The sequence below is a fragment of the Falco punctatus genome (genome assembly GCF_963210335.1).
Source record: "Falco punctatus genome assembly, chromosome: 12".
Lineage (NCBI taxonomy): Eukaryota > Metazoa > Chordata > Aves > Falconiformes > Falconidae > Falco > Falco punctatus.
Window position 1 is genome coordinate 3,742,636 of NC_137592.1, and position 72,089 is coordinate 3,814,724.

Genomic DNA, 72,089 nt, shown 5'->3' on the forward strand with positions numbered 1-72,089 from the left:
ACAATTCCGGGAAAAAGGGACTGATCTCAAACTTGACCTCACGAGAAATCTTAGTTCAAACCTAATAATAACCAGGGGAAATTGCTCCTATGGATGTCCATGGCAGTCTTCAGAGTTTTCTACTCTTAATCTGCAGAAAAATCTTCAAAGGTTGCCAGTCCTTACATGTATGCCAAAAAGATCTGAGGCAGCTCTTATGGAGACAATATTTCTCAACCATGTATGTGATGCTATTCTACCATATGTAAACTGTGCTGATATAAAAATCATGTATTATATACACATACTAAGAACGTCACAAACATAGAGTGAACTCTGCTGATATAACAAGCCAAATAGATACATACTCATATACCTATACATGAAGTATTAAAAAATTTAACTGGGCTTCACAGCGTATTGGCACTGGCAGTCAATCTTTTAGTAACGAAGGACAGATTTAAAGACAAGAGCTTTATGTTTGACATGAGAAAATAACCTTGCAGAGGAAATATGTAAAATGGAATAAAATGGTCCAAGAGATGGGCTTGGAGACAAACTTTGCAGGTCGGGATTAATATTACCTGGGAGAAACTTCATGTGTTTGCATAAGAGGGAAGAGTACTGCAGAGCTGGGGATATGGAATTGTGAGAAACAAACATATTTAAAATGTGTGGTTGGAAACTGAAGGCTGTATGTGAGTTATATCAGCTCAGACTTTGGAGAAGACTTTCCAGAGCAGGATCATAGATATGAAAGACAGTAAGGAGGAAAACGAGTGAAAAAAAAAACCCAGATTTTTAAAACTTCCCAAGACGACTGAGGAAAGGATGAGGAATCTTTGCCAAATTACATACTAAAGAAGGTACAGAAAACACACCAGGAAAGTGAGGGGGGGAATGGGATACTAGAGGGAGTAAACAAGACACAGGGTACAGGTGTGCTGGCAGTGAGACCTGCTTGCTGCCCGCGCCAAGTTGACAAGACAAGATTATAGGTCTTCACAAAAAAAATAATATACATTCTATGGCACAGTAGGTAGGTGAAACAGGTGTGTATGTGTTGGTGCCAGTTCTGCATGTGTTTGTATTCAAATAAGAATTCACCTATAGAGACAAAAAGTATAAAATTAATATTCCTTCATTCATCCTGAAGGATCCTGAATAACATCTTATGATTGCAATAAATTCATAAAATGAAGTTTTGTAAACCAATCCCTTCATTCTCTGTAGATGTTAAAATTTCTTAGCAGTATCACTAAGTATGTAAATGGCAACACAGCATTCCTAAATTATACAATGTATATCCTGGCATCTGCTTTATACATTCCTGGATCTTAAGTCCTTTGGCAAAGGTACATAACCAGCCATAAAAATCTGGCAAACAGCACTTTCTAGGAAAGATTTGTGTGGTCTTCGTACCAGACAGTTCCCAGTACTGTCATTAAAGCCTTATCTCAGGAAAGCACTTGGAAAAATCTGTTCTCCCTTTAAAGAAGAACCTCATCAATCAGAGCTATAGGGGTCATCTGTCATGACCATCAGCTTCCCTCTCTCCCCAGCATACCTCTGCAGAGTTAGAGCATAAAAAGATAAGTTCCATATGCAAAAATTTGAGTCAAACATCATTTGGTTATATTTCTAGATGGCATCTTCAAATCTCTACCCCTACATCTGACTTTTTTTTTTTTTTTTTTCACTGCTGGCATGTTTTTTATCAGCTTTACCACTTGTAGTTCATACACCTATCAAAAAAGTATTGCTGAACTTAGTGACAGACATAAAATAAAGTTTGAAAAATTCCATCTTTCATGCAGCAGGGGAAATTATTTCCTTTGAACATGCTGTCAGCCTCAAGCATGGTAATGGATTAGTGCAGAGTGCTCAAACCAGTACTTTGTTTCAGATTTCGACATGTGCGAAAAGATTCCAAAACACTGAAAGCTGCAATGTCTGAATCAATGCAGAACTGCAAACTGAACACGCCTGCAGAGATACGACTTGGGAGGTAATTTAAGACAGCAGTATCAAACAGGCAAAGATGTACAATAACCTAGGACGAAAAATAGTTGTACAATAACCTAGGACACAAAAATACTAGGAAGAAGACTAATCCAACATTAAACAAATGCAGGAATGCAAATTAAGTGTCATAAGGGCAGCTGTCTCTTACTGTTTTGGCAGTAGGCATGACCCACCAGAGTTGCAAACACAGACTCCTTTTCCTTCTAAACAGAAAAGGAGTTTGCATTTGGAAGTACAAAATCTTGAATGTTGTGTTGTCATCACCACCATCACCACAAACTCCCAAAGGGACCCCAGAAGTCTAAATTGTGATTAGTCCTTCAGACTCAATAGGAAAACTCTTTTTTTACAATGATAAGGCACAGTTCTTGGTACAGTTTTGCAGAGGATAGCTCTTGCTTTTTAGGCAAAAGTATCAAAGCAGGGGGCAGGGGATTAACTCTTTATTGACTGCCCTACGAGGACTTAATTTAAAGAGCAAGATGTGCATTTTATGGACTGTAACTCCAGTGGGAATGATGGAGATCACAGAATCACAGAATGATTGAGGTTGGAAGGGACTGCTGGAAGTCATGTTGTCCAACCCCCATGCTCAGGCAGGGCCACCTAGAGCAGGTTGCCCAAATTATGAGTAAAGCTTTCTCATGGCTGGCAAAATCATGGTAATTTCAACCAGACACCCTTCACATTGGAAAGAAGCCTTGAGCAGGAATAGCCCTAATTTTTACTAATAGTAATAGCTGTGATGAACCGCATTGTCATGAATGAAGGTGATCAAGAATGTAAAGATGGGAGATTCTTTACAATCCTCCACAGTTTCTGTGCCACAGTCACTCAATATACATGACTGGCCAGGAACAGAGATCCTTCTGATTTTGGTGCCTGAGGAAGTGTCCCCAGTAATTACCACAGAAACCCACTCCTCTGCTAAAGGAATTGAGGGGCTCAGCAGCCTCTGGCTTCACTAATCATAAGGTCTGCTGTGATTCACTGTGGGATCCTGACCCAGAGAACATGCAAATCTCCAAGGACAGCACTAGGCAATGGTGCACCGCCTGAGGTCCTTCCCATGGGGCCAGGCATGGGGATCTCTTTTGTCTCCTCACTCTTCAAAAGGCATTTGACAAGTTAAGGTGCTTGAAGATAGATCGATACGCAACAATGTGTAACAGTGCATTGATCAAACACAGCTCTTGACCACCTCTCCACTGCACTAATGTTACTTTTTTTCAAGTGACTGGCCAAAGCAAAGGCCTACAGAAATAAATTGTTCTTGTATTCCATTAAAGAACAAGTTTGTGAAAAGAAACTAAATTTGATGAGTTATCTGTTCTGAACTAGTCAGATCTCCACACCAGACTGACAGTCACATTTTTACCCCCATTTCTAATGACAGGAGATGGTTTATGATGTTCAGTTCTGCTGCTGCTTTCTTATGGACAGGTCACACCACTACTTCTAACCATTAGCACACATTCCCATCTTCTGAGGGGAGTCAAGAAGGACAACAGAATCTTAGATTAAGCATATGGCCCTCTCAGAGTAAGAAAAATAACGGATTTCTCGTTGCGACACTCTGAAGCGGTATGACTGGAAATGTCAAGTACATTTTACTCACGGTAGCTATAAAAAACCAGTACTCCATGGTATCCTATTGGACATCAGTGCTGCTTGCATTACCCACACGTGGTTATTTTCCACCCAAAGTTTCTACAACTTCAGCTCCTGGTTGTGTAAACACCTGCCTAATACTGCAAGCGCAGAAAAAATTTTTTTCTCTTTCCCTCAGCAATTCAAACAATCACCGTTGTCTCACCTGATTTTCCCTTTTGAACATTCAGTTCCTATCTCCCACAAGTTCAGCCTGCCTCTGCTCTCGGTAGAGGCGGAAGGGGTGAGATTTTTCTCAGTCTCTGGAGAAGTTGCCCCAATTTGCCTCCTAGAGGAACGGCTATTAACATAAAAACCCCAAGTGATTATTTTAGTATGAAGAACAGATTTATGTGGATTGAAAAGCTAACATCTGCCTAGCCAGAGCAGGATAGCACCTGACAGTTTTCACTCAAAGACACCAGTTTCTCAGACATGGAGTCTCAAAACAGAGCTAGAAACAGTTTCCCTAATATATTTAAAGGTAATGTTCACAATCATAGAGCAATTTTTTAAATGCAATCATATAAAACTGAATGCTTAGCTTCATTGAGACAGCTACACATCTTTTCACATTTACTAAGCAGCCACAAAGCAACAGGAGGCACTTGTGTTCAGCATTGTTCACAAAAAACCAAATCTGCATGTTCTTGTGAACTCCTCTTATAATTTAGGTGTTCCTTTAAATATTTCTGAAGACACATAAGTATCGACCTATGCATGCAGCTGGCCTGAACAGAGCATATTTTGTTAGTGATACTGTTTACTTCACACTACCTACCTATTATTTTTTGTGGTAAATGAGACTGTCATGTTTTGCTCTACTCAGCGTGGTCCCTGAAATATCCAGTACACCGGATTTGATGACCCCACAGGTCTTCACAATCCCATATTCCTAATCACTTTGAGGAAGGCAATGCGTCCTTCCATATGCTTACGAGGTCCTCTCATAGTCATAATTGAGACTGTGGGCATAATCCAAATGCAAGTCATAACCATAACAATTTAATTAGAATTATTAAATCCAAAGAGCCAGAAGTACCTAATTAAATAAGCAGCTTGGTTTCTGAGCACAGAGACATGCTTCAGATCTCTGCAGTCATAAAATTCTCACTGTGCAAAATTATGAGTTGTTGTTTGATAATAATCAATAGAACAGACTACTGAATAAATACCTTCTGACTTGTTTTCCAAGCCATCATATTGGTCCCAGTAGTTTGCAAGAGAGATATAAATAACAATGCAATTGTCTTCCCACAGTCTTGCTGTTATTGTTATCTAAATAACCACTGACACGACCAGACAAAAAGAGAAAGAAGGGTAGTTTGTCAAATCTTGCAGATAATTGTCACTATAGCCTCTCTGCAGGGCTGTAACTGCCAGGGTTACTGCCCGTACCACTTGTGTTCATAGCACAGCTTTTTTTGTTTGAACTTCACCGCAGCTTCCACTCTGTTTGGAGGAACAGATAGATACGTACTGGATGGATGTGTCCCACAGAGACTATGTTATTTGACTGAAAATATTTAAAATATGGATTTACAAATTAGTACTAGAGATGACAGACGTTAGGAATCCAAAACACATATTATATATAGGGCACTGCAAATCTCTTACGGATCGGATTCGGATCGCTGGCTTTGGTCTGGGTTCTCGTGCGAACAGTCTCATGGTCCTTTCTAACAACAACAAAAAAAAGGTATTCTTCTTGTCCAATCCTACTGAAGTCAATGGAAAGTCTGTCCAGTTCTCATGTAGGTTTTGGATCACACATCTACAACTAACATGTAACTAAAAAGAAACAAATTCATAAAATAACATATTCTTCCCGTGACCAGCTATCATCCCTAGCCAATTTCTAATAACACACCTGCAGGAACAATCTTTGACAGCTGTGCAGGAAGTTATTCCTGAGTATGTGTTTGTATCTCAGCAGGGCCTGGCACCCCTGAGCTTCGGGGCAGCCTCTCCTTGCTGCAGAGAGCACCATGGGGCCACACCGGGACCTGGAGCCTGTGCCGTCAGCCTGCCAGAGATTTTGCTGTGAGTGCTCCTGGCCCCCAAAGTGCCTACTGCCCTACGAGCACGTGCGGCCCTGTGGATTCTTATTTAAAGCATTTAGCACCTTGTGCTTTAAATTAGGTGAGGGTTTTCCTCCCCCGAGGCAAAACTGTTCATGTTCATCTCCAGTAAAACCAGAACTTGCTTCCTGTGGCTGGACTAATTGTGAACCTTTCAGATACGTGCAAATGACGTGGAGCAAGACTGTCACCCAGCCTCAGAGGAAGTCCTCCAAATGATATACACCCTTTACTTCAGCCTCCTGATAGTAAACATGGCCATGAGCAGCTGGCATGAGCCTTAGCCTGCCTGAAGTGTAAGTACTGGCAAGAATCAAAATAAAATCTCCTTGCATGGCACGTGGTGTAGGTCACAGTTTCAGGGATAAGTTTCTTCTGCCACAGGACTGCAAACGCAGTGACACAGCGCTGGGCTGTGACAGCACTGACAAGGCGTGCATGGATGTGAGCGTGTCTGGTTGATCCCCCACTCCACGCTCCTTCAGCCACAGTGCCGTGTTGGAGGCTGCCCGTGGGAGACAGTACAGCAATCAGGAAAGTATCGAAAGGGTGCATTAGAAATCACAAATTTTCATTACATTTGGGATGAGCAATGAGACACTGAATTTCCACGTGCTGCCCTCCTGTCTCACAACTTCCTTTCAGCCTTTACCCGTTTTGTGCCTCAGAGTATTTTGTGATGCGCGCTGCCCCAAACGCACCATATACAATGCGATGCCCTCATGTGTACATACATACACACATTAAAAAGCCACAAAGCCAACAAAAACTCAGGACATATTCCTCGGGCCTCGTTCCAGCTATTCAAGCAGCGAGCAGCAGATGGCAGCTCCATTGCCATTCCTTGTCTCCTCCACCCAGCTCAGGCTGCCCTTGCAGGCAGCGCTTTCTCAGGCTTCAGCCCCACAGCGGCACAAACCCTGCTCCTGCCACCTCTCCTGGGTTTTTGGTGTTACCATCACTGCAGCTAATTGCCAAGCAAACTCAGTCTGCCCAGCGAAGTCCGCTGTGGTCTGAATGGAGCTTTTCATCCTCTTCCCTAGTGTATAGCCAGTGACTACCTGAGTAGTAAAATCAGTGCCCGTGGTGAAAGCCAGAATGTAAATGCCCCACGGATGGACATGCAGTCACTGGCATGGCTGCTTCCTCGGCTGAAGGAAGAGTGGGTAGAGGAAGGCAGTTTACACTCCCTGTAGAAAAAGCTGTTTACAACAAGGATTATCCTAAATCCAGTGCTTTCAGTACTGCAGGGCTTTAGGCTCACTCACTTTGAATTTAACTGTATGACTTGTCAGTAGCAGGCAGCCCTTGCCTTGCAGAAACTTTGAACTCTAATCTTTGCTGCCAATCTGTGCTGTTTTCTTCCTTTGAAAGAAGAAATGTGTCCTGTATTGATACGTTTTAGTCTAGTAATATTTTTGAATGATGTTTTCCTGCAAAGTAAATAAGCAATTGTCTGCATATCTCATCTTCAGCCCTTCACAGTGCGTCTCCTTGTACAGTCACTTACGCAAGCACAGAATACAAAGAGAATAAAAGGTTTTGTTCTTTCTTCATTTGAATGTGTAGGATACAGAAACTATGCCTGTCAAGGAGAAGTAAATCCTCTTCCTCAGGATTAGGATCCACATTTCGTTATCTGAATTTTGCCCTGTTTCCATCAGGTGCCAATTCAGGTAAACTTTGTCCAATTCAGTTCAAACTCAGAATGAAGAAAAAATAAATTCCTCTTTTCCCTGCAGTTATTGTAATATTTTCCAGTATAATTATGAATGCTATGAGGGTTTCAGATAGGAGAACAAAACAGGCTTAAGAGGAAAATTCAGTTGCAACTTCCTCTATTGACTGGCTGCCTCATGTTGTGAGGCTCATGGCAAATGAAGCCTCCATGCTTTGGCATGGGAACTCTTCTATAACCCCCCCCAAAAAATACCTGCGAGCAACAATATTTATTTTCCACACTCCATTAGTAGCCCAGAAGCAATTCATGCATGTTACTAGAAACTGAACCCAGCTAATTAAAAATAATGTTCCAAAGCTGCACTGATGTCTTTTGCATCTGGAGCTGGCTTCTGCAAATAAACATACACAAAAACAAGGACAAATCACAATAAATCTAAGCAGACAGGTACAAGCAAATTGGTCTGTGGAAGTGACATGTCTCTCTGCTTAAATGTCTGCCGCAAATCCCAAGGAGACATGGTAAGATTTAATCTAATTGGGTTTGCCACTTCCCTGCAGCTTAATGTGAGAATAACTGCAATTATATATGACTGTACTTAGCTCAGTACCAAAAATCCATTTATTAGGCTATTAGAATCTATAGAAACCAGGGGTTTGAGATCATTTGGATACGCTGGTTACATACTTGGCCTGCTAGTTGTTTTGTGGTTACAGTTTCCAAATTGCTACTGATGAGGTGGTAGTAGAAAAACAGATGCAGTTAAACATTTGAATGGATGGCTTAGAAAGGTTTTCTTCTCGCTTCAGAATCCATAATGGCACCTTATATGTTGGCTCAGTGCTCTGCAAATCTCATAACATTCAGCAGGAGACTGGGAAACCAAGAGGTTGCTGAAGTTCAGAAATCTGTTCATCATAAAGCAAAGCACCTTTGCATGTGCAGGGCCCCACAGAGTTGGCACAGCACGGCACAGAGATGTGGAAAGAATTATGTTTAAGGCCAGCCTTATGGGGCAACAGAGGGAAGAGCCTCTAGTCTTCTAGTTTTGCAGCATTTGAGAGGGTGCAATTAGCAAGAAATGCAAGAAAAGCCATTGGGCCATTCCAAAAAAATGTATCGCCGTTCTCCCACCTGTTCGGTCTGCAAGTGGAGCACATGACTGGTACATTCACCATGGAGCACAGCATGATGAAGCTGCAAAGTCCTGTCCTTTAAGCTTTTGACAGCTTGCACAACCATAATAAAAATCTACTTGCCAAACAGATGTTTTAAATGAGGTAGCAAACTCTCACAATTTCATTTTTTCTAAATCGCAGTGATTTCTGGGATAAAGGTGGATTTTCTTGGAAGTCTGGAAAACTTCAGATATAACCGTAGTCCTCCGACATACACACAGTGAGGGCAAATAATTAACAAATAGTTCCTTCAGCTCACCCACACTACAGTGAATGCCTGACTGTAAAGAAAGATTCAGGGGTTGTTTGTGACTTGTTAGACACCATTCAAGATCTATTTGGGCCATATTCAACATGTAGATTTGTTTTAGGAAACCAGACTTAAAATATGTGATCCTAACATTCAGAACCTGGGATTACAAAGGCTTAATTTTGCTCCCAACAAATAGCTGCTGCTAATGCAGGCTTTACATGCCCCATCCCGTCTAATTTGACTGGTAGCTGAGATGTCAATAACCTTGCATAACGGACTGTGTTACACATAATTATAAAGAGATTTCTCTTGCAAGAGCTCAACTGATCCAAACACACAACTACCGCAAATTAACATAATACTACCAAGTTCTGGCTGAATCAGATACCACACCAATTACCTGGAAGCTGAAATTCAAAGAATATTAGTTAAGGTCCCTGTCCAACTTCTGCAAAACACCACAGTGAAAATCTTCTCTGGGAAATAAATTTAAACATAGTTATGGGCAATTCTTTTGGTAAAAGAACTCAAAACAGAAAGGATTGCTTGACACAATCATTATCCTCATTGCTCACATTGCAGCACCACAAACATGAGTGGCAAATGCTCACCAAAGTGCAGGCAGACTGAACCAGCCTGGTTTTCTCCTGCCTTCTAGACTTAGGATTGACTTAAAAGGTTATAATTAACATATCTACTTTGAACTTGTCTAAGAAAAATTCATAGTTCAAGTGATCAGCTGTCAGGACTGGGTCCCGGTTTTGAAGTCACTTCTCCCACCCCATGTACCCACGGCTACTCTCACCCTTAAGCAGAGATGGCACCAACATGAAGCAGCAACCTGTCCACCTTTTGCAAGGGAGGTAAAGGCTGCGTTCCCTAACAAAGGTGACTGGGCCCTGGCTCCTCTGAGGAAAAGGCATCAGGTGAAATAGAAACGCTCCCCAGTTAGGCCGATGGGCTGCTGAGGGCCAGGTGCCACTCAGTGCTGTGGATGGGTGGGCAACACAGGAGGAAACACTCAGATCTTGCTCTGTGTTCCCACTTACCTATAGAAAAGGTAGTAAAATCCTACTGGGAAAATGAGTCTCTTGTTTATGCTTCCACAGGGACCAGAGTATGATGGTGTGGTCTAACCTCTCCTCCCCTGGCTCACAACTAAACTGTGAAGCAGTACACACAGATGCCTTTCTTCTATGGCAGCACAGTCCTTGGGGTTCCTTAAGAGAACCCCCAAGTTCAAACAGCCTGTATGTGGTAGGTATAGCTACCCTGGCACTGAGCAAAAAGTATTTTTGAGAATATTCACCTTTATCAGCCTAAGCCAAGGGCCAGTGAAATATTAAGCCTACTGACGTATGTATTTACTCAAAAGTTATGTTTAACATACTCATATCAGAGACACTTAAACTAGTAGGAGAGGGATGACCAAGTATCTTCTCTGAAAACCTTTAAATTGTAACTCATATGGGGATATACTAAAATACTTCTGAGTTCTAGCATGACACATCATGTACCATTGCATTTAGAGACGTGGAAATTATCAGGATGGGATCTCGAATGGCTGTCGTATATCACACTACAGTGAATTCACTGCACTACACAACCTGATGCCACATGACAAAGTGTGACAGCTGATCTGTATTACTTATGAGAGATTGTCGAGATGTGCTGAATATTTTCTAAACTGCTATCAGAAAACATATGTTTCCAAGGGGTAATGATACAGTGGGCCTGAATAACTCATAAAAATTATGAATGAAGTGTTCTCACCTTCATTTGACCTTTTTTACTTCTCCAGCAGACAGAGCTAAATGTGTAGCACATCAGAATGCATCTGAAGAAGAGACAGATGATAATAAGAAGCTGTTAAGAGATGCTCACTCCACTGGCTCTATTAGTTCAGCTTGCTTGCACAGAAAGATTTTCTCTGCACATGTGAACATGAGTATAGATCAATAAAGGGAAATATCCAGGCTGGTCCTTTCTCAGCCTGAACTTGTCCAAGCCAGATGCACACACAGTCCAATGCCTTGTTGAAGGCTGAAGACAGGGGTTGTGCATAAGCAGCTATGCAGAAAACGTGGTGCTGTTGTCCCTGCACAGCACCAGCTGGGAGTGCTTGCTCCACCTTTGGCTGAAGTCCCATTACAGAGGTATCTGCATACTTTCACTCTCCACTTACATTTTCCTGTCTCCCACACCTAGAGCCAAGGTATGTTGGGCTACTCACCTTTTGCAGAAAGGTCATGGATCATAAAAAAGGTTTTTTGCATATAAAAACATGACTGCTTGTCATATTTTTCAAACATTGAAAGGAGAGCAATGTTTTTCAAATGTCAACAGGAGAGCAATAGCTATGCACCCTTAGGCACACATAAGGGGCATAAAACATAGAAAAAGGGAGTTTGGTCAACCAAAAAAGCCCACTGTCCATAGGAAAGTAACACACAGATTGGACAAATACCTGGCAGGAATGGTTTGAATGCAACCATCAGCCAGCCATAGGATAGGAGGAGTGCATCAGTTTAAGGCTTTGTAACCTGCCTACCCACTCCTCACATCTGCCAGCCCTTTATTTCCCATCATCACCTGTGGGCATTGAGTTTCCACCATACCCTGCGTGCAGGATAGGGCAGTTGGGAATGCTTGGTGGTCTAAGAGCATCTGACAGATTTGGGAGCCATCGATCCCATTCCCTTTGACACTGTTTGGGTCAGATTTAGCTATCAGTTTATCCCAGATAAAGCCCTTGAAGCCATTTTCATTTCTGTAAATGTATGATCCAAGACCAACCAGAGATCAGCTGGGAGTTACCTCCAGTGGTCACTGGGATTCACAGGTTTGATGTGTCCATGACTTTCTCTTATCTTTGACATTAAGGCCTAGGGCACTTTTCAGGGCATAGATTTTCTAAGGCATTTAACAGTCTCCTTGTCTTATTCTGCATCAGCTACCTCATTTTCATGCCAAGCCCTCAGGCACGATAGGCATGAAGAATGCACAGCGTTTTGTCACTGAGAAGGCAGGTTTCCACATGCTCTGCTAAACAATCTCAACAGATGCTACTGAGAAGGCTGAAAAGTGATTTGTGCAAAGCTATAAATTTCCTTGCAGCCCAGACTGTGGTCTCCAGACAGAGCCAGAGCTATGCACAGACCCAAGAAAAGGACTCGGGTCCACACTAGAAGCTCTCAGAGGGACTCAGTTGGGAATTACATTTGGGGAGCTGGGGGGTACACAAACCAGGTGCCCAGGCTGACCCTGGAAACAGGACCGCATGTGGTGGAAGGGCGAAGTGGGCAACAGGTACTACTGAGTACAAGTGCTCTTCTTGAAGGGCAGAGTCAGACATATATTATGGCCACTTGGGGACACCCATCTCTCTCTCTCTCTTTTCTCCCAGCAGTGGCTTATTCTTTAATGTCTTGAAGCAGCAGGGAGGAGGCAGGAAACAGCATTAATGACACCTATCAACTAATTGAAGATACGCACAGGAGTCTGAACAGCAAATATGCTGCATAGGTGCTAAGCCACTACAGATAATAAAAAGGCACAAGGTAAAAAAGAAGGCAATTGCAAACGCGTATGAGTGAGCATCAAACACAAAGGAAGTTGTAATGAGAGCAGAAGCGTGAAGAGTGACAATTCAGCATGGGAAAGATAAAGATGGAACAAGAATGGGATCAAGAGAGAGAGCAGAGAAAGGATGGGGAGGAAGAAAAATTTGAAATGGAAACGATGAATATGATTTCCAGAGGGAAAGAATAAGGGTGAATGAGGGTCCTACTGGGTCAGCCCATGCATATTTAGTCAGTTATAATAAGGTAAAATTGCTTCCTCATTACAAGGAAGGGAATGATGTTGATATGTTTTTGCAGTCTTTTAAAAAACTGTACAGAACTTATAATTGGTGAGAGGAGGCATGGGCAGCACAGTTCAGACCTTGCTCAATGGGAAAACCCTAGAGGCCTATGCCAAGCTGGTTGATAATGACTGCCGTGACTATCAAATTGTGCAGGGAGCTTTCCTGAGAAGGTATGAGGTTGACCCCAGAGACCTGCAGGGTTACACTTAGGTCTCCAAGGAAAGGATCTGATAACTCCTTTCCTGAATTGGCTGTAGAAACGACAAATTTATTTAACAGGTGGATAGAAGGTGAAAAGACATCTGTATCTGTTTCTTTTTTCTTTTTCTTTTTTTTTTTTTTTTTAAATGATGAAATTATCTTGAGGAGCAGCTTCTAGATGTTCTGAAGGATTTGGAAGCCTGCTAGAGAGAAAATATTTCTATTAAATTTTCAGCCATTAATCAGAGCAATGTTTTCACGTATATCCACAAAATAATGAGAAAAGTAATGGGAATCCTACCTATTTCCACAAAGACTAGCCCTTTCTTTCAGAAACAGACAAAAATAGACAACAAAGTACACAATTGCCAGAATCTTACAAGCCACACTCCATTACTTCAAGAATATAGTATCAAAACAAAACAAATCTCATTACATATATTATATATGCAGAAACCACAGATGTGGCATGGGGTGTGAATGAGGAGATCAGCTATCATGCTTACTTCAGCACTATACAAGCACATTATAAAAAAGTTTGACAAAAGCATATTCAGATATGGTTTCTTAAAAAGCCCTCAGTGGAAGCACTGACACCAGCCTGTGTTTCCAGAAGGTGAGCTGGTTTATTCCTCCTGGAAAGCATTACCCAAGATGCATCTACATTCCAGCTTGGATTACCATTTCAAACAAAGTATGAAGTACTGAAAAGTGACTGGCTGGAATATGAGACAGATGTTATCCTCTGCTTTCTGAAATATTTACTAGTTGTAATGAGTCTGTAAAATGCAACGTTGACTCAGCTACTGCATTCCCAAATTCTTTCCAGACTCTTGACTAAATATCATCTTTGCCTGGCAATGTCATGCTGCTTCCTCTAACACTTTCCTCCAGCACCTTCCCCTGTAACGCCTCGGATAGCACTCCTCCTTGTTAAGCAGCACAGCAGTCCTGAGGCAACTACTTCACACTAGGCTCTGTAGCCAATGCTGGAACGAAGAAATGTGCTCTGTCTTCAACACAATTCTCTTTAACTTTTCCTTTTTTCACTATTGATCATATTTCTCTTTTTAACTCATCCATTTTCTCATTTAATTCCTGTTTCTAATACTCTTTACAGAATATCCATTTTGTTTTTTACTTGCCTCTGACCATTCAAACTTCAAATTTCCTCTGAGCCTGCCTACATTTTACAGTCCCTTTGCTGATAGTGTCATTTGGACTTTCGTTTGATTGGCTTTTAATTTTCTAGATAGTTTTTGACACAGATAATTTATTGCCTTTTAAGGTGTGAAGATAACAGAATGTTTCTTTTCACTTGCATTCTGCTTCTCTTCTAATTCTTGTATAAAAGTCCAATATCCCCTATAAGGATTTTAGTGGAAGAGTTACCATCACTTAATCATATATCATTTCCCTTCTTGTACAAAGATGCTTACATTCAGACACCTGTCACAACATAGATAAGCAGTGGTTAGGACAGTGGGGCTTCATTGACATGAAAAGGAGCAGGTTTTATTCTAACATTATTTCTTGAACATTTCACTTCAGTACCCAAACTTGTATATGGTATATGCCATTTCCCATAAGTGGACCAATGTAGCACAGGTCTATTTCATGCATCTCCAATGCCTTCTTTTGTAAAATGTTACTATGTTAAATAAAATGCTTTCTAACTGTTCTTGGATGATGATGTATGGTTGCCCATGAAACTGCTAGATAGCCAAATGAAGCTGAAGGCACAATAAAATTAGCAGCACTCCATACTGATCTAAGTACCAGTACATGTAGTCTGAGCTTCCTGTTGCTCATTAACCTCTAGAATAAATATCTTTGTAGCGTTTCCTCTACTACCAATACTTAATCCTTTATGGGCTGCATGTAAAAGAACAGAAATCAACATTTAAATAAAAAAACTCGGAAAGATCGGAAAGATCTCAGGCATCCTAGCAAAAACTCAATGGTATTAGAAAGCTTTAGTAAAAGTGCAGAAGTAGGTCAAAAGAACATTTAATGCAAAAAGTTCACATTTCCATTGCTTGTGAAATTGTACTGGCCGGACAACGTGATAGTCTGTATTGGATGCTATACAGGTTAGTGGTATTGATTCTTTTGCCAGACTGTTTCCTGGAATAGAGCATAAGAGCCCAGCTGGCAGAAGGCTGAAAATACGTGATCCTGAAAAGAACTGCCTATGGTCCTCTTTAGGATACCCATTGCCTTTTAATTTCAGTTGCTTTTAATGGAGTTTTGTCTGCAGATCTAGAAGTACTTCACAGAGAAGCTAATACTAATGTTTACACTTGACAAAAAGGGAAACTGAGGCACAAAGTGACTTACACAGTCACAAAGCTTGGAAAAGTTCCGTAACTTTGTTGTGTAAATGCTTTATCTTTGATGCAGACTTTATTCTTGAATATGCTCATCACATCTCAGCCCTGACAGACAGAAAAATCCTTAAGAAAAACAGCTGTCTGACATAGAAGGTTTCTGACTGATACCAGCTCATGAGCTGGCTCCTGATCGACCATTTATCTCTTGCTGAACAACTACAAGCTTCACGACATGTTTTAACTAAACGAAATTTGCTTATCTACTTTGTTAAGTTTAAACCAGTTCACAGAACTCGTGCAGGGAAAGCACGTGGTGTTCAAGATTTAAAGCTGGGTTCAGGTGCTCTCGTGGTTTGGGTGTTAGCATTAGAGCTCAATGTAACAAACTTGACGTTATTTTAATCTTCTGTAACTGCGTGAGATTCAGATTTTAATTGACTTCTTCGCTCCTGAACTCATCTCATGAAATGTGTTAGGTATATCTTTTGAGTAAATAGAAGACAATAATATGTTTAAATGACTGCCTAGAGAGTTTCTTCCACCCAGAGCTGAAAATCGATACAGCTCAAAGAGACATCTTTTGTTAATATAACTTTTTTTCTTTCAGCATGTTTCTAACTTGTTTAATATTTTTCAGTGTTATTTGCTGGCACTGAAAGCCCAAGCCGTGTTGGCAGATCCCTGAACTGGGACTGCAGAGTTATGTATTCTACTCTTGGAGCCATTTTTAACATCTTGGACAAGTAACTACAGCTCTCCAGGCCCGTATATCCATTCTCAGCCGTTCCTTTTTGGGCATTGTTTCTGTGAAGATGTATGCATGTATTTGATTGTATAAACTATGAAGGTATTTAGTGAATTGTATGACTGTGAGCAGTCAGGTGACTTAAAAATACTGTTAAATTCAGCATTCAAATCTTTCTAAGATACAGCTTTGGCTTGTGCACTCTTCGATTGTGCTAAATTGGGCTAATTTGTCTACAAAATTTGATGCTCCCAAACTCAACCTTTAGTACCCCCAAAAAGCCAGCAGGTTTTGCAGACCAGAATGCCAAAAATGCCAGCAAAATGAGCCACCTATGCCTCATTTTAGGAGCATTTATGAGAACTGGGGAGTCCCATGAGCCCTTAGCAGCAGGCACCTGAGCATAAGCTTACAAAGCCTCCACAAACAGCAGAGCCAGTTTTCTTTAGTACGGCAGGGATGGTGGCAGCTGCGGTACTCTAACCTCAGCGCCAGATTGACAGCTGGGGGTTGGGCAGGGGGGAAGCTTCAGTCCAACCTCCATCCCTGGGCTGTCACAAATAGCCTGATTTTGCCCCTCTGGACTGAGTACTGTCAGGCTGAAAATATATGTTGGAAAACCACTCTCCATTCCTCTTCCCCCTCCCAGTCAGCCTATAAATAACACGTGTGGTCCAAAATGGCCCTGATCTTACATCAGGAATGGATGCTGTGGAGCAACACTGACAACAACAAAAAGAGGGGAATTGGCTAAGTACTTTGGGGGTTAAAATCTGTGCCCTGAACACTAAATTTTATGGCCAAAAGTGAGTCTTCTATAGTCTCATTTATTATTGCAAAAATGATTGGAACTGGGGACCATGACACTATTACCTGTTACTGCAGATTTATTGAAAATTAGCAATTCCATTTATATCTATGAGATTTCAGGGATTATTCTGTTATAGACTAGAAAACTGATAGATTTATAACTCTGGTGAATCTAGTTGTACCAACTAATAGAGCAAGTGAGAAAATTTAGAGGTTTGTACTCCTAAAGGAGTTAACCTTTGGATAAAGAAACATTTTTCAAGTAGCATCTGAGAAATTATTGCATCCATAAATTCTCGCTGCCATAGCATGAAAAATATTCATTTCCGGGGTTTTATATTTTTGTTTAAGAAATATACAAAAAGCAGAAGTTAGTACAAAAAAAAATTAACTCCACTCAGAGTCTTACTGTAATTGCTACTGTATTTTTTGTTAACCCTTTGGCATATGTTGGCAGAGTTTGTCTGTCTGGCCCTAAGGAAATATCCAAGCTATGTGTCTTCTAAATTCATTAACATTGTATTGACTTGAATTAATTTTGTCTAACTTTAGTTTTTATTTCTGTGTACTCACTGGACTCCTTAAAAATTGAATCAAACCTGCAAAAGTAGTAAATTCATGTCAGGACACTGGGGTTGGGCTGTTTGTGGTTTTTTTCTTGTGTTTTTGTTGGTTTGTTTGTTGGGTTTTTTAACAGGAGAGATCCCTGATGTGAGGTATGTGTAAATCGACAACGTGACCTTAAAGCTTCTGGTAAGTCTGTAAAAGATTCTGCCAAGTCCAGGCTTCTGTCTCGCAGCAAAGACAGAAAAGTGATACACAGATTTTGATGTTTGGCTCTTAGGGGCTCAAGGCCTGGCCAACCCTGCCACTGATGTTCCCCCTGTGACTCCTGCCTTAGGAGGTGCTCTCCTTACCACCTAGGCGAACTGACAAGGGAAGCGCTGTATATACAGACCAAAGCGTGTCCTCAGAAAGACACTCAAGTACTACAGGCTTGTGTGTACAACATTTGAGCCTGGCTGAAAGCATTTAGCAATACCATGACAATGCACAAGCATGAGATTTGCAGCTCCCTCTTCCTCTGACACAGGTCCTTAGGATTAAGTAGACTCAGTAAGTGTACCCTGTGGCTGCTGAGACTCCCCAGTTTGCAGCCAGGGCACGCGGCTCTAATCCCTCTTCTGTCTGCTATGGATGGGAGGCCAGCACCAACGCTGGCAGGGCCAGACACATGTCCATTGCCTCAGGTGCAAGACATACTGAGATTAAATTAATGTGTACATAAAATAACCATTAGTTAAAAGAGTAGCTCATGTTTTGGAGTGAAATACACCATTTGCCTTCTTGCATAGTACATAGCTGTTACTTTTGCATAGCTGCTTTAGTATTGATTACTGCAGAAACCAGAGAACTGGCAAACAACCAATTTAACTATGAATTTAAGTATATGAGAGATATCTAATGGGGTCATAGCTTCTGAGTAATGTGCAAACAGTGATCATTGTATTCCTACGCTGAAAGCATTAATGCAATTAAAACCCATCACCTAATAACACATATCACCCATCATGCCATACTCTTTCATTCAATACTCTACCTGTTTTTCAAGGCATATTAAAGACATGGCTGGGCCTGCTTCTGAACAGCTATGCTGAGTGAAAACATTATGACTTCCTTGGGACTACGCCAATTTCTCTTATGGGAACAGAGGTAAGAATTGGTTTCACTGATTTCAGCTTGACAGCTGTAAGAAAGCAGGCTTAGACATTGGATTGTGAAAAATCATGTTGCTATTATTAACTTGGTTTTGGTTTTGTTCAAATTACATATACAGATAAACAGATTTTTAAAATTGCTTTTTAAAATAATTCAGGGGTTTATAAATCATAAAAGCTTCAGGTGCTAAGGTCTGAAAAAGAAAGAAATGTTGAATTTCAGTTGAAAGTAATACAGAGTACTCACACTTCAAAGGGGAAGAAGAATGACAGGTATTTGTGATACAGACTACATCACCAACCCGGTGGCATCAACTGATTTTAATTATTAAATTTGGAACGAAGGAAAATCCTTTATCTGACAATCTCTAAGGAAAAAAGCCCCTGAAATTATCCCATCATTTCACAATCAATAAGGCAAAAACACAGAGCGCAGAAGAGTTATATATGATTCCATCACACCATTATAATACTGCACCTGTAACTTGAGAATAGAACATTTCTAAGTGTCCAGTGTTTCATATGAGCCACAAACTAAGTTTAAAATGCCCAACAGAATTTTTGTTTCTGTTTATTATTTAATATAAATTTATGTATGAGATATTTCCAGCTAATTAATTTACAGCTAAATTTAAAAAAAAAAAAGAAAAGAAAAGAAAAAAGAATACCCTTTTTCTGTATTCTATAGGGAGATATATACACACACACACACTATAAAGATTGAGCTGGATTTTTACCCAGGACAAATCAGCACATCTCCATCAAAGGCTGAGCAATCTCCATTTACATCACCTCAGAATCCAGCCAGAATGCAGTACTTTTCTGACTACAGCTGCAAAACATCCCAACTTGGCTGAATTCCTTAGTGCAGAACTAAATATAAGAACTAGTCATGGAGCTACACGTAGGTTTAAGACTTGGTCATAATACTGAATTTTATCTCCTTAAAGTATAATGTATTTGCATTTCAAAGATCACAGATGATCATTTTACAATAGTAGTAACTCCTGTTTAAGTGCAAGAAAACATGCATGAGTATACCTGAAAGATTATTTTTTGTAGCTTTTTAAAAATTTTAAAATTCAGATTTACACAGTTCTGCTCTCCTTGAACTCAAGGGTAAGGAAACAGACAACTTGGTCTGAGAACCGATGAATTAATGATTTTCAGTAATCTTCTAATGAGTCTCAGTGAATGTAAAGAGGAAGCGAGGAAGCATGCAAGAATGACATAAGGCAACCAGTGAGAAGTTGCTTAACTAAATAGAAAACATATAATCCCCCAAACACCCGCTGAATTCCCCCAGGAATATTTTTCTTTACATTGTTGAAGGAAGCTCGACAATGTCATAATATCTTTCGGCTTCAGTATGTCAGTGCAGCAGTACTTCAGACTGCTATAAGGGGAAGTATTTTAGCCCAGAGACAGGCAATAAAAAGGAAGTTTAACAAATAATGAGTAAGAGAGCAAGACGACAGGGTACGTTCTTCATGTAAATCAAAGTTGTTCCAGAAACGCTTAGAAAAAGAGGCTGCTATTTTCAACTAAGAGTCAACTGAAAGTTAATGGGTACATCACTAAAGATCACAGACAAACGGTTACTGTACTTTTAATGAATATTTTATTCATGTCACCTTTAAATTAGTTAAATTTGATAGGATGATAATGTAATGCAAAATGGCTTCCTCCCCAGACCATTTTAGGTGGAGGGCAGATCAGAATTTAATTTTAGGGTAATGCCAGGTCAAAATTAAATTTAAAAAATTATGGTTGGAAAGTAATAAATCCAAAGTGACCAATGGAAAAAATATTAAGTTAATGAGATGTGCAAGCCATTTAGAAAACCACAGATATTTTATATGACATCTATTTTTCTTATCTGGAAACAAGCCATTTTAATACCTGCTGATAGGGATGAAAGTGGGGAAAGGAGAAGAAGGGGCACTCTTAAAGCTATTGCTATCAGGTTTTGCTAAAGTTATGAAGATAAATGCAAAAAGCTCATGATGGGAGTATTCATCATTTGATCAGTAAGCTTGTTATAAACTTAAGACCCCTGAATCCTCTTTCAAGTGTCTAAATATGTGCTCTGCTTTTCAGGACGTTGTCACTCACATATATGCTAAAGAAACTGTTCAAAAATAAGGTTCATGCAGCTGCCCTGAAACCATAAGGTATGGGATCAGGTAGCGTGCTTTCTCCCTGTGTCTCATCCCTTTTCTTTCCCTGATCTATCATGAAGCTAGCACACACGAATACACAGTATATACAAGGGATCTCACAATTTAAATTGACTTTTATAGAGCCTTACCAGTCACATGGATACTGTGCTTCCCCGAGTCACGCTTTTTCCTCAAAGGAAGGTGGTCCTGGCAAAAAAAAAGAAGCCAAGGGACAGCTAAAGCAGCAGCCTGCGAAGGAGACAGGCGAACAAGGTAGGAGGGCACAAAATAACCTAAGGGAAGCAGCTGAGTCAAGAAGGGAGGTGTGAAAAAGGAAAAATGTGTGTGTCACTGGTAGGGCATCGCATTCCCGTTCCAATTCAACAATAAAAAGACATTACCAGATGGCATGTCAAAAAAAGTAATGATGTCAGATATTTCTTAAGTTTAGATACAAAAAAGATCATTGTCATTTGTAGATTGCACCAGATCTAAGATAAGAGAAAATGCAGCCCCAGGTGTTGCCCTTGATGCTGGCTGTCTATCCGCCAAGAGATGCTGCTGGAATTGCTGAAGCTTGAGAAGGCACCAAGGCTGTAAGGGTATGTAAAACCAGTGCAGAAGCTGTGAGTGGGGATCTCAATAACAAGAATGTGCTCCACTGAAATGAGGTCTGAGTGAAAAGAAGCGTGGAAACTGAGCTCTTCAGAGAGGAGTAAACTCATTTCATGCAAAGACATTAAACTACGTCATGATGTGAAACTACAGAGCATGGTTGCTCCCCTTGCAGTAAAGCTTTGGTTACGTGAATATTGTTATTAAAAAAAAACACCAAAAAAACCACTCAGGGAGTTTCAAAAATTGATTAGGTCACCTGATTCCAAATTATTTCTAAATATTCTGGTGGCAGCACTGCAGCTGATTAAGCTGCACATGCCTGCTCCTTTCAGATGCGGGTATGCTACATTAGCCATGACACAATAACTTTCACACTGGACTAATGGACTATACTACCCTCGGGTTCCCCCTCCAGATCATTTTCAAACTGAAGCCAGAGAAAAGACTATCTTCCTACGCGCTAAGAAGCACATCGCAATGCTTCAGCATCTACAGTGGCAAACAAAGGTATTTTGGGTAGAATTTAAGGTGTGAGTGTTATCTCATAAAAACTAAAGTGAAGCCTGGGCACATGAATGGACATTGCTTTCCCCTCTCCTCACAAAAATGAGGGAAGGCATTAGACAGAGAGAGAAGCTAAGGGGTATTGCTGCTCCCTGCTAGCTTAAAATTAACAGTGCCCCCAAATCCAGCTCACTACCAAACACCTGAAGGAACTGCCTGCCTGGGCTCTAAAAACACTAGTGCTGCACGTCCCAGCTGTCAGGTTTCAGAAGGCACCGTGGGTTGACTGTTTGAGACATTCTGTGTCTTCAGTGAAAGTCTGGACAAGAGAGAAACCCCACTGAAATACACAGAGCTCTGAGTATCAGCCCCACTACATCGTGAAGAGAGCCAGTGAGTGCAGAGAACTGATCCTGAGCAATGCTGAGCAGTTGTGCTCTGTGCTTGACCTCTCATCACAGTACATAAATTATTCTAATTTTTTTTTCCTTACTAGACAGCTCAATGATAAGCTGGAATGGTCATCAGTACTATTGATTGTTTTTTTTCTGATTTTTTTTGCAGGGGGGAGAGGGGGTTGGTGAATGCTGGCTTTAAGCAATCCCTTCTCAAGGCTCAGTTTGATAATCCTTTTCAAGCTTTTATTTAAACTCTCTAAGATAAAAAAAAAGAAGAATGAATTAGAAACTGGAAGAACACAAAGAAGCTAGAAAGAGAAGATCAATAACTCACATACATAGCAGTAAACAAACTGGAACAATTACAGTGAAAGATGGTTATTGATCAATATCAGGAGCAGCTCATATGCTGGCACCTCTGTTTATACCAAACCTCAGTTATATTCTTGTTCATATATATTATATACTTGCTCGTAATACAACTGCATTCTACAATTTTTATCACCAGGGAAATTTTAATTCCCTTTTATTAGTGAATAGTACCCCTATGTTTTTAGGCAGCGGTCATTATTTAACAGTAGATGTACATATCAGCAAAATGTTGACTTCCCAGTGTCCTATATTGTTATAAGCCATCTCGCAGACTGGAAAGCTGAACTGCAGAAAAATGAACTGTCCCTGTAGACCTCCACAGCAAGAGAACACTTTTTTTGTTTAAAAATAAAAATTTGCAATCATTCTGTTTCAGAAGAACCTGACAAAAACTATTCAGACCTGCAGTCTGTAATACTGACAGGAGCAGTGGACTTGCACTCCATGTGCATTCAGGTCATCTTGGAAGATTTTTAAACAAAGCTGTTCACGTCTATGTCGATCTGCTCGTTACACTGAAAGATGTGCCAGTATTTACACTACTGGTAAGAGTCCTCAGGACAGAAGCCCTGACTGGTTCTTCTTTTCGCAATTCCTTTAACAAACCTAATTTGTGATACCACATGACAAAACTGTCTTTCGTTTCTGCCATCTCCAGTTCTTGCTGCATTTCTAGCATAAAGATCATCACATAGAATTACAGCCAAATGCAAAACTCATCACATGTAAGTCAATACAATAGAATAGAAACCAGACCTCTACTCAGCAGAAGTGTCCACCAAAAGCAGCAAACTGCCTGACCTTGGGACTGAGTCAGAAATTCCAGCCCCTCCTGCCAGTCCCACCACTGCCTTGTGCAAAGTAGCCGAGGTGTTTAATTCCCACTGAACTAGGACATTTCCTTCCATTTCCCTCTCAGGTACTTGCCTGGTCTGTAAAAACTATCACGCACTTAAATTTTGTTCAATTACACGAGTCAGGGTAAAATTTAACTTTGAGTTGCTTCGAACTTTGTGGTTTGGACTTAATGAGATGTATCAGCAGCAACACAGCTTTCCCTTTCTTGGGAAATTGCTCCCTCATAGATATCTGAGGTAACTGGATTTTAATTTAAGGCATATGTATCAATCCGCAAGCCTGTCTCCATAAAATATTACTTAAAAAGACAAGTTGCCAAAGAATAATGAACTGAAGCCTGTCCCCTTTAAAAGTTTCTTTAATAAAATAAGCTCACCTTTAAAAAATAATAAAAAATCCCAGAATCCTATTCACAAATCATATTGAAAATTTAAAAGTGAAGAATTATAACGGACCGAAAAAAAATTCAAAACCGAAGTTGACAAGAAGTAAAGTAATTCATGATAAACTTTAAAGGGTTTTTTTCCCCAGAGTTTGCATTATATCATTTTACTAAAAACTGGCTTTTTAATAAACTAAATAATTGGGTTTCAAGCCACTGGTTCCAAACATCTACAGAAATATTGATGAAAATATCTATAGCCAAGAGATTGTCCATAAAGTTTCAATTTGAAAAAATACATAGATTTTCAACAAGATAACATTTACTGTCAACAATTTCAACAAGGTTTACTTAAACGGTAGAGGATTGAGAGTCTTGGTGAATGTTAACAGAAATAAACATAATCAATATAAGAAGCTGTGGAGACATACTCTGGCTTTATGATTAAAGTCTGCCTTCTTCATAAAAATCCCAGTAAAACAGATCTCAGGTCAGAATTTTCACAGAGACATCACAGAAAGTACAGAAACATTCAGGAAATCTACCCCTGCTTCAGATAGGCAGAAAGTAAATTTAAGATTTTTCCAATCATACTATGTAATAAGGCATGTCAGCATTAGTAACTGCGAACTGTGAGTTGAATTTATCGAAAAGGTTCCGATGGCACATTTCCTTCCATCGTATCCTCTATCCCATTCCTCACCTCTTTTCCTTCCTCGCATCCTTCCTTTTAGGAAAGTTGAAGGAGATGCCACGTGAAGTTCCTGATGGAAAAGTGACAAAACACACTGCCTCATCCCTAGGGAGAAATCAGCAGAAATCCCTTACGATGCTTTTGAGTTCAAGGCATACTTTGTGCTGCCTTTCATGCAGATGTCCCAAGCACCTCTACAGCTTAAAAGATGACCTTTAGTGCCAGGGCAGTATTGATACCAACTGCTTCACACAGAGGAAAAAAACCCAGAACCACTATCTCTGTTCTTCTACCCAAGAGCAGATGCCTTGAGCAAATAGGACAGGAAAGCTCTGAAATGAAGTTAGCAATGGACTTGAGTTGGTACCTTTATTTTTTTACCCCCTTATTGCCCCAAATATAATGTTATAACAGCTCTTGTGCTATACAAATTAACAGTTCTAAAGAAAGGCTTCCTTTAGCATCCTGGAAAGAGCACTGAAGTTGGTTCCATGTCCTATTTCTGTTGGGTCCTATTACAAGCTTTACTTTTTTTTTTACTTTTTTTTTTTTTAACATCCACTGTGCCTTTCCACTTTAGTTTTTATTCTGATCCAGCCCTCCACTGTCTTGACATTCAGGTGCTCTTCAAAAATCCATCACTGATTTCCTTGTAATCCTTACACAAAATGGACAATATGCTAAGGAAAACTGCCTTGCAAAGTTGCCAAAAGAGCAATTCCAATCTAATTAGGAGTTCGTACTGCTTCAGTGAAAGCAGCACAAACACTGTTAATATTCACTGCAGCTGCTTTGTCAATAACTCCCAGTGAATCCTCCAATTTATAAGAAAAATCAGGAAACTATTGGATTTTGTGACACTGATAGATCTATCAGTATTCATTGCCCCTATCCTCTGCAACACAAGGCACAAATGCCAATAACTCTAACAGTCCCTTAAATGCTGAAGGATCATTATTAAAGTGTGCTTGGCATCCCTGGTCATTAATTATAATCTTGTGCACATATGCAGTGTGATTGCAGGAAATAATCAGCTTTGTCTGCCAAATTGGCAACATTTAGAAACTAATTTGTTATGACATACCATCAAAGATATTTAAACAACAAACCCAAAGCTCTGCTGCACTGCGCACACTGTTAAAATATCAGATCACATCATTAAAAAATAGTTAACATATCCGAGAGGAGGTAATATTTATCCTTGAACCCTGGTTCAAGTGGAATTTCCAGAAAGAACAGTTATACCCTTTCTCCCTCGCAGTTCACAGGAGAGGAAACTCTCTCCAGAGTGATGGACGGACGGGGGGTGGGGAGGGAATGACTTAGATTACACTACAGACTTGCTGTCAGTCAAGAGCTATTAAACGGCCATTGAATAAATGTTTGCCAAGAGCAAAGCTTACCCAGGATTACTGTACTGTTCAGGATGCCTGCAGATTCATTTAGAGACTTTAAACTCGTATTTATCTGTCTAATTTCTTTTATAGCCCCTGCTGCCACTGTCATTCACCTAACCCCTGCTTTGCCAGCAAAAGGATGCGAACACCTACAGCACCCTCCAGTCTTGCAGCTGTGATAGAAGTAAATGGATGTTGCAGCAGGGGGAGTGTCTCTGCCCCCAACTCTGCTAGAAAAACAGAGGAGCATCCCACCACCTCCCAGCCACGAGGAAGCTGAGCTCCCTGACAAACTCCTGACTGCTAAAAAATGAACCTCCTACAAATCCTTTTCCAATTTCAACCGGATTTAATTCCCGCTCACTAGACAGGAATTAATTTTTCCACCCTTGTTACTCAGTTTCTTCATATTGGCCAGGATAATGGCAGTCCATGCAAACCTCCTGGAGGAAATAGAGGGAGTCCCATAAAATACCCTTTGTGCTGCTCTCTCAGAAGAACAGTTCCTGCTCATGCAGGATGAAAATCCTGCAGTTAGGATGTTTCCCTCTGGGCAGCATTCAATGCCCTCTGAGGAGAACCAGTAAGTTATAATGCAGATAATCTGCCACAATTAGTATCAAAGCTGTTGATATTAAAACCTTGGACGAGAAGAAAATCCAACACTGACGCTGCAGGACTTACACTAGTCCTAGGAAAGGGCTAGGCTGCGCAACAGGATTTGCATCAGAGAGGTGACAGACTCTGGACATCCTGACATCTGTTAGGGGTGAGCTCTGAGTCTGTGGATTATTGTGTCATGAAACATAAGAGAAGGTGCCATCTAGAGAGCACTAGAATAAACGGTACAAAATTATAGCGACCAAGTCAGCTTTAAAACTTCCAAGACTCCAGAACTGGAACTTGCAATGGAGTGTATGAGACTATGGAAAAATCAAGGGCTTGCCAGACTCACGTGTGTATCACAGGGTGCAAAACACTTCATCGTATTATATGCATACATAATATGATTTCTTTTCTCGCATCTATGGTCAGAGTATTAAAATATGGATCAAAATAAAACTAGAAATTAAATATTGAACTATGCTTTCATTCAGGAAACAAAAACTCTTTCCCCTCTCCCCAAATGAACAGAATGATTTAAAAATGGCAAAGCACATGACTTGTGTAACATTTTTTAAAGAAAAAAAATTGTTTCTACATTTAAATATGGCTATTGTTCTTATTAGGATGCTAAATATGATGCTTTCACTTAGAGTAAGCTGAACTTGCATATTTTTCTGCAGTCTTTTCTGAAACTTTTTCCCCCTCTTCATGCTGCTTCCTTCAGTGCATTCTATTACTTATGTCCCCTTCCATAGCAGGGGTCCATCAGCCCAGTTACAGCTGAGGATTGAAAATACAAAGAGAACTGACAAGTGCAAAACACTTAACCAATGTGATTGCTTCTTCATTCTCACAGTAATGGCTGTTTACTCCAGGAGATGGTACTTCAACAGAATATTTTGTTTAGTTTATGTGACAATTTCCTACTCTTTTCCCATGTTTTCTCAGGATTCAGTGTTCCATACTATTGAAACTGCAGTTAGGAAATCATAGTTTTGTGCAAATCCGTTTCACCAGATTCCCAATTGCTGTCATCAGCCACTGAACCAACAATAATATCTTTTCTTTCCTTTCTTGTGTTTTTTGTAGCTTGCAAGGAATTTAATAAGAAGGTATTTTAAAATGCTTGAAAAGATTCTTCTTCCTAAAGTAATTGAAACAAATATTTTATAAAAGAACGCTTTTTCCTAAAGTAACTAATGTTACATACATTTCCTTAACACACAGTTTTGAAATCTATGGGTCCCAAGGATACTTCTTGAAATAGGAGGTAATAAAATGATTTCAAATCCATTGTCATGGAAAGATAAACTGTATCAAAGAGTACTTCAGCCCATTAATCCCTATCATATCAATATTCTTTAAATGCTTCCGTATTCTCAGAGCAAAATAATAGACATTAAATTCTAATAAGCACCTTAAAAACAAAGCAAATATTTTCTATATAACTGTATAGATTTCACCATAGTATTAGCCTTTGACCTTTCAAATTAGTAACTTGCATAGACTTATCTTTTTTTTTTTTCCATTTCATATCTGATTGTGTAGCAATAGATGTGAACAAACTATAGCCCAAACCACCCCAAAACAAGGACGCCAGTAAAGCCTATTCTTTGAGTTGTTGCATCAACTCTGGAGATAAAATTTTGAGCTTCCCATTACCATAAGCATTTAACTAAAGCTTTTCATATAAATGGTGTAAGATCACAAAAGTACCACACTGTATGTAGGGTTTAATACAGCGCTCTTACAAAAAAAAAAAGAAAAAAGAGATGGATAGTTCATAATGCCTTTTAATCAGGACACATTTTACCTTGAAAAGTTCCATTACAGTGTACTCCACTAAAGCCAACATTTAAATTTCATATAATAATATGGCTATAATTATTTTCTTTTTTTTTTCTTCTTTTAATAGAAGTTATTCAGCACTTACATAAAGGCCTAAAACACTGGCCTTGGAAACAATGTCCTTTCAAACAAACTATTTTAAATTAAATGTCCAATGAACAATGCCTTTACACTGGGAACCAAACCTGACATGGTGCAAATTAAGTCCAATACAGTGCGTAGTTGAGGTGCTGTCCCTATAGTCACAGACAGAACGTATCGTAAGGATAGTAACCATTGTTTCCTACATGTTTCAGTAGATTCAACTCCAAAAATGAAACACCAGTAGAGAAAATACAGGAGTGATTTAATCCTAACTAACTCCAGCTCTACTGGGTTCATTTTGACACTTCCTCACGATACAGAGGGACGCTCTGAAGGCAGGGATTGCATTGACCTTTACAGCAGAGAAACGGCAAGAGTTCCCCTTCTCAGTGCCAAGCCAAGACAATGCCTCAGTGGAACAGAGTCATTATCAGCTCCTGTAATTCCACTACTGAGTACAAGATGAGAAGAAGGGTGCTCTGAGGAGCCAGAAAGACTGTATGTACAAGGACGAGCTCCTTGAGTCCCCATTCTCTCTCCTTGCTGAGGCATCATTTCCAATACTTTAATCACTCTTGTCATTATTCTCTGAACACTCTCCAGTTGTCAGTATCCTCTTGCATTATGGAGAGGAGAACTGCATACAAGGAGTATGCCAGCAGCAGTCACACTAGCGCCAAGAATAGAGGTAGCAGAACCTCTCATTCTCTTGAAATTTCCCTTTATATTCATTCAAGAATCTCATTAGCCCTTTTGGCCATGGTGTCTCCTCAGAGCTCACATCTGCCTGATCATCCACAACAAGCCCAGAGATACATGTTATATCCTGCCATTCCACACTGAGAAACTCCTGCTTAATATTCTCTTGAACTATGGTTGGAATGAGAAATATTTCATTACCACTGCTTGATCTGACCACATGGCCGTTCTCCTGACTAAATACAGAACAAAAATACTTACTGGAAATGGCAGCCTCTTTATGCTGTACTGAGAATTTTTCCACTTAAATGCTGTGATGAATCAGTGCCACTGTTAAATTTTCCCTTCTCCTAATAATCTCATCCCCGCTTGTTCCGAGCTGCTCCTTATGTTCTCATTTCCCTTATCCATTTTCTGTAATTCCTACAGTTAACACTAGCTAATTGATTTCCCTTTTCCATTTGTTTGCATCTGCTTTCTCTTGTCTAAGCCAGACCGCTTTATAAATAGGAAAGGCTCTTCTCCACTGGGCCTTTGTGGCTTTTGAGAGATCCCTTTTCACAATTGCCTTTTCTGTTTTAATTCTTCTGCCTGGATGGCTGGCTCAGAACCATTTTCAGCTTCATTAATAGTGGCCCTTTTTAAAATACAAGACAATATTACTGCTGAAATTTTGTTTGCACGTGGCATCTGTAATCAAGTTATGATAACCTACACCAAACCAGTCATTGACTTTTAGTTCTGTAATCATTTTCTCTGCCATTATGAGGTTTGGCACAGAATATCTCATGTTGGATTCTGTTCTTTATGGCACTGAATGCTTCACTTCTTCCCTGTGGACTAAATTCCTCCTGATTTTGCTGTTTTGTTCATGTATGCTAGATCTGAAAGGAGCTGGTGACCCATTGGTAGATTATAAAGCCATATGGATCTGATCATTTCGGCCAGCTTTCATTGCACCCATTCCTGAGAGCACTGGCTTCAGTTCAATTAACAGGTCTGTCTCTTGTCACGGCACCCAATTTCTCATCTGGTTGATTCCAGAGAAAGTGAGAAATAATTACAGTGAAGTCAGAAAGGTTACTTTTGTGAGAGCTCTTTAGTTTCTTCAACATGCAACAATTCTTTCAATAAACACAGTTTCCTTTACCTACAGACATATGATCCTTGTGTGCCACTGAATATTCTGTGATGGGAAGGTACTGCGCCGCTCTTAATTTTCCTACTTCTAGTGAATTTGAACTAGGGGCAAATATGATGTGGTCGGCACATCATGTGTCATTTGGCACTATGAACTTCTTGGACTGACATTATAAACAGTTATTGCACACTTATCCCAACTTGCCCTGATTAAACAAGGAAGAAAATGAAAACTCAGCTTTGATTCTTTTAATACTGATGCTGCCAGTGACTTACCCTTGGAAAGATAATACTTATTTTAAAAGTTCATAAGGCTGTTTGGAGAATGTTTTACTTGCTATGCTAAAATTAATTATCTGAATTGCTGCATAATAGATAGGTAATGTTTTCCTCATTATCATTATGAAGTATACTTCATTCGTTTGCCATAAAAAATAAATATGTTGAAAAAATAAGATGGGCATTATTTACAACCTGTACAACTTCTCAAATTCAGGAATAGAAGTCATTCTTCTCCACAAGCAAAACATTTTTCCAGAGAGACATGCAAAATGGAAATATGTTTGTTTATTCCAAATGCTGAATGCTGAAGGGTAGTCTGAAGACAAGAGTATAGTATACTCTCTGTGTAACTACCAGTAATTTTGCATGGGCTCCAGTAACTAGTTAGTAGAAGTCATACAAAATTAGCTGCTCCATTTCAGTAACATATATAAAATGCTTGTATATTAAAATTCTAGAATTTTAAAATTCTTTGTCTTGCTCCAGGAATCCTAATGCCTATTTCTTAGATCCTTGGGGAAATTAGGAAGCTACTAGACAAGTTAATGCTTTGAAGGTGTAATTTAAAGGTTTTTTTAAAGAAACCTTTTTTTTTTTTTTTTCTCCTAAAGAACTTGGCATATTTTTAACACAAAATTGTAATAATAATTATGGATATATTGACCTCTTGGTACTCTTACGCTGGCCACTCAAGTGATGTAGGTTTTACCCAGCTCCCTGTAGGTTTCTGTCAGCTTCCCATGTTTCTATGCTGTGGCACTTCTTGCATTCATCCTGCAAGTTTCCTAGTGCTGTCTTAAGGTTTGACTCATTAAAGAAACACTTTCCCAGATCATTCTGTTACATGCTCTGAAGAACTTAATGGGTATACAACACCTAGCTGACTGCAGGTCTGTTTGTAAAAACACTGCATTTCTCTTTGAGGCTATGTGAGCAGACCTTCTAGCTGTAGCTTACTGTGGTGACAGTGGGGGCTCTAGTGCAAGGAAGGTTTCAGGATTTTAAGTGCACCCTTTAATTTTTCACTCGATAAAAATAGGTGGGCCCATTCTGCAATGGAATTCGCACTATTGGTCTCCTTGGTGTAGCTCTCTGATGTTGCTGGGACTTTGAATGGGCCACAAATCTCTATCCAAAGCTCTTTGATACCAATGATGAGCCTGAAATCAACTGTCAGGCTTTGGATCAGGCCCCAAAAAGTGTGATTTTGAGAAATTTGAAGTTCCACAGGTATGCCAGTCTTATAACACAGTGTAATACTGCCCTACACTAAACTGTGAATTTGTAAAAAAAAAAAAAAAAAAGAAAGGAGCCCACTCTCTCCAAATAAAGCTCTGAGACACAACTGAGCTGCACTTCGTGTTAACTTCATAGATACAGAAAATACCTGGAGCTTTGGCATTATTACAATGAATAAACAGAGGAAGTTGGGGAAAATATCTTAACTTTAAATTTCTTACCCAGCTTTTCTTTCTTTTTTTCCTTTTAACTACAAAATGTTTTGTCTCAGCCTATAGCTGGAAATATAGAGACTAAGTTGAAACACAACAACGAAGAACCAGTTTCTGTACTCTGGAACTAAGCCTATTTGCTGCAAATTATGCCTCACCTCTAAAGATCTGGCACGTTTTTCCTGGATAAACCAAACCAAAAAGGAAAGATGTGTGTAAATGTGAGAACAGATCATGGATTTGACACTTGTGTCAGTCTAACTGATGCAGTTGAGATGTTCTCCCACTGAAATCCTACACTGGGACTGTCAATGTCAGATAAAGAGCTCACATTACTTTCAAGTATAAGAACATAGTTCACAATAAAATACACTTTGGATGGAAAAACTGCACTTATGTCCAGGCTTAACCATACAGAAATAAGTTTCTTAACACTCTATCTCTGATCTGAATGTCAGTTCTCTACACAAGTTATCCCCATTTAAGTCAATAGATTTACCACAATAAAAAAGAAGCATCATCCTGGTGGCTCCACTATATTTCCGTATATAGAGACAGAGAAAAGACTGAATGAACATAGTGGTTTTACACCCTTTATATCCCCACACCAATATGCAGAAGTATGTAGTACCTTTCAAATTCATTTTACAGCCTTGGCAAACAAGGCAGTTGTCTCAATGCACAGAGATGTAGAGTTTGCTGCATGCCCATGCATCAAAAGCAAAAGACAGCCATAAAACGTCTGCAGTCTTACAGGACATTTGGAATATTTTAAAAATATATATGCCTCCTGACTCAAAAGAAGCAATTTAGATACAAATGTATTTCCCCAAATATCTCCCCACTCCCTAAAAGCAGAGGATACAATTATTCCAATGGGTACATCGTTGCATGCCTCATTCATAACATGATTTACAAAAGTGAAGTTGGAATTTAAAAGCAATCTAGATACACTTGACTATCTACAAAGATAATGAAGTATCATTTTGAGTGTTAATACTGCTGCTAAAAATGAGATGTTTGGCGATTCAGACCTTCTATACAAAAACCCTGTAGCTCAGTCATGTAAAACTGGTTCACTTTAAGTAGCACTGACATAACTATTTAGCTGCTTCAGTGGTTTTAGTCCTCAAAATACAGAGACATGGAACACCTTGAAATGAATCTTGATTTTTTTTTTTTTTTCTTCTCGTTCCCTGGCAGGATTGCTATATTTTCAGGTTCAATGTCAGACATAAAACTTCTCGTACCTCTGTTGCTGATGAGAACAGTAACGAACAATGACAAGCTGATACAAAAGAAATTGTTTCTAGCACTTCAGGACAGTTCACTTGGCTTAACATCACAACACACATGTAGAAAATTCATGATTTACAGTAAGAAAGCAAGTTTTTGACTCTTTAGTGAATGGAAGAAGGCTATGCTTATGTTTTGTTACAATCAAAACTGAATTTAAACCTTACATCAGAACAAGAAGCTTTAATCATTATTATCACTAAAGGACAAAACGTCCCTCCAAAGAAAAACTGAAGTGATGATAAGAAAGTTTTTAAAGGGAATCTCCCACAGTATCTCTTCCTAACAGTTTTGAAAACCCTTCCTACACTACCTCCATGTACATATGTATATATATGTATACCTATATGTTGCAGCACAAACAAACCAGTAGGCTGCAAAAAGGCTTTACCCTTGGTCAGATTCTACTGTCTGTGCTGTATCTCCCTCCTCCAGACATCAAACCACACTACTCCTCCCCCTCTAACCTCCTCTCCTAGCATCCTCAGGGCTATTTAACCACTTAGCGGGAACGAGCTCCACCTGCACATCGTCCACGTCCATCAACCCACTGCCTCTGAGGCAAGGCCACAGCTGCATGTTAGCAATGCTAATCCACCCTCTGCCTTCAGTCCTCTACACCTACACATACACACGCATTTATGACACTTGCTAGTAACAATTGTATGGGATCCCAGTCCTCAGTCAAAACTTCAGGAGGCTGGGTGTCACACAAATAAAAAACACTTTGAAGAGTGCTTGTAAGTGAAATGTAGGGCAAGGCACAGTATGTGATTACATACCGACAAACAGGAAAGAGTACAAAAAATCCACTGTGTTAATACTGGTCAGCTTGATGGGCAGAGGTCTCTGCACACCAGCTGCCTAGCTACTGTATGTTTATGCTTAACGTCCTGTCACAACAGATTTTTAAGAGAAGAATTAAAGGATAATAATAAAATAGTCCTGCAAATGTTTAAGAACTCTTCTCCAGCGTGACATACAATTAGTATGAAGTGCCTTTGATACACCGGCTCTTAAAAAAACCCAGAAACTGCCTTCATCTACTTACACTTCTCATGTCTGCATAGCACATCATTGAATCTCGGAGAATCATTTTTAATAGAAGCAGTAAAATGCTGGATACTTATAAAAATTAAATGCTGAATACCAATGAAGACATCAAAATGGCAACATCTTGCAGAGGTGACCACTCCAGGTCTTTACTGTTGATACTCTTATTTCTGATGATGCTGAACCTGCTATTTGTAAATAAGTCATCATCTTTTTACTGACTTATGCCTTGATGACACTTAACAACTGATTCCTGAAAGCTGTCGTTGGTAATATTTGGGGGAGATCCTCACACAAGAGTGAAAGGAAACACAATTTCTGTTTGGAACAGCCTTGAGATACTGCCACAAAGATGTCACAGCAAAACACCATTCCTCTCTTAGCAGGAACAGGACATTCCTCTGGGGAAGGATTTAGTAAGCAACAATGAGAAGACCTTGTGAAGTGACTTCATGTGATAGTGTGTGTTTAGAAAGAAAAACTTAAAAGAAAAAGGGGCTGGTACGTCTCTTGGTTCAACTCATGTTGAGCAAAAGGAAGTGCCAAGTTCAGACTATGACCAACAAAGCTGCTCACAGCAGAAGCCAAAAACATATGTTAAGAAGGCAGAGAAAGGCTAGGACAAGCTCTTACTGCTGACTGGATCAGGGACGGAGCGTCATGTCAGTGACACTTTACTATTCAACCCACACCACTAGGAGCATAAAAGCAGCCTCTGCAGCGTGCCAGGGGGAACAGCTGAGCTGGGGAGCATCAAGCACTGAGTGAGCAATCAGACAGCAGGCCATTAATCCACTGCATGAACTGCTGTCCCATCATTCCTCTACACCCAGTAATCAAGAGAGTCCTTGAAAACACTTTTAGCTTCATCTACTTTGGACTCACACTGAGCTTCAAGAATTTCCTTTAGCCAAGGGTGATTCTCAGGGCAGACAAATCTAGAACTCCTCGGCAGCATCCCCAGTACAGAAACTGCCTCTCCACCAGTACACATGGGTGGCTTTCTGAGGCATCCAATGAAAAGGTTACTGTGTATGTCTTCCTAACCTCATCTTTGGAAACATCTGGGTCACTTCAGCTAAAGCTTTCTTAAAGTTCAAGCTTAAGGGAGACAGCTGGAGCAGACAACTTCTGGTCAAGCAGTTCAGGTTTGGCAAAGCTGCGAGTGACTGAAAACAGGTCACCACTACCCTTGCTTCTTCGGCACTGCTCCTGTTCCTAGCTCAAGCAGGCATCATCCACACATGCCTGGTGCTCACAGCACTCATCCTTCTCTGCTCATTTGATAAAAAGAATGACCTAAAAAGCAGTGGGTAGATGTGAACATCAGTTTGAAATGCAGCTCATAAGAAATGAAAACATTTCTTTGTAAGTTAAATACCTTAAATGGAAGCACAGAAACTTTTGAGTTCTGTTTAAATACAGGGAGATTTTGCTATAGTCATCAGCTAGCCTATGCCTGGACTTCTGTATCATAAGCCTTCTATCGAAACCCATTCATTTCTATTTGTTCCTTTTGCTAATATTGGCCTTTCTAATCTCTATTTGGAAGCACCAGCCCTCCCAATACCTTTAACCATCTTCATTGCACTTTCATTGAAATCAATGGGGCTTTGCAAATTACCGTCGTACAGCTGACTCCATTATGCCCATTACAGATTTAAAAACATGATGACAAGAAGCTAATCTGTACGCACAACTCCCTCTCTTCTGCTGTAAATAACTCAGCCATATAATTTTTTAAGTCCTGAAGTGCCTAAATTATAGACTAACAATATGCAAAATTTCATCTTCAAATAAGTCTACAGGGTTTTTTGTAGCTAAGATAATACAGCACTTTTCACAGACTCAGCTAAACTGTGATAGCTTTTGTTTGTTTTGTCTTGTTTCTTGTTTAAAAATGGATAAAGGCATGTCGGGCCAATTTAATTTAAATAGGATGTTCGGAGACTAAGAACTCAAGCGGCAGAGTTTCAGTTCTACATAATGTTAATAGAAGAATTAACAATCCAGCATCCCTGCACAGCCCTTCAAAACAGGGACTGACAAACTCCTGATCACATTAAAACCAGTTTCCCCTCATCAGTACCATGCTGTGCCAGCAAGGAGGGAAACTGCTCCTTGGATATCACCCAGCAGAGACTGGTTTCACCATGGGATACCTCCAAGGTGCCAGACTAACCTCCAGAGCTTCTGGCTAAGACCTTCCTCCAGGCATTGCTGCCCAGATGGTGAGGAAAGAGCACAGCACCATGTTGCTACCTGACCCTGCCTTGTGAAGCCTCGGCAGCCGTAAATGCCTTGAGCTGATGCTATTCTTCCAGCTGTACTTTCCAAGCCCTTCAATGCTGAACCACAGCAAGCAGATGCCAACACAACAAAGGGTAAACAAAACCCCACAGCTGCTGTGCCCTGTGCCAGTGATTTCAGGGACTTTCTGGTGCCAACAGTCTATGGCAGAGTTTTCATTTGTGCCCTGGAGCTGGTGCAAGGAAGTGGAGGACAAAATGCAAGTGAAACATGGGGACAGGAAAAGTGTGGGAGCACAGACAAGATGCTGTTCCCTTTTCTGTGGCTATTCAACAGAGAGCTGAAAGAAACACAGTGGAGTCTGAAGCTGGAACAGCCAAGTCCATCTGATGCCAAAAAAATAGGAAGAATCCCAGAGCTGGCTCCTCCTGGCACAGTGAGCCTTGCATTGCCATCTCCAAAGCCACACAAAGCAGCAGTGTGCTGGCAGGGGACAGCAGCACCGCCAGTCCCTGAGGTGGCTTTTCTTCCCAGGGGCTGTGAGCACCAAGGACACATCCCACAGGTCCCAGCTCCAGCAAGGAACCTCATGACGTGCCCTGTAAGACCGCTCTTGCCTGGCCAGCAAAACCTTCCCCTGAGCAGCAAGACAAGACACCGTGGAAGGAATAAAGCGGTTTCCCCCAAATAACTTTCTTTCTACTGTGGGTGGGGATGATTTAGGCCATTGTGCAATCTCCACTGCTGTGTAATTTATATTCACTGGGGTGCCAGAACTGCACAGTCTCCTCTAAATATAAGCAATTAACTCCCATTAGCATTAGCGGGAATCACTCAGGAGACTATCCCCCATTATTGATTATCTCGTTTTTGTACCAACTCAAAAAAAAATGTACAAAGAAAAGAAAATCACATAGTTAGTGGCCTTGGCTAAGTTAAGGCAGGCAAATTAGATTCATTATCATTCTTGAGCTAAACAGTGGGGCTTATTAGAATGTAGTTCATTTACATACTTTGATCTGATGGGTGTAGATACCTAATTATACAGCAGCCAGCAACTTATTTTTGATGGTTTTTATTAATTAATATTCAGTATTATAATTAAATGCACAGGCTGCTCTTCTGCAAATTCTTTTTTGTTGTTGTTGCTTCTAAAAGAAAAATAACTTTAGAAACATACCTGTGAAGTACATGATCAGCAACAGGATGCAACAGAAACGTACTCCGCCACTTACAACAAACGTGGCCCAGAGCTTTGCCTGTTACTCCACAACCCATCCTTCACAGCTAGCAATGCCCCTGATGTTAAACCTAATACCAGAAATATGCTCCTTTATGAGTATCTATATCTTTAAGTAATATAACGGCTTATATATATTCATCCTCTCTTTAATGTAAATATCCTATTTTGATACAGTTTAACAAAATCAGTCATTGATGTGACTGACTTTGGCAGATCTTGGTATCTCATACAAAACAGAAAAATTAGTGTATCTTAATGCAAAATTTTGAAATTGGTTTTGAAGAGGGGAAAAAATAGGACTAGTTGTACTCTGTTGTCCACATTTTTTAACGACTATATTACGTAAACATAAACATGGTAAGAAAAAGGAGATAAACACATTAAGACAATCTCCTGTAGACACACATATGGTTTATATAAATAAGCAAGAAGGCCATATTGTGTTCTTTGTGTGGCCTCAAGAAATAGAAGGATTAATTTCTTCTTTTACCTGCATGGCTCTGTTCCCACAAGAAGGTAAGCGCTGTGCTCCCAATCCAAGAGAGCACTTGCATGCATGCTTAATATGAAGCATACACCTTCAGTGTCTCTTGTGACACGCTGTTTTAAAGAGAAGCACAGGGTATACATTTTGATGAAAAGCAGAGTGCTCAGCAGATGACAAAGTTATGTCCTCTCAGCAATCAGTACGATGTGACAGATTCATGCAAGAGAATGTAAGAGCAGAATTCAGCCATATGAAAATATATGGACATACCAAAGATTAAAATTAGGTACCATACACATAAACAGAGGCAGGACTTTGCTTAGAATTTCCACATTAAGTGCTGGTACTATTTACCATGGCTGTGACAGCAAAGCTATGCGTAGACATACGTGCAAATGTTGATCTATCACCCAATGTGACAGCATAGCGGCTACAGATTTTAGAAGATGTTCGAGTTCTGCACCAGTCTGCATCTGTCAGAGGTCTCTTGGTCTGAGCAGCTCAGAAGCCTCCTCTGCAAAGTGGGCACTTCTGCAGGAAAAGGCATATCCATCCTGTTAAAACTCCAGGAATTGCCTGCTGATTAGGTCATTAAATAAACCAGCCATGAAGGGTGGCATTATGTACAGATCACTGTAAAGGAAATAATAGTAGAATAAATATAGCAAGCAAAGCTCACTAAGCCTTCAAATACAATGAACTTTTTTCCTGAGCCGGCAGTGCCAAGCAAGCTGAAAAAATAATTTACTATTTGTTACCATTTTCGTTACGATTGGTATCTTTACAAGTCTGAGTCATTAGCATGCGAGTTTACAATTATCCTCTGAGCCTTGTAATGTCCTGTCATTTACCTCCAGGGATTTATGTCAGAATCCAACTCAGTTCATAAGTGATCTTCCAGTAGGACAGAATGACAGCACCATTATAGCTCCCTCCAGCAGATGATGGTAATGATATTATTATTCCCCTGATCAGCTTGGTGATGATTGTTTGAACTTTATCAGTATTAATAGAGAAAATAATAAAGGTATTAATATTTGAAAGCTCTCTGTATTGTGTTTAGTATCATATTATTGCTACATTTTATGGCAAGTACTTTGACATTTCAGTGAATTTCCATTTACAGTATTACCATGATAATCTACTCATTTTATAATTGCTTCTGGACACTTGTAAGGTTTAATTTCTGATATTTCCTCTCAATAGAGGGTCCTGCATATGAAATTGATATACAATTATCCTCACACATTTGCATTGTTAGCCTGGAGTTGGGGGGAGGGGTTAAAACTGCCAAAAATATTCTGTATGGCTACTGGACCAAATAAGGCCTTATTGGCTCCTTGGGTTTCAAGTGGCCAAGATTTCTTCTAGTTTGACAGCAGAAGTATCCTCTCTATTGTAGCTATTTAAAATATCCATGCTACCCTATTGACAGGACAAAAGCTGCTAAGCAACCCAGACTGACAATTTCAGAAGGAACTTCACAATGGACAAGAACATGTCAAAAAATCTCCTTACCCTAGAAAAACATCAGGAAGACAGAAGATAAGAAACACTTCCTTCTAGGCAAAGGTAGCACGCATAATGATTGGGTTGGGATGGGGCCATCCCACATGTACATAACCTGAAACTAATTGACGGAGAGAAACAAACCAGCTGATAAAGTTTTGTGAGATTAGTTTTCTGATTTTGGTCTTTGCAAGGAACTGAGGCAGAAAGAAATGCAGGAAGGGGTAATATAGATGGACTCACTAAAGCCGTAGCTCATGGGTTTGTGTGGAAGAAAGAAAGGGTACAGAGCATGTGAACAAGAATTTGCACTTCATATCTGCCTCGACATTATTTTTTGAAAGCATTCTAGCAAACACTTGTCCTATGCCATGCCAACTTCTTCACATCGGTGTAGATGTTCCTGCAGAAGTACAGATTTCATTCCAGTATCTGCACACAATGCTGAGTTTCCTCAATTCTTCTTGTAGCAACTTGGACAAAGTTAATAAAGCTAGAATTTTGTAGCTTTACAAGACCATAAGTTCTGACTCCTTAAACCCCATTTTTCTAAAGGGAATCACATAAAAGAAAACTGACATTAAGAAAAATGCAAACAGTAGTCTGTCACCTCCTTAGTTTTGCGAGTGAGGCATCAAAGAGGCAACAAAGTTGGCAACAGTAGAGGTAACAACTAATTCTCATTTTGAGGCTCAGCTTAAGCCAGTTTATTTGCTTTACTCTCTCCAGTTCCAGAGCAGCAATATATTAACAGCTTGTAAATCGATGTATCTGAACATTAGGTGATAGATCCTATATGAAATGTTTATAGTATTATGCGATAACTGAGCAAGATGCGCTCTTAAAAAGTGTCTCTGGTATTTCATAGAATCATATTCTCAACAGCTCTTGTGAGAGCTACTCCTCAGCCTTCATAGCCAAAAATGAGGTGCTAAGAGGGATGGCAGGACTGAAGAGGAAGGTGTTTAAACAATAGCCAGTTCACTAGATGATTCGTGCATGGTATCATGGTAGCTTTTGGGAGCGCTGATCACCCATGGCTCCCTGTAGAGATGCTTTTAAACAGACAAGACAAACGGTGTTTAGAAGGCAGCCAGGGTTACTAAATAGTGCCTGGATCCAGACATCTGTTTCAGATGAAGGGCTAAATCCCAACACTCAAGAAACTATTTCAGTTTTAAGTTTTGCTCTTAAAATTCTGGCTGTGTAAGACATGAAACAAAGAGATCTGATCTAAGGATCCACTGTCCAAACAGACAGAATTCACTTGCACTATGAAGAAGACTCAGTTACCAGGTATGGTATTGAAAGTAAAATCCACAGTAGTTTTAAGATGAGATACTACTTATTTTCCATGCTTGTACTTACCTACCAGCACACAGAAATGCTGACAGCCAAAATCACAGCATTTCCTGTTTTCAGTCAGTTCTCAGCACAGACCTTTCTTGAACATCATTCATTCAAGTTTCACCCCAGCTTTCAGCTTGGCCACAGATTTGCATCTTTCTTTGCAGCCTCCTAGGGCAGGAAGTGTTGACATTCCCCATGAACTTAGTGAGCAGCGCTAAGAGCAGCCTCATTAGTTCAGGTTCTCATGTAGCTCTCGAGAGCTCCTGCCTGCGCCAGGTCTGCATTTGTGCCAATGTCTGATTGCAGTAGAAGTAACATTAAAGGGAACCCCTAGGCTAGTCGGCTGTCTTACAATTGTATTAGCCTCACTGTCTTTGTCAGGCTTGTTCTCTATGGAATTGCATATCCACTTAAGGTTACGAATTTGATTTATCTTCAAGATTTGAGGCGAGTTTCAATCCTTGTGGAAGCAAAAGAACAATAGCATGCAGCAGAAGAAGATACAGGGAAGATATATCTGTGCCTGAATTTACCACACATGGCTTTGTCAAGGCACTTCAGTCCTGATTTGCAGACCTTTGCAGTACACATTTCTTGTGTAGGGACTACTAAATTAGTTCTGATTTACATCATTGTGGGGAGCATGAAAAAATACTGATCTGAGCCAACAAAACACACACATATCTGAACTGAGGTGTCAGGAGGCACAGATGTATTACACCACCTGCACTACTTGTGGGATGCTCCTTCCAGTTAATTCTACAACACATTCACTTTGAGCTAACTTGCGTGGTGTTAAATTACAATTGTATTGATTTTTCACAGCATTAATTTCATGGTGATGCTTTAAATTGCTTAAGGCTCTATCTGGAATAGTGCTGAACTTGGGACAAAAGAAGAATGGAGGCATTTTTAGTGAGGCAACAGAGGTCACTATGAGATACCATGTAAGCTGCTTCCATTCAGTACAGCGTACCACAGGCTGCATTTTTCCATGAGTCACCAGAACTGGAGAACTGTCTTTTACAGCAGATTTCAATATGGTGTTTATTGTCAACCTGGAATTCACTTAAAAGTTTTTTCCAACTGACAGTCAGAAGTATAACTATGAAGACACTTTAGATCCTGTGGATGTCCTCAGACCACTTGGCAAAGAGCCATGAAGTTTCCCAGCTGTAGGTTCACAATATACAGTCTGCACCCGATTTCTAGATAATACTGGAATACTATATCCAGCTACAGTGCAGTTCATATGGATGTTCCACTTTGCTGCGATAGACCTAAATCTTGCATTCTTCAAATCAGTGGGAGTTTTGCTTGAGGAAGAAATGAAAGATTAGGGCTGCAGAAAACACAGTGTCAGTAATTTGGCAGCCTGATTTTATAATAATCTTTGTCTAATGATTATTTAATATTGTACTAGGCTATTTAAAAGAATATTCTACAAAGTGTTGGAGCTTCCTTTTCAAAGCTTGTGTAAAATGTGATTTTTAATTAGCAGCTTTAGATATGTAGTGTGTGTGAGAGAATATTAGTATTCCATAAAAGCTGCTGTCAGCATAAGTTACATGGAGAAGCACAAAATAATATGAATACTTAATAGCTAAAATACTTTGTTTAAAATAGATTTGCTAGATTCTGTAGAAGCTCCACCTTGGAAACTTAGGTTTTTTCTTTTTTTTTTTTTTTTTTTAATTCAAATTCTGTTATAAATAAATGAGTTAGGAACTATGACCATAAATGACCTGACCACTAAGGGAATATATTAAAATCTACTTTTAAGTACTTCAAAGCATTTCACTTTATTTATTTACAGATACTGGAATAATTCACAGAGCTTGTAACTACAGCTCTGGAAATTACTCACCACTGTAAATGTTCATAAAAACATTATGATATTTACAGTAGGTGTCAACTTGGTAAATTCCACTGGTTACTGACACCACTAACTCTAACCAAGCTTAGAATATAACCCTTCCTTAAAAAGATCTGGTGCAACCAGTACTAATTCACTGTGCATCACAAGGGCAAATACGTTTTATTTGAAGGTTTTACCTTTGTTAAAAATCATAAAACAAAAGCAAGCTTTCCCGGCATGTACGGTGTGTCCAGGAGCAGCAGAGGGCACTCACACTCTATGGTACACAGTCTGCATTGCTCTGCAGCATGTTTGCATTTTCTGCAGCACTGTCAAGAGCTGTCAAGCCCTGTGCAAGCACAAGTCTCCCCTCTGCCTCAAGAAAATTCCACAGAAATTTTATTTTAATTCCATATAAATTATTGTTGTACTTGGGAAGAAAGATAAAGGAAAAAAAAAAAAAAACCCAAACCCACACCACAATTTCCTTGCTCAGACCTAGGAAACCTTTGCACACATCCTAAGGTCCTCAGGGCCAAATCCTGTGGGTCTTAATCACTCGGCAAAAGGTACCAATTCTTGAAGAGCTCCCCAATAGGCAGAGGAAGAAGGATTTGGCCATCAGGCATAAGAGAAGCAAGGAACCAAAAATGTTTCTTAAATTGCCTAAAGCTGAGGCATGATTTTTTTAAAGCCAGAAATATCATCAGCATTGGTTGATACGTGATCCTGACATGCTACTATTAAAATCATTACTATTAAAAGAATATCTAAATTAACACATCTTGTGTTCCCTAATGTTGCGTGATGGCTTGATTTCTCCCTTCACAAAGGACTTTTCTCAGCATATTCCCTTTCTGACCTAGATAAAAAAATTTCTTATTTTTCCTCTACTTCTATAAGGTAATGGCATGGTGAAGAATGTGATGTGCAAGCTACAGATGGCACTGAAAGAATCCAAGATTCTAAAAATACAGTGAGTTTTACAGGAGAGGTTTCGTAAGGTGGCTGTCTCCTCCTTGACATCACTATTCAGCTGGCTATTGGAATGGGACTAATTTAATTAAGAGAACAGCTCAGATAAAACATTTTTGTCAGATTCTCCAAGTCCTATTCACCTTGCTTGAGAACTCAAGCAAGTCTTCTCTTAAGCAGTCCAGTAATACACCTCCCATCATGCCAGCTTCGCTGAGCATAGCAACAATAGGAGCAATTGGCACAAAGAAAACTACTGAAGTTAATGTAAAGTTTATCATATTATTTTTCCAATGGTGACCCGACGGTCAAGGCAATTGCTGGCAAGAAATTGTTCGCTGCAATCTTGATCTTTCACTCCTCAAAAGCTCCAGGTGAGTTTTATTTGCAGTATTTGTATCTGAAACCCTCACAGCTTGCCACTAGCTCATTTCACTCCTCTGCTTTCCAAAGTATCTGAAGCAAAAGCAGCTATTTCTAAGCAATAAACAGCAATTGTGGGTTTGGGTTTTTTTTGCAGTGATCATTGCTATTGGGTTTTTTTTTTTGTGAAAAACATAAGAAGACTGGTGAGACCATAATACAGTTAAAATACAAACCAGGCTGTTAATTTGACTGTGCTCCAGTGTCTCCTAGCATGAAACTTCATTTCCTAATAATAAATTTCTATATCTGGTTTCAGTAAGTAATCAAGTACCGCAAATCCACTTTGCATTTTAAAAAGAATAGTGTATTTTTAAGGAAAGAGAAAAAGATGAAGAAGATGGTTTTGTGGCTAGACAATACAGTTCTTCAGGATCCCAAACGGAACCGCTATATGCAGTGAATGCTGGGGAGGTGGGTGACAGGGAAAAATGGGGGAAGAAAGGGAGCCAAGAAGAAGAGGGTTAATAGAAGTTTTCCAATCTAACATTCTCAAAGTAAACACATAAACAATGAAAAAAGACTCCTATCTGACCAAGGAAGAAGAGTGTTAGAAGGATGTAATGCAATCCCTGCAGCATTTCAAACTCTACTTCAAATCTAGGTCTCTTTCCTCATAGCATGTTCATTGCTTGCAGCAAAAATGGGTTCTTTTAAAGAGCACGTCCCTTTATCATCATAGAACCAGCAGTTTCAGATTTCATACTTGTGATCTCAATAGCTTGCAGAAATTTATATTCAGAACACAACTTTGGTGTATAAAACCAGGAAAAAAATGTCAGACAATATATTTGTGTATCATCCAGCAATCTGAGAAGGGACTGGTGTATTTTAGCTGTCCCAACACTGGTTTTCATACTTCAGGAAAAAAGGAAGGGAAGACTCAAACCCCCAAAATATTGCTTTATATACTGTTTGAGAAGTGGAAAGGATGGGTCACCATTAAATGACTGTTTACTGCTTTATTGTTGAGTGACTGTTTCCTAAGGAAACGTGCTGTCTGCAGTCTTTTAGATTCACCTGTTAAAGCCTTCAGTGAAAAAAACACTGGTTTAGTACATCTAAGTGTGTGTATGTATGTACAAACACTTGAAGTACTCATTTACCCTAGTTAACACTCCTAATTATACTTTCACCTGAGAACTGGATCTCCTTGGTTTGATAAATTATAAGGCAGTCTGCTCAAACATCAGTCTTCCTAGGGCTCAAATTTTTGTGCAGTCATGTATACAGAGGGTTAGTGACACACTAACATATGCACGATGTGCTTGGTACTTCACAGGATTGAGGTCAGAATGTTTTTTTCATGCAAAATCCTTTAAAAGTCTTGATGCCACCTTTGCCTCCTTTACTGTACAACATATTTCAAAAAGAGACACGATGGAGCATTCAAGCCTCCGTGTTTCTTTTCTAGTGGTTCAGAAAGAGCACAATGTCAGCTTAAAGCAAGTTATTGCCGTATCCCCTAAATGGATCCAAAAATTCCTCCAGTGCCTTGCCAAATGCATATTAATAAAAACACAAATGAACCTGGATATTCCATTTTTTTTTTTTTTCTTTGTCAGGCCTGTAGCCAATCTAGTATAAAAATCTCAGGGAAAAACACACAAGTGTGACCAAAGGCAGACACTGGGCATGCCGACCCCTGAACCTGTGATGTAACCTTAAAGAGGAGCTCTGAGTCCGCAGTCCTGATGGCCAGAAGAGATACTCTGAATCACAGAGAGCTCCAGGAAAGCAATGAGATCTCCTCCAATGAAAATACTTCCACTCACATGAATCCTGATCTTGGATATTTCTCGCCGGTATAAAGACTTTTTCAAGATGGCATGGAAGTTAACTTAACTTGAATTTCCTGGCTTTCGAGAAATTATAGGCATTATTTACTCTTTCGTTTTTTACCTACCACATTTTTTGTTAAAATTAAATTCCCTATGCATGGTTAGCTATAAAGTACATATTACTTACCCGCATCTTCAGATCTCTTACAGTCCCATGGGTAAATCCATAATTAGTTGGTTTTGTAAAATGCATATTATTTACTTGACAGGCCAAAATGGCTCTAGAGGAACTGTCCTTATGTCTTGGTTAAGTGCATAATAAAGTAAGTTTTTAAAACCCATATTATGTTCCCCACATTGAAGCCATTGCACCCCATTTGTCAAATATTCATACTTTTGTTAAAAAAAAGTGAATTATTTACTCAGTCAGCCAAGATAGCATGTAACTATGTATTTAGGAGGTGTGCAATGTGTAGTAAAAAAAACTCAAGAAAACATATGGGGAAAATGACTTTGCAGTATTGGGGTTTTTTAAAGCAACTATATTCTTACCACTTCCACCATTTCCTCTCAAAATACCATGTTAAGAACAACTATTTCATGAAAAAAAGGGTTCAACCAAGCACTGCTTAGCAGGATACTTATATATTTAATTAATTTTTCAGACTCATTTCATATGTAAAGGGAGCATTTGTGCTCTTCCAAGGCCAGAGATATTTCACAATATTAGAGTAAAACTTTGTTTTATACACTCCTACTTACTTAGTCCTTTAGGACTGATTCTTACTAGCATAAATGCATGTTGTTCCACTGAAGGAGGCAGTGGCATGTTAATCAGTGACGCAGAGGGTCTGAATCATCATGTCCTAGAAATCATGTACTATTACTTTCCAGTGGATATTTCAAAGCATAAAGGTTAGGAGACCAAGGAGTGCTTGTAAGTATATTAAGATCATTGCAATGGAGAACTTTCAGGGTGACTATTCTCCATTAAAAACCCCGGCAGAAAGTCAATGCATCATTTTCATGCAACTCTGAGGTCTTACAGAGGATACAGGTTGTGCACAGGCTTTGAGGACTCTCAACTGCAATGCACGTCACACAATTGCATTACTGACAAACCAAAAGCATGTAGTAATTCACACAACAGTAATTCTAGACAACTGCCCAAGTACCATTTGCCTCAACTGAGTCTATTAAACATCTGGACATATACTGTACATTGCTACATATTCTGGAACAGGTTCATAAAGGTACTGAAATACCAGTTTCTATTGACTTTACTAAGTGAGATACCCAGGTAACTAAAAAGTCATCCTCTTGTGCGTTTGGACTGTCAGTGTACCAACAGACCATTTATGAAACTGAAGTAATTGGACATCAGGTTATCAGCAGCATAATGTAATCTGGAGATTTGAAACTATCAACAAAGGTTTAATGTTAAACAATCAGAGCCAAGTTTGACCTCCCCGATCTTGTATCATGCTTAGCACTGCTAAACTGAACAAAAATGACGTGGTGTTTAGTAATCAGTAAAGTGACAGCTGTTCAGAAAGGGTGATTCACATCAGCTTCTTGAGTAGAAAGGGCATCCTTCTAAGTATCTGATGTTCATTCACTGGGGGTAGTTAGATAAGAATTCATCACCCCTCTCCCATGCACAATCACCTCCCAGTCTTTCCTCACAGCACTGCTGTTCCACCCATTTCAGATGACACACCAAGATATGTCTGTAGCTCCTCAGCCCCGTGTCCAGGTGTAGAGTGAGACAGAAGCTATAATGCTATGCTCTGGGGGGTGGGCACTTCCTCCAAATCACAGCTCAACACTAAAAGCAACCAAAACAACAATATGTCCTGCCACATGGCCCAGGTCAGGTAAGAAAGCACCAGCTGCCCTCAAAACCTCATTCACACACATTTACGTTTACTCCTTCCCCCGAGTACTGCACCGAGGCCAAGTTACACACCAAAAGCATGATGTATTGCATAAGGAACTTGCCATAAGTAGAATATGACTCCTTTCTGGAATCTACTCAGGTTATGGGCACACAATCAAATGCAATCAACGCACAGCAGCTAAACAAGTTAGCACCTGTCAGCTGGGCCTCTAAACCTGCCTCTGGAAGCGCCTTTATGTTCCACCCAGAAAGGGCCATGCAGTGAAATGCCTTCACCCCTGGTTCATTTGGCTGTTCACTACCTCTCTGATGAAAGTTGCCACCTTCACATTTCAGCTGGCAAATACAAATCTGTGAGTGCTCTCATTTGCTTAACTGAAGAGGCAAGAAAAAAAAAAAAAAAAGAAAGAAAAAAAAAAGAGGGGAAAAAAATTAGATGGCTTAGCTAGACCTCAAAATCTAGTTGGCTACACCAGCACTAAAGTGCAGAAAGACAGATTTATTTATTTTATTTTTTTTTTTCCCCAGACAGCTGGCTAAGCTGGTAGGGGTGATGATCTCTAGGACACCAGTAGCAACAAATACTTCGGAGGAAATTAAGCCGCTTTTACAGCACTCCTTTGGAATAGCTGCAGTCCAGCCTGGCTGCATCAGAAAACATGCTACTTTAAGTCCCTGTGGAAAGGGTCTTGATTTCAGTCAGTAGTCTGAATAAATATGAAGAAGAACACACAAGGCAAAATCAGACAGGTTCCTTAAACAAAGGCTATGATTAATTTTAAACTATGTTGTCCAATCATATTGATCATCGTAGCCACTTACACTTACTATAAATCTACTAGAGTTTTCCTGTTTTATTTCTTTACTTCAATACAAAACCAAGGACTGTCTCCCACAATTGGCTAGATATTTCCTGAAATAACACATGAGTGGTGGCTATTTTACCCAGCAGGTTTCTTTATCACCATGGAGCAGGGAAGTTGACAGGCTTTGTGTCTGTTAGCTTGTGGGAGTACGGTCATAATGAAAGTAAAATTTACATTATTGCCAGTATGTGATTGTTTGCTCTTTCAAACACGAGTAAAAAGTGAATTCTGAGGTATGTATTTGGGAGGCTTATTCAATCAATATCTTCAGACTTCCTATATGTCTGTTGAGGGGAAGGGAGGCAACTGGAGGTTTAGATTGGGTTTTCATGCGAAAGCTTCTAAGACCTCGAAAGAGAAACGCATGCTGAAAAACGACAAATGCCATTGGGCCTGAGTCCCATTTCAGTCCCTTTCAGGATTCACCCAGATTAACAGGGAAGAAGCTCTCCCTTAGACTAGATATAAGGTTTATAAATCCCTTCAATGCACAAAAAGTAGCTGCCCTTCTTCATTAAAGAACAAAAGGTTTAATTTTCTAAGCTAAATTCTTTCAGCAAATACATTTGTAGAACAAGCTTCAAACAGGCCAAAACGCAACACACTGTGACCCTCTTCTATTCATTTCTGAAAGGGTGAAATACAAGAAAACAGAGTATTTGGAACACAATTAGGCCATGATCTTCTGTTGGTCCAGGGGAGGGAAAAGGAAAAAAAAAAAAAAAAAAAAAAAAGAGAGCAGTTTGTGAAGTTTGTTCCAAGGAACGGTAGTTTGCTCTGCAAACACAGCCCCATGTGACACATACAACACTTACCAATCTGTGTGTGTTGGGGAATAATATATATTAACAGCAGTCAAGTCCTGCCTCCCAGATCCCTGGGATCTTTCTTTTCTAGATGCTTTTGGACTTGTTGGCCCCTACAAAATTCCCAGGAAACAAATAGCCTTTTCTCAAACCAGGTATTTTGTTATGAGGTTCTCCACCTATTGATAGCATCTTTTCAGGAAAAGGAGGGGAAGTAGGACATTCTCCTTCATTCATATAACCTCTTCGCAGGAATAGAATAATATTCTGTAACAGAAGTAGTTTTAGGAACTGCATAGAGATATGCAGAATCATATGGTGGGAAAGGACCCTGAGACATAAGGTCATTTCCCCTTTGAAAGCAAATCACACCCTTTGTACCAGATGTTTGTCTACCGAGTTCCAAGCAGGACACATTAAAAGAGACTCCAGCAATACAATAACCTCCCTGACCAGGAAGACTTTTTTAAAATCCAGCTTGATTCTTGCTAGCTTCAGTTCAATCCCATTGCTTTGTCCAGTCACAATCCCATTGTGACAGGGAGAGCAGACTTTTACATACATGGAAAGAACACTCATACTCCCTTGCAGACATCAGTGCCTCAGGCTCAGTAATCCATTTCTTCTAATCTTTGTGGGCCACATTTTCTGGGATTCTGATTGTCCTCCTCCTTCTCCTCTAAAATGCATCAAACTGATCCAAATCTTTCCCAAATTACATTGCCCCAAATAGGATGAAAAGCTCCAGCTGGGACCTTATGAGAAAGGAGAAATCAATGCAACTTCTTGCAAAAGTTCCCCAAGAGCTGTTACCCAGGCACTAAAACTAAATAAAAAGGGGATATAAACAAGGTTCTTTTTACTAAATACTGTGTTAAACAAGTTACTGTGTTGTCCCAAAAAACAGCAGTGGACTGAACAGTCATCCTTAGTAGAGTGACACAGCAGTGTCTGATGTTGATTTTATTTGAATGTCATGTTATCTGCTGGGAACAATGTTATCATTGGGCCAGTTTGTTTTAAATAGAAAAAGCAATCTAGATGATGAAGAGGGAGCACATTTTCTTTCCATTTCCCTTTGAAGAAAAGATCAGGAATGATTTCAAATTTGGTTGAAGAGTCTGAATGTTTTACTGGTTTTGGTGGTTGCCAGTTATGCCTATGCATCTCTCCCCACCTCCTTGCCTTGTACAGGAGTTACGACTATAGGCTATGCATCTGCTGCAACCATTAACCACGGGAAGATTATGGCTGGGTTTTGGAGTTTCATCAGTGGCCTTTACATAACCCTTTTTGAAGTTATTTTTTCAGGCTGATTGCAGACTCAGGCAGTTGCTTTTGCAATCATTTGCATGCCGCTCATAGATGAAGAGCCTGTTATTCAAAAAGTTTGTGGTCACAGAGATGTTGAGTATGTATTGGTATATGGATGTGTGAGATACACTGGATTCTGAGGATGTTCGTGAGCTGTGCTATAGAGAAGCCAACACAGATCCAAACCCACATGAATTTCTGGACCACAGACTACATAATACAAAAGACATGCTGGTAGCAGTAACACCAGTAAAAGGTGTTTTGCTGCTTGCTAAACAGTGAAATCAGTGCGTGTTCTGCTGAAAAGTACAGTGAATTAGCATCACACTGCAATCTAATGTAGCAAACTGAGATCACTCACAGTTAATGTCACAGGACCATCCCTTATTTCTGATAGAACAGTATCTGTTTCGCAGATGAAATGTTCCTCTCCTGATTCACAAGCGCTGCTTAATCCTCTGGATATGATTTGTGTTGGATGTACAGTCAACAATTATGGATCACTGGTGACCAAAAGATACTACAGTAAGTATAGAAATCAAATGCACTGGTCAACATATTGGACTTTGATATTTTTTGTTGTCACTCTATCCAATTACTTAAGAACTATTTCTTAATGAGTGGACTTACAAAATAGTATTATTATATCCTTTGAAGTAAAACTAGGTCTCAATCTGCCTATTTTTTTTTTCATTTTCCTTAAATCAGCAAATCCGCTACATAGCCTCTTGCTGATTTTAAGAGGCATATGGTTCTTAATCCAGCAGTGTATGAATTATGGCAGTAAATGGCTTTGAAAGTGCCTCGAAAGCAAAAATATGGAAATTTCCCCCCCAAGAGACTAGGATGAGCAGTCATTATTTTTGCGATTGCAGAGAACACTGCCCAAGTGTTCCAAGACTGCGTGTGTATAATTGTTTGTCTCTTTCTTGCTTTGAAGTATTTTTTTTTAAACTGTAAAACCTCAGACACACTCAAGGACAGCTTCCACAGCTTGGTCAAGAACAGTAGCATATCTACATATTCACCAAGTCATAAATCTTCTATACTTTGGCTATGCATATATGACACATGACCCTTATTTCTCCCTCGTGGTTGCACTCTGAGAGACAATAGAGGTCCACTAAAGCACACAGCTTCCCTCTTAGGTAATATTTCATATGTATCTCTTTACAACTACCAACACATCAAGGTAACTGAGCTGCAGTCTGGGAGGGGAGTTTAACCATAATTGTCTTAAATTGTCTAATTTGGATAAAATGAGCAAGAAAATTCCCTCATCTATTTGGTAGTATAATAATGTCATCTATACATTTCTTGCCTTGTGGTATTCTGTTTCGTAAAGGGGAATGAACTGTACTCTGAATCCTTTGGATATTTGGTTCGATCTGTCTGTCAGACATTAATTAGTTTCATAGCAATCTCTCACTGCTGTCTTGTGGAAAGACAGCAAGACTGAAAAATAAGCCAGGATGACAAAGGGAGAGCTTGACTTGCTTCTGACCAAAGAAATCTGTCATCAAGAAAAGGTTCAGAACTCAGATCTGAAGCTCCTTTGCCTGCCTTGTGGGAGTACAGATGACTGGATTAAAACATTAACACGTTATCATACACAAAATTATCTTTTCAAAGAATGGTGTATTTGCTCATTTATTTCTATGTACATAAACAACTGTAGAGAGGGAGATTTTCAGAGCAGAGCATTGGAACTCAACCATGCAACTCTTACTAATGACAGTGGCTGTTAGGCAGCCAAAATGCCGAACGAGGTTTCCAAATTAACCTTAAAATAACATTATGGAGGCCTCAGTAGCAGCTCTGCAGTTAAATCCATATTAAAATTTGCACTTGGAGCATCGCTAATGTCCCAGGATTTCCTGCTCAAATTGCTCTGCATCATCTTCCTATTTTACATACTGAGGTCTAATTCTCTGCTTCGTAACAGCGTTTTTTAACGCTTGTACAAAGCATATTTGCAGCACCAGCAGAAAAGTGCTACAACAGATTAAAGAGTCATGTCCTAACTCCAGGAGACAAGGGAATTTGTTCATGTATATTTAAATATATTAACTTTCACTCAGAAAGAAATTTTAAACTGTCCCATTAAAAAATCTGGAGCTCAGACTCCCATCTCGTGTCCACTGCTAGCAGTAAAGAATCATGTGCCCTAAGTCACACATAGACATTTTTGTAGATATTTTAAAGATGGGCCTTTTGATATATTTTTAACATAAATTGATCCCTCTTTCATTATTAGTTTTCTCCAACTCCAGCAGACAAGATCAACATTTGGTTCAAGACAGTGCATCCCCTTTGCACTGCTGCCCCTGCCCCCCTCGAATTTCAGCACTGAGTGGAGAGTAGCTCCCCATGTTTCTGCCCCTGTACACAAAGATCACTTCAAGTATCGTAAAATGTGGGATTTTTCAAAATCTATACTGTCTTCTAACACTTTCCTTCTATACCAAGCCTTCCTCCATAAAGGAAGCCTTTCCCTTTCCTGCTCATTACTAACAACAAACCTGCTGCCTTCAATGGCTTGTGTTCGTGCACATGTGACCCACCAAATTATCAATATACTTGTCTCTTGGGCAGCAGCCTGTATTTGCCTCCCAGTGTCATCACTGCCTCAACTGTGCTGGCATTCCACACCTGTGGAAATTTCAAATTCCATGTATGCCACGTGCTGCTGTGCTATTTCTTCAATCACTTTGTGATTCCTTGCTTCTATACTTTATCCCTCATAGGTTCCTGAACCTATGAAAATAATTTTATTTAGGCTGCTAAATACAGACACTGGAGTTTGAAAATGCTGATTGGTAGGTTGTGTTTTGACATGCAAAATGTATATGAGGCTTACATTACAACACTAGTTTGCAGAACTGGCATGACGATAAACTGCTGGTTTATTTTAAAAAACAGAGGGGGCGTGGGTTAGGAGGGGAAATAAACTAATCAAGTCTTCTCTGAGGCATTTTATCCCTAGGGTGTTTTAAAGAACATGTAGCAAGGCTGGGGCTTGCTCCATCTACCACAGAAAAAAAGTGAAATGGCCTGGCAGTACACAGCCTGAAATACATCCCTCCAAAGAGGGACTCAGCAAGGAGTGGGTCTATCACCTTATTCCCACTCCAAAAAAAGAGAAAAATTGGTTTGCTCAAAACATGGGAGCAGAGACAAGATCACTGATTCTTTCTCTTTGCTTAAAAAAAATTCAAGAAAAGGTGGCGTAGAGATCCAGGGCTGGTTGGAGTCAGGGCTGGCAGCTACCAAAGACGATCGGTAGGCACATGCACATTGGACAGTAGGCTGTTCAGCTGCATGGACCTCATCTGCTGTCCATCAACATGCCAATGCCTAGAGGAAGACTGCCCAATAGCCCACCAGCCTTATGAAACAACTGATGAATTGACAGTTTTTTAATAGTTAACCAAATTCTAAAACTTTTTTACATTTAGCGTGTTACTGGTGCTTACCCACAGAAAAGGTGAAAATGGAAGAAGTGACACCAAACCGAATTTTTCGTCTACTATCTTATCTTAGCCACAATAGGCAAACCAAGATACTTACCACAGGTTTTCTAAGGATTTCTAAGGCAGACACAGCTAATACTGAGCGTCAATACAGCTTATTCCAGGCAAACAGAGCAAAATACAGCGTCCTGGCAGAGATGCAAAGCTTGATGCTAAAATAGCCAAACTTGAAACATCATAGTGAAGACTTGGGCATTTGTGCTATCAGATCCAGGGCAGAAAGGACACTTCATACTTAAGGGCTCCATCCCTAACGAGAGCAAATGTTGGACAAAAGTGGGTAGAAGTAGTAAGATTCTTCAAGGTTTAGTTAGAAGACCTTCCTCATGTCTCATCAAAGAGATGATACATATCTAGAGGAGTTCTGACATGCTCATTAATGGCTGTTTGCTACCCTACAAATTCCTCATATAACCATTCCTCATTCTCTGACATAATACATCAATGAATCCCATACACCTTTCTGCTTCACCTTAACTGCAAAACGATGATAAAATCATTAAAAGTGAGATTTCACTAAAATATGAAGAACATGCCAGATTCCTTACTTGCTTTATATAGTATCTTATTCAGTTTGCAACAATTTCAATATTAGTTCCTCTAACCTCTGATAGATACTAATGCGACATTTTAAGGCAGCTTGCAGTAATGCAGCCACACCGACAACTTGGAGTGCCTCATGCAATTTAAAAAAATACACATTTCAGCTTACCACAAAAGAGATATGGAAGCAACTAGGGAAGAGCATTCTTGCTGGGACAAGGAAGCTAGCCTCTCCTTCAAAATATTTCAGATGCTTTGCCAGTCAGAACCCTAATCTAAATCAGGTTTGGGGGGCAGGGACATGGAATGGTTTTGAGAACTCCTAGTTTCCTTCTAGCTAAATATGCCATGGAAAAATATCCTTTTACTTGATTTTTTTCCAGTGCCTTTTCCTTGAGTGAAATTTAAATCTCATGTATGTGAAAAAAATCACAGGAAACTGCAGTGCAGCTACAATTTCTTAACAGAGATCCTTAAGGAGAGGTTCCTAAATCCATACATTTCTGCTGAGCCTAGCCCTCACACCAGACCATCTCCTGGGCCACAACACATCAGATGACGTTTCAGAGGGTCACCTAATATTGCCAACCCATGAGGTACAGTAGGAATACCAGAACTGTGGGAAAGGCAAGTTACAGTTGTCTTTCCAAATCTCCAGCAGATTGTTTCATGGTCTGGGTAAAGATACATTCAATTTCATCCAAACCGGTTCTCACATTTTCTTAATAAGTACTTGTGTCAAAATGTTTCAGTTGTCAGAATATTCACCTCTGAGCCCGAGCATGTAAGTACAAGTCCACACATTAGTTTATCCATCAATATACTGTCTGTATTTTTGTCTATGCATTCCTAAAGTGCCCGTCACCCTGATGCACAGATGCCAGTTCGAATTCTCACCCCATGTTAGTTTGACAGCACTGTCAACAGGGAAGACAGAGCTGTACTGTGCTTCAGCTAAAATATGAAACCATGGCTACTTCTGTCCATCTCTGTTAGCTACTCTGGAAGCTGGTGGCTCCACTTCAAGAGAAGTAGCAGGTATAATCCACTGTTCAGGTCACTGTTCCCTTCTGCAATAAAACAGGTTATAAATCCCAAGCCTGGGCAAAAATCTTCCTCATTGCAGATTGGCAGATGGCTCACGTGGCAAGCTCGCTATCAAGGTCTTAGGGAGACTGTTAAGTATGAGAGAAACATCATATACGAACAAAATTGATTCTGTTCTTTATCCTACACAAATCCTAAGCAAGGAGCACATCATCCTTACAGAAAAGCCTCTCCTCATGTCCAGACCTAGAAGAGATGGAAAATTGCAGCTCCTGTAGCATCAGCACCATTTTAATAGCTGAATGCAGAACTAAAAAAAACAGGCATCACTTCCAGGTGCAGACAGATGTCTGATGTGAAGATATTGGCTGCCTCTTACCAAAAATGACAGACATTTCTGGTAAGGCTTTTCTTAACAGATGGCAAAACTTGGGTCCTACTGATTGTGGCAGGATCTGAGGGCATTCAGCACGTAGCAGGATCAGGCCCAAATGTGGATCTGTACACCAGGTTTCATCCAGTTAGTTAAGAAAAGGTATTGGTGTGAAAAGGATGTTCAGACACTAAGTATCAAATTCAGAAAAAAAGAACAACAAACCTATACGGTATATTGTGATGTTTCCTTGTGTATACTGTATCAATGACTGTGTGGTATGCTCACTGAAAAACCAGCCCTTGGTAATTGTCAGGGAACTTCATTCTGAGTGCAGGCTCTACTGGAAATTAATTGCTTCGGTGCAATCTGAACCACATCATAAATGTCATGTAGAAGTTGCAGGGAGTGAGGAGGCAATGACAGCTCTATCCGCACTGTTTCATTTAAAGGTGGGTAAAACACACTGCGACAGAAGTGCTCTTCATCAATAATTTAGTCCGCAGTGTAAAGCCAAGCCTTGCCAAAGATGCCAGGGGAGCAGCTACCTCCCTGGTTTTAATGACACCAGCAGGGAGGGGTTGAGGGGCCAGCTCAAATCAACATTCATTGCACATCTGGGCATGTCGGCAGATGAAGATATCTAGGACTGAGCTGACAGGACAAAGGGTTGAAAAAAGAAGTGTAACCTAGAAAACCTTTACTTTGAATTCTTTGTATAAATTCAAGGGGGATGACAGTTCCTAAGGTCATCTTACATAATAAAACTACAGTGATCTACATAGAGAATTTTAACTCTTTCCAACACATAATCAAAGAAACCGCAAGTTAAGTTATATTATTCACTTTATGAATGTAAAATGCAGAATCCTTAATTCTCAGAAAAGAACTATTTTAATGAGCAGAATGTTAACATTTATATGCCTGACTTCATCGTAATAACCCTAATTATGGTACCACGGAAGCCCCACTGTACTGGAGGGTCACTGGAGTTCCTATTATAACCCTTATCTTAGGGGAGTTTAATATCTTTGCCATTTCACAGTGTATCAGCTGAAACTTGCCATGCAGGTTAGCACTGTTTTACTCCTCCTTAAAATTATTGTTTTCTAGCAGTTTAGTTTGGTTCTTAAACAGCTTCTGCTTGCCAAAAATAAGAGGGTTTACTGCTTTTGTGACAGTCTACACAGAAGCCTATCTGCTTGCTCTGAAGAGAATGTGATGTTCAGGTGCAACAAGACTGATACATCACCATACCAAACTACCGTTTTCTCACCCTAGGAGGTTACAAAGCCTTGTAGTTACAACATGGTCAAAGCTATCCCAGTTTGCAGTATCACTGCAATTCTGCAGAGCTTTTAGGCAGTCATTTTGCATTCTAGGTTATACGACGGATGCCTGTATTTTGGCTGCGTGGGTGATGACTCATGTAATCTTTACATGGTGGGATGTAATACCAAAGCGGTGGAAAACACATGGGGTCAGACGGCCTCGATCTTAGTGATGCATTAGTTACAGGTTATAAAACATCAAAGTGTTCAGCTGCCATCTAAATCTGTAAAGCAAATTCCTTTTGTCCAGACAAGAGCAGCATCAAAAACCAACCACTTCCACTTCCAACATACCCAGAGAACTTTTTCTATCAAATTTTGTCTCTGCAATAGCAATAATCCCCACCTCTGGCATGTTAAGACTAAATTATTTAACATCACAGTACCTACAGCTATAGCTGAAGGCTATTGAAAGAATATAATAGGTTTTTTCTTGTCCAATAAACTATGTAATTAATTTGCTTCTTATTTTCTGCTTACAGACCATTTGATGAAATGTTAGGTGCTTTCTATGAGCTTCAAAAGCCCCAAGTCATCTAGACCACACCAGAGCTGTGCTCACAACGTAAGCTTCATCCATGATACCTTCATTGAGGACTACGGCAGGTTTGAGTCCCAATGGTGATCATATGGGAAGACAACAAACCAAGGAGTCGGGAGAATACAGTAGGTGGCATCTCTCCTAATTGCATCTGACATTTCACTTCCATTTTCCTAGCCATCAGAAGGTACAAAGTGAAAAATCCAGTTGTTAATAATAATGTTAAAATGCAAATGGCACCAGAAGAACCCTCTGAAAGTACTGCAGAAGAGGTATAGTATTTACATTCTGGAAAAGTTAAAGCAGTACACATGGACAGATAGTCACTGACTCAGGTGATGATTTCCAATAGGGAACTTGAACAAGAGTAGGTCACAATAATTACATCTGTTTTCTGTGAGTAGAAAAAAACTGTAACCCTTCCTATGTCCATCCTTAGAAAGGAAGATGCTTAAGCTTATTCCACCTTGCTGTGGCTCCTTTGGAGGCCTGGCTTTTCATTAGGGAAGATGCAGTGATGCTAGGTGCACTACGAATAGCATCCCAAGATAAAATTCTTCTAGACAGCTTATATTATATATTTTTCTCTCAACATAGCATCATAGGCTCTGGCCCACTGCCAGCTACCAAACCAAATCTCATATTGTCACAGCATGCTCTGTACCAAGTGTCACCAAGAGGAAACCATCCTTCCACGCTCTTGTTATTTGCTCTGCGGCACCAGGAGAATAGATGATGCTACATGGTCAGTGGTTCTTCTCAGTGTTACTGTTTATGCTGATAGATTAAAAGGAAAGACAGTAATTATCTGAAAAACATTTCAGGAGTTTGGCTAGCTCTCTAAAAGCTTCCAAATTGCATTGTTCGCTGCAAATGTGAGATTTACTAGAAAGGTCATTCAAAAGCCTATTCCACTGTTGTTACTTTGCATGGTACCTCATGTTTGGGAAGAAGTCTGAATTTTAAAGCAATAGCAAACTGAACCTGCACTTCTTTCCCTGCTGAATTGCAGAAAACCAGGAGCCCTAATTATAATAGACTCAGATAATAATAGAAGCCTGCACTACTAATGTACATGCAGAGAGATTAAAATAAGGGTGTGCATGTGCACTAGAAAAGGGTAAGCATAAAGCCATATGTGGCAGACTTTTCTTCCAAAGTGCTAGGCTAAGCAGAGCGATTTAACAAACACAGGGAACAGAATAATAGCGTTTCAGAAAAGCAAAAGGGTGATCCACACCCATAAACACAGCTCTAAAGTCTGTTTTTAAGGAGCAACTCTCTTCCATCATGTCCCACCATAAACATTTACACATTGTACAAAGCAAGGCTGTGTAACTGGGATGTAAGGGCAGTGAGTTGCCTGAGCAGGCATAAGCAACTTCTCTATAGGCAAAGACACAGAGGTTCAGGACCTCTTAACTGCAGCAGTCAAGTGCATTAACTTGTTTAATTTTAAACGGCTATTGCCAGACTCCCAGCTGGTACAGCCTGGCACAGCTCCATGGATTTCAGTAGAGCTACTACAGCTGACACTAGCTGGGGATCTGGCCCAGTTTCTCAATTTGTCAAAAAGACAGAAATTCTTGGGGCACACTCATGTCCTATGCAAATTGTTGTAACATCACAGGCTTCAGAAGTTACAGTTGTTACAATTCACACCAGAAACACTTATGCATCTTTACTCTACTTCTTATGTCCACTGCAGGTTATGTACCCCAAGTGCCAAACCCCATAATGAGACACCTTCTCTTGGGGCAACAAAACAATTAGGCTGAGTTAGAATTTCTAACTTTAGAAAAATTATATTTTCTCCAGTGCTCTATGCACACAAAAAAAAACCCTGCAAAAGCAGAACAAAATGTCTAGAGTACAAGACATCAGAAAGGGTTGGATAGTTGGGAATACCCACAGTTTTCACGCACAAATCACTTCAACTCTGCCTCTGTCTCCTCCATCTGTGAAATGGGTCTAGGGAACACTCACCTCCTGGAAGTGCTGCAAGCGCCAAGCAGCACTTCAAATGCACAGGTTTTATTAAGGCAATTTTATCTGGGCAGAATGTCCCTACCTGGAGCCTCTGGCACAAAGCACCAGGGGAGAGTTGAGGTCGACCCTTAGGGTTTTGGAGTTGGGGATACAGAGGATTCAAGGCCCACTACACTCCAACTGCAAAAGGAATGTTGGCGGTGTATGAAGGGGTTCGAGCTCTTGGGAAGTGACTGGTACTGCAGTACAGCTCTTCTGGCCACCATGACTGCTGGGGCTGGGCTGGGCGTTCAAAGGGCAGGTCTCTACACATCATGCAACTGATGCTACATGGAAGTAAGTGGGTTGAACTGATGATGCAACAAGCTTGAATAGGAAACCCCAGTCACCTGGGAATCTTGGAAATGATCATGGACTGGCCAGAAGGCAAAGATTCCAGAATATCACCACAGGAGAAGATGACACATGCTGAAGAGGCTGGCCTCACTGGATAATGAGCAAACTGAAAAGCAATATGCCCTGTTCACTGATGGGTCCTGCCATGTTGCAGGAAAATATCGAAGGTGGAAAACTGCTGTGTGGAGTCCCACAGGACCAGTCACAGAAACTGCTGAAGGACAAGGTGAATCAAGTCAGTTTGCAGAGGTGAAAGCTATCAAGCTGGCTTTAAATATTGCTGAACAAGAAAAATGGCTAGTACTTTACCTCTATACTGATTCATGGGTGGTGGCAAATGCTCTGTGGGGGTGACTACAGCAATGGAAGCAGACTAACTGGCAGCGCAGAGGCAAACCCATATGAGCTGCTGCATTGTGGCAACATATTGCTGCTCAGATAGAGAAGCTGGTTGTAAAAGTATGTTACATAGATGCTCACGTACCCAAGAGTGAGGCCACTGAAGAACATCAAAACAAGCAGCAATTGGATCAGGATGCTAAGACTGAAGTGGTTCAAGGTGGGTCTGGACTGGCAACATAAGGGTGAATTATTTAATGTTTGTGGGCCTATGAAACCTCAGGACATCAAGGAAGAGATGCAACATATAGACGAGCCCGAGATTGAGGGGTGGACTTGACAGTGGACACTATCACACAGGTTATCATGAACGTGAAACAAGCCAAGCAGTTAAAGACTCTCTGGTATGGAGGACAATTGGCTGAAATATAAATATGGTGAGGTCTGGCAGATTGACTATATCACACTCGCACAGACCTGCCAAAGCATGTGCCATGTGCTTACAGCAGTGGAAGCAACCACAAGACAATTGGAAACTCAACCTGTTCCCCATGCCACTGCCCACAACACTATCCTGGGCCTTGAAAAGCAAGTCTTACAGCAACATGGCACCTCAGAAAGAACGGAGTCACAAAGTGGGACTCATTTCCAAAACAACCTAATAGACACCTGGGCCAAAGAGCATGGCATTGGGTGAGTATGTCACATCCTCTGCCATGCACTAGCCTCCAGGAAAAATCAAATGATACAATGGACTGTTAAAGACTACACTGAGAGCAATGGGTGCTGGCACCTTCAAACACTGTGATACACATTTAGCAAAAGCCACCTTGTTAGTCAACACTAGGGGATCTGCCAACTGAGCTGGCACTGCCCAATCAAAACTTTTATGCAATGTAGAAGGGGATAAAACCTCTGTAGTGCACATAAAAGTATGCTGGGGAAGACAGCCTGGGTTATTCCTGCTTCACAAAAAGGCAAACCCATCTGTGAGACAGCTTTTGCTCAATGACTTTTGACTCTGGGTAAGAACAATCAGTGATAGGAATTATATAATGTTAAGTACTATATAATACTGTATGTCATCACTACTGTGGTTGCCATATACCATATCAATGGTATTACAGTAAAAATAAATTTTGATGAAATCGGGGAAAATGTAGTCATGATAGAACCAGACACGTGCACTGGTGATGGAACCAGAACTGGCTTCAGCATGCAACAATCCCACACTACACACCAACTCTCCTGCCCTGAAGGACTACTATGACAGATGGGGCCCAAAGTTGTGGACTAAATTAACTCAATGGACATTTTAGAGGCATGGTCCATAGACTAAGGGATTGATATCTGTGCATATAGATCAAAAGACATGAAAGGCAGTGGCAATTAATTAGGATGTATTGGAAAGTATGGGACCTAGGTATGACATAAACGGTAGAGAATAATGTGTGGATACTGTCTTGGTTTCAGCTGGGATAATTTTCTTCCTAGTAGCTGGTACAGTGCTGTGTTTTGGATTTAGGAGAATAATGTTGATAACACACTGATTTTTTTAGTTGTTGCTGAGCAGTGCTTACACTAAGTCATGGACTTATCAGCTTCTCATACAACCCTGCTAGTGAGTAGGCTGGGGGCACAAGATGCTGTGAGAAGACACAGCCAGGACAGCTGACCCAAACTGGCCAAAAGGATATTCCATACCATATGATGTCATGCTCTGTACATAAACTAAGGGGAAAGCTGGCCAGAGACCGTTGCTCAGGAATTGGCTGGGCATTGGTCAGCCGGTGGTGCGCAATTGAATTGTGCATCACCTGTTTTGAAAACTCCAATTCTATTATCATTATTGTTATTATTGTTGTTGTTGCTGCTGTTATTATTATTTTCCCTTCCTTTCTGTCCAATTAAACTGCCTTCATCTTAACCCATGAATTTATTCTTTTCCCCCGATTGTCTCCCTCATCCCACTGGGCAGGGAGAGGAAGCAGGCGGCTGTGCGGTGTTTAGCTGCCTGCCAGGTTAAACCATGACAAAAGGTCATAGAACAGTTAATATCTAACAAAAGAGACAATCCCAGTAAAAGTGACACTGCAAGAAGTTAAAGCACTGAAAACAGTTATTTTATATGGCATGAAAATCAGCAATTTTATGAAGAAATTACTGTGAAATAGCAGAAACACATAATAGTGGTACTTCTAAGAAAAAAGAGGGGGTGAAAAAAAGTCAAAGCCTGAATCCCCCCCCCCAACCAAATGCCCATCATGCAGCCCAATAGGCTTAATCTGCCATAAAGCCAAATACTTCCCAGAGGAGGTGATAGTTAGTTTGAACACTAATTTCCCTTCCCCTCTTCTTGTGTATCCATTAAGTGGAATAACAAGAAATGTTCATGGCCATAAGGTGTGTTTCATGGCAAAGAGTAAAAGAAAATGTGCAATTAAAAGATGTAAATGATAAACCGCATAACTTCTCAGCTGGCTTGACCAATATGTGGCACTTCTGGGACATGCGCGTTTTGTTATCTCACGTTGAGGTCAGTGAACTGCAGAGACCCAAGGATGGAAAAAGTTGGAGGGGAAGAAAGAAATCATTAACGCTTTATCCTTTGCTTGTTCGCTTAGATTTGCAAAACATGTTTCTTGAATGAGTTTGAAGCCCAACATATAAAAAGCTGACTATTTATATATTTGATTCTTTAAAAGCAATTAGGAATACAAAGCAGATGGTGCAGCATTGTAGATTTCCCTTTTCATATTGCTTAAACACTAGAGATCAATAAGTCTAATATAAACAGATGATTTCCATAGCAGGGTTTATAATTAGCTGGCACTGAATGTGTCCAAACTCTAAAATAATTAGCAGAAGCATGTGGCACACCATTAAAACCTTGTGGCTTGTCTGCATTTACATTTATAATTATTAAAGTTAATTATGATGCTTGTGGTGTGGTTCCAAGCTCCTTTACAACTTAGATTAAATATTTTTTCAGTCCTACTTTTTCTTTCAGCCCACCAAATGCCAGCACTTTCAACAAACTTCATTTCATCAAAAAGAAAAAATAGGGGTTATTTTTATAGGAACAACCTAAATATTTCCTAACAGCTTTATTTTTTTCTAAAGGAACATGACGCAGGAATTTAGTAATTCATCATTTTTGAAAAAATAAAATTAAAAAATTTCCTATTAGACATAATAATTATAAAGTTGTCTAAGTAAACCATTATACTTAAGCCTGATGCAGTGTTTTAAGTGAAATTCAAACAAAGATAAACCATTTACTTAAGCAGAATATCGCAATGACAATCAAGACCTTACACCAAAGTAAATCTTACTTTTATGTGCTCTAATCCTGGACAAATCACAGTGAAAAAGCCAGCACAACAGGGTAAAAACATTATATATTAAGCAAGGACTTCTGAAGGTCTGATTTGGGTTTACGTGTCTCTTCCCACGACTTGAGCTACGAAAAGCTGCAGTCAATCTATCTGGTCATTTATGAAAATTATTTTCATAAACATTCATCATTAAGACATTCTGTGACACATCCAGAACCCCAAAGAAGTTGCACTGTTTGCATAATGTCTTTTTTCAATTATTCATTTCTCTGAGATTTTCTTTTCTTTAGCATAAACAAAGCTAAATTCAACACTGCCCTCCAAATGTTGTCAAGTCAAACAGGATGGATGCCCTATAGCTGAAAATGCCACAAGCACCAAAGACCAGCAGTGGGAATCATTCTGATGCACCATTCCCAGAGAGAGCAAAACCTAATCTTTTGCATACAAGTTACACAGTTGCAATCAGCTGCTGGAGTTTACTTGATATAGCAGGACACCTAAGAACAGGGGAAGACCCTGTACCTTGATAGGGTATAAGTTGTGGGTTTTTTCAATAAAAGGAAATAAAATATCTCACAGGCATCGGAAAGGATTAAGGTTAGCTTTTACAGAAACAGAGCCTTCTGACTCCCAGGTGCTAAGTGTTTCATATATGCAAGAACTCCCATTTCTGAAATCACAAGGAATACCCGATCTCTAGCCTAGAGAAGCCTCCCCGCTTTTTTAATGCATTTCTGTTCTTTATATAACATGTCCATCATGAACTTCTTGGCCCTCATTCTTGTTTCCTCTGGCTCAGGCCAGACCCGGAGATGTCTGGAATGTGACAAGGCAGTATTAGCCTGCCAACTATATTCTGTTAGCAAATTTATTTTCTTCTCCTAGACTGATGATAAAAATGTCATGGTGTGATGCTTTAGCAGGCCCAAGAGCTGCCCACCTACAGCTGCAGGGCTTGAAGAGAGCTCAGAGCCAAGAACGCCATAAGGAGAGCAGACAGCAACTCCACCAACTTTGCTCCTTCTGCATTGGTTATTCTCCTGCTAAATGATGCAATGTGACCCCCTCAGGGATTCCAAGTCTGATCATGTTTTTGTCACTATTTTTTCTTTCCTACTTCCTCCTTCTCCTTGACTAAAGCAGCCCAAACTGCTGAATTTTTCATGAAAGAGATAATATCATTGTACATAAGATAATGGCATTCAAATACATCCATCTGCTTGTTAGCTCTGACTACACCGATTGTGTTTCTTCAGAAAGAATATTTACCCAAAAGGGGAGGGGGAAAGAAAAGAAAGAAAGAAAAAAAAAAAAAGATTCTCTTTTGTGGTATGAAATATGCATATTTTCATAACTGAAATACAGAATTCCTTTTACATACTATAAGATAATGGAATAAAATGAACTGAAAAATTAAGAAAAGCACCCTTGACGTCTTGCCAGGACAAAAATATTTCCTCCTTCCAATATTTCATTAAAAATCTAGACAGGTTTTACACTAAAACACTGTTGATTTTTTTTTTCCTTTCAGTAAACAATATCTTGTTTCAGGGATGAAATACTGCAAGGCAATGATTGGGCTTTTTACTAGCCTAAAAGTTTTTAAACGTGGTCTAGAGGATTACTCCTAAGGCATCCAGTCTATCTTACTTTCCCATAAAAACTGCCCAACCTAAAGTAATTCAATTTATCATTTTATTCCTTTTTGGCTATTCCAACAACACGGAGTAAGACCATAAAATACGTGATATCCAATTACTGAAAATCTGATGAAAAATTACATTCAAAAGTAGGGCAAGTGAATATATTTACTGAATTTCAGACGCTCTAGATAAAAAGGATAGCAAGATAAAAATTGCCTATCAATTTTATACACACTGAACTGCTTTCACTTCATTTTCTATAAGTTGTGTACAACAATCTCTGGTTTTGAAGTTTCATTTCAGCAAACAATATATTCTAATTGGCTTGTTTACATTTATTACAGACACCTCCTAAAATCTGAGATGTGCTTTCTGCTCTTCCTTTGACCTGTTTAGCACAGTAACTACTCTGGAGCACCTGCCGTCTTAGGTTGTTATTTGAATAACTCTTGTTTAAAGAATAACTACAGAACCAAATGCTGTGTTTCTCAGATCGCCTTGAGCACATTTCAATGCTTAGCACTGAAATGGCAAACACAGCAATTAAATGTAAATGACAGCAGTTGATCTGATTATTTCCTTCCCTCCAATCTCCTTTTTATTATAAGCTTGCATATTACGGAAGCAGGAGGGAACAACACCCCTGAACATTTGTCCCTTTGTTTGCTGAGGAGGCCTGTGTGCAAGTGTGCCTCTTGCAGTGATCTCTGAAACAGGGGAAATGAGAAGAAATCCTGATCTACAGGGAACTTCCACATTGCAAAGCCTCCAGCCCACTCCCCTGTTTGCTTCACTCTGGGATCCCGGGAGTCACTGCAGTTCCACTCCCTATGAACCAATACCTTCTCAAAGAGGTGTGGGAAGAAAAATGCGTTTTCCTGGAGCCAGGCTTAATCACTTGCATTGTTTCCAGAATGGAAGCTGAGCTTGTGCCTTCTCTTTTCAGCTGCTGTGGAGCTTGTTTAGCACCACGTGAGGGCTTCTTCTCTTTCAGCCCGATGTGCTTTCAGATGATTTCCACTCCATTAGCAGAGCTACCCCTGCCTGAAATCTAGAGCGCATGTGATCCCACAGGCTGGACAGAGACTAGCATCACCAGTAACTAGTGTGGTCTCTAACATTACGTTCTGTGATGGCTTCCTAAAGCAGAACTTCATCTGTTCGATACGGAGAGAACGATGCCTAAATGTTCCTCAGCTATGATTTGGTTTCTTTTGGAACTGAATTTAGTACAACTGCATATAAAGATGCTGTGATTTAATCACAGATGTTCAACAAGGGCAAAATTATTCACAAGTTTTCAGTTGTGAATTATTTTTCAGCTCCATTGACCAACATGTCTCACTTTACACGGTAGTACTCTATATTAATAGCTGATGCTGAGTTTCCCAAATGATGGCATCTGTGTAGCAAACAAGGAGCGATTTTTTCTGGACAAATGCCTCTCCTTTTCTCTGTCTTCTGATCTGCTACCTGTCATAAGTTTACTATGCAGTATATACTGTGGGAGCTTTATGTCCTAAATACAGAGGACATGTCCAGTCCAGTAAAATAATGCTTTTATAATGATTGCTTCAACACTGTTTGTGCAATCTCTTTGCAAAATCTTGTTATTTGTGATTCTTATCCTTCAACTTGATATGCATAATAGCTTGAAGGTGCTGGTGATGGAATTTTTCCAGCTCTTTGATGTGCCAGCAATGACTTGTCCATGTTTCGCAGCCACAGACTGATGTGGAAATTACTACAGCAAAATAAACACTAACTCTGGTATTGTGTGGGACACCATGCAGGTGTCAATTTATGATGCAATCTCACATGCAAAAAAATGTATGTTTTAATTCAGCATATGATTTCTTAGACATCTGATAGTCTCTTAAAAAAGAAATTAAATACATTTCCCACACTAATACATTGGTTCTGAGGCTGTATCTTGCACCTGCTTTTCCAGCTATGGACTAGTGCATAACCTTGTTTTTCTCCTGACTGACGATAAATCTGTAGACTTTAGCTGCCACAGCAAATTTGCTGGTCGTGAACTAGAGGTCTTCTATAGTGTGTGCAACGAAAGCACAACCACCTGCGCAAAGAAGTTCACATATAACCTTCTCCTTCAGTGTTGTGGAGGCCTTCAATCTGCTCAGGTTAAAGAGCTTGCCAGATGTTCAAAATTTAATAAATATTCCTGGCATCATGTCTCTAGTGGCATCATCAATCATTGCTACAAAGAACAGTCCAAAGAACAGTCTGTGCCAAAATATACCTTTGCTTGACTCCTTTTGCTATTACAAATGGATCCAACAGAGTGCCAGCCACAGCCTCTATCCAGCACACCATTGTGCAGATGACAGATAATTTCACAAACTTTTCTGGACATCCAGGAGTTCGTAAATATTGCCAACAGTTTTCACAGAGCTGGAAATCTAATAGCATCAAAAGCATTGGTAAGGTCAATGAAAACTTGCTACATGGGCGAGTGTTTTCCTCCATATATATTTTTTTTCAAAGCTGGGGAGAAAACAGCTAATATTAATTACATCCTACCACCCTCTTTGATAATGTGCACCACCTTAATATCTGTAACACCCTGATTGTATTCAGTTAGCATTTTGTCCTTTCCCTGAAATTAGAATTGCTATAGAAACATCTTTATTTGTATACCAGAGTGTTGGAAGATAAAGGTATATTTTAAATTCGCAGCATAAGGGCATATAATTTAGGTATGTCAAGATGATGATATGCATCTATTCCCAGAAGAATTAGGGTTCCCAAATTCTTACACATTATTTTGAAAATTCTATTTTTAAATATTATTTCTCTGTGTTCCTCCCTAAACTGATTACAAATCAAATTTTCTATGTTATAAAATGGCTGAATTCAACTGTAAGGAAGTTAGAACAGTCAAGTGAGGCCTTGCTGTGGTACACTGGGTTTTTTCAGAGAATTTAGGATGCTTGGTTTTCCCAAGTACATGGAGTGATTATTAACATGGCCTTACAGTATTTGACATCTTAATTCCCTGTACTCTTTCCTCCTCAGTTTGATAATCTCCCTCCTATTGAGATCATTATATGGACTATTTTTAGCTTGTTAAAACTCTTGCCCCTACTTTCAATGCAAGTATATAACAGAAACACAATCAACAAGAATTATGTTTAACGTACACAAAAAGAGAAAGGAAATTACCTTATACTGCCCCATTACAAAGAATATCCAAGGGAAGTATTGGTTTAGTGGAAACAGAGGTGAAAAGAGCACTTTAATCGGTTTAGAATCTGACACGTCTCTTCATCTGTTGTCTGTTCTCAGCTTCAGTCAAGAACTGTTTAAATAGGAGCAAAAAAAAAATCCCTGAATTACTTATGTGCTTGACTGCTTTTGCCTAACATTGCTTGTATCCACTAAAGTTAGAAAGCTAACATTTACATTACCCTTTTTGCTACTATGCAAGGACAAAAGTGCTGCACCTGATCTTCAGGTAACAGTTTTCCCAAAAGCGAAGAGGTTTATGGAGTTTCTCATCCTGCTGCCAAATAAAAGTCTCAAAAGTCTTGATAAAACCTCAATTGGGAAGTATTGGGTCTTCTGCCCCTTTTCAAGGTCATAGGCTGGGCATTAGCCACACCTCCAGGGCTGATGAAGGAGTCCCGTGAGAAAAATCAGCATGTCTAGGACTCCACAAAGAGTGCAGAACAAGGCTGCTTTAGGTTTCATTGGGGGGTGGGGGGTGTGTGGAAAAATTGCCTATGAAGCTGAACCTTTACCAACATCAAGAAAATATTCAAATCTCTTAGTTATTTATAGTTATTCAAAGTATGTAAAGGCAAGCTGAACAATAAAGAAAGAGATCAGTACTTTTTTTTGCAGTGAAGGGAGGACAGGCACATGTCTGAAGATAGTTCTCTCCTAACAGTTAATGGTTTTTCCCTTCTCGTTTATGTCACAAAATTATGCTAGCTAATTTTAATTTGTTCATGCATCCATGCTTTCAGTACAAAGCAGAATTAATATTTGGTAATTACTGATTGTAGGGACAATGGGTCTACATAGATAAAATCTTTCCAAAAGCTGTTATCCCAATTGGTAATGGTGTGCTCTGCACACAGCTGCAGAGTATTCTGTTGACGGGATTTGGCTTTCTTGGATGCCAGCCAGCTTGCTAACATCATCTTTGAGTAAGAGACAACTTGTTGATCAAGGGTTAAATAGCATTTGGAAGATTTTGGCATGGGCAGCAGGGCTCAGGAGACAGAGGGAGGTTGCATACCTTTGTTTGTGCAGGGCCAGCAGAGGCACAGATTGTAGCATGCAGCCAGAAAGGTTCATCTTTCTTACTGCTTTAGTCAGTATGAAAAAAAGGGTTGTCAACCCTTTGACAACCTTTAGGTTGTATTGTACCCCATGGGATACAAATATTTGGCAATTCCTTGCATTCTTGCAGATGCAGGCCCCCACTTGCAGCTGCCATTCATGCAGACCAGGGAGCCTACTCTTAGCATCTTCTCCCATGCACGCTCTCGGAGCCACAGACTTTGGAGACAGAAGGACCCACTGACTAGCCAATGTAACCTCTTCTACAATTTAAGTCAGTGATTTTGCATAAAAATTCTTGTATCAAGCCATGTAGTTTTGGGCTTAATTAGAGCATCACTTCCAGAAAAGTGTTCAGTACCGACTCAAAGGAGTGGAGAACGCTTCACATCCCTTGGGTCATCTATTCCAGTATTGTTCTCAGTGTTAAACTAAAGATCAGTCTGGTCCACACAATGCTGCATATCTCAAGGGAGCAAGTTTTAGGCAATTGTAACCAAAGTTGATATATCTTGCCATATTTGCCCAGCACCATCTCAGATGGTTGCACAAGGTAGATATCAGGTTTCTGTACACTAATCTGATCTTGGAAAGTCTGCAGGTCCAGATATCACCTTGACTCAGAAGCAGAGACCCTCTAAACTGCTGCTTCTATTGGATATTCTTCGTGATGAAACTATGTACTATAATTTCCTTTTTCTTATTAAATTTCTTAAATTTCATTATTGCTGAGCATTGAGTTTGCTATACATTTACACCAAAACTAGGGGCAAGATTTCTTAGGAAGCTAAAAATGTTTCCTCTTTTAGCGTTTAATTAAAAATTAGACATACTTTAAGGAAATGTAAATGAGAGCTTTGGGATCCTTTAGCTCACAATACGCAGGGAGGTGAATTAGCGCTGTAAGTGGGACAGACTCTTTGCTTAAGACACACAGACTCATCAGAACATAGCGCTGAGGAGCACAATGCATGGAGCAATCTCACCTTTACATGGGAATGGACCAGAGCCAAAATTACCAAACTTGCCTGTCTAACATTAGAAACCTATATCCTTTTTTACCTAAGTGACCTAATTATCAGAGGTGTTACAAGGTAGGTGACTGAAAGCACAGTCTCTGGGAAAATCAAGCATTGCAATAGTTTCAGCCTTACATTCTCTTCACTCTCCATAATCACCATTCAAACACAGAAGCATTTACCCTAAAACTTACTCCATGGGACAAACTACAGCAGCAAATCCCAAATTCTTTGCCTGGTGAGCAAAACTAAATGTTACATTTACCATGTGGCTGTCAGAGAGGAAAGAATCTGGGGAGAAGGGAAAGAAAATAGGAAGGACGTGGGGGAATATTAGCAAGACTTCCTTTAAAAGCTAAGGTCATAAGAGCTTACCGCTGCTTTAAGGAAAGCTGGTACTTTGCCTCATAAGAGAACTTTGGCGAACTAGACTGTATAAAATTATAGAGGTTATTATGTTTGTAGCCTCCTTGCTGTGCATTCTTCCACAGAAGTGCTCATACCTGCTGTGCATGGCCAAATATCATGAATTAAAAATGCTGCACTGCAACAAAG